Source organism: Sphaerodactylus townsendi, linkage group LG07, assembly GCF_021028975.2.
Source record: "Sphaerodactylus townsendi isolate TG3544 linkage group LG07, MPM_Stown_v2.3, whole genome shotgun sequence".
NCBI lineage: Eukaryota > Metazoa > Chordata > Lepidosauria > Squamata > Sphaerodactylidae > Sphaerodactylus > Sphaerodactylus townsendi.
The window spans coordinates 47,760,000-47,816,337 of NC_059431.1; the positions used below are offsets into that span (position 1 = coordinate 47,760,000).

Here is a 56,338-nt window from a genome sequence, read left to right on the forward strand (position 1 = left end):
TGAATATATGTGCTTCTGTTGTTGGGTATGAGAAACTTTGGGAGTTACCTGAGATGCTCTGAAGCAGAACAGGCTTCCATAAGAATCTGGACAATATTCACCTGTGCTGCAATAGTCCCTCTAAGCATTCTGTAGTGCTGTGCAGAAATTCAAAAAAGCTGCACGGAACTTGCTGCTGCTGCTCCTGCCAGATGACCCCTTATCTGCACAGCACCAGCACAGTCGCTGAGCAGCCACATACCCATTGCACCCTAGAGGGAATGTTGTTCACCTGCATAAAGGCTTGGGCAAGATCCTGTTCATGATCAGAGTAAGATATCAGATGGATATGAGAAGTTCCATGCTTGGCCCAGAGCCTTTGTTAACAATGTACTAGAAAGGCCTACTGGATGAGATTTGGGGGGGAGGGGGGTATGGTTATATTTCCAGGGTCTAATTGGATATGTATGTTTAGCTTTCTTTGTCAGAATGTGTTTCGGATTATCAGTTGTTGCACCTTGAACTGATTTAACTGTCTAATGGAGACTCATTGAGGCAGTAGTTTTACGAGAGTTCTGACATCTCAGCCAGCTACACAGTCTTTGAACTGCTTGGAAGAAAGTCATCATGTGTTGGATTGTGCTTCGCAAAATAATTTTGCTGTTCTGATTATATTTTTGCTCTTCCTTACCAGCCAAGAATACCGGCTACCTGAATCATACCTGGGAGCCGGTTACTGTACAACCACAAGTCATGCAACCACTGGCACTGCCCTGTTCCTAACTTTACAATTGGTCAGAGCAGTCATTAGTGACTGCACAGACTGCGGTATTAATTTTTAATGTAGAGCACATTCTTCATTAATGTACAGATAGTCATTGATCATTCACAGTCTTTTCTTCTGTCAATCTTTTGTGCGTGCAGCCATTTGTTGTGACTATGAGACTTGGTACATGTGCACTTGCATGATATATTTTTGATACCCTTTACGACATGTATAAAGTGTTCAGTATATATCCCTGTGGCTGGCTTCTGTTCTCTCTATATTACATGCATTCTGGGAACTAGAACTCACATTTAGCTGATGAATGCTACTGTTTGGCAATCACATTTTACTAATACTTGAGTCTAACACCATGGTGCTCAAAATGTGGCATAATCAGGAGCAGGCAGTCACTAGGGGAGATTTAAGTTCTTTCACATCCTTAGGCCATCCAGTTTCTATGTGCCCCTATTGGCTCAACAATATTGTCTCACCCTGACCTTGATGGCCAAGGCTAGCCTAATCTTTTCAGATCCTGGAAGATATGGAGGGTCAACCCTGGTTAAAATTTGGATAGGAAACCACTGTGGAAGTCCAGTGTCATGATGCAGAGGCAGGCAATGGCAAACCACCTCTAAATATTTCCTGCCTTAAAAACCCTACAGGGTTGCCATAAGTTAGGTGTGACTTGATAGCACATTCCAAACCCCACCCCCCATTTGCTCAGGAATGGAGTCCATTCACCCTTTCTAGTCTCTGCAACAGTGTCACTTTTGTGGGCTGTGTATGTCCACTGTGATGGTGCTTGGTCCAATTGCGGTTCCTTATTTTTAAAGAACTTCTGCCATATTGAGAAAATATGCTTTGTGTCCTACTTCTTCCTTTCCCTAGTGATGCCATACCAGAATAAAAACAACCGTCTGTTTTAATCTGGGACTTTGGCTTTAGGCTTTGGATTGGCTTCATCACTGCTTCTGCTTGAAATAACAGAAAGACTAGATTAAGGGTGAAGACACCAACTATATATGCAGGTAGAGTTCAGAAGTGGTTCATGAAGAAGAATTACACTGTGGATGAGTGGGGAGAGCAGGGAACTATGTGTTACTATGTGAGGGTCTGGGTATGCATGAAACTGTGAGGTATGGGAAGAAGGACCTTAGTGCAAAGCTCCATTACACTGAAATAAATACTAAAAAGTAATTAATATTTCAACATGTGTTGTTGATATTTGTAGTGCAATTTTTTTTTCTTTCTTTCTTAGGCCAATTATTATGGATCCTGTTAACCCATCGTTTAATGTCTGTGCAAACAGCAATGCCTGGGATGAAGTGGCTCATGTGGCAAGGCAGAGTCTCCTTAAGCCACTCTTCAGTGGTGTCGGAGCAAAGGAGCCGTGGCTTTTTACAAATAATTGGTGAATCTGCACATGATCCTGTTCCTACGAGAGACTGTCTTCTAACTTCTGGGGTACTGCATTGAAAAAGCCTTCATGTCAAAGTGAACAAGATACAAAATATGTGTTACATTCCAGTCACATGTCATGCAGCATAGCTATGATGGCTCCTTATCCATTGCAAAATACTCGTGAGAGAAGGAGCAGAGGGGAATGGATTGCTTAATTCTTCCTTTGCCAGTCTATTTTTTCTTCAAATTCTCTCCACTAGAGCTGCTTTTACTTCCTGGTGTTCCAGACCCATGTTTACAGTATTGATTGGGGAAATGGAGGAAAGCTACTAACAAGGGAAAAAATATTCTCATCATCTTCACTTCCTTCTGTCCGCGCATTCCAAGAGATAAGAAGCTATGGGGGATTAAGTGCAAACAGCTGCAATCTAATGTATAGTTTGCCTCTGACAGCAGAGCTCTCTGACTGCAATAGTCAACAAATAATTGATATCACTTTTCAATGAATTGATCAAATATCAGTCTTAATCAACTAGTGAAATTAAATTTCAAGAAAAACCCTCAACAGGGAATATCTGAAGTTGTATTGTGCCTTAAGGTTTTAAGAACTGGAGCAAGAGTTGTAACAAGTTTTCAGCCATGCTCTGTTTCTTTGTTTCTCTACTGACATACTACAAAATGTTTAACTTTACAGCGATGTAAGCATATTTTTAAAAAAGAATGGAATATAGTGAGGATTAAACTACTAAAACAGGATTTTTATAGTCACATATAGCAAATGGAATGGTCATAATACACACATTTTTCTGAGGTTTCTGAATTTATTTTACAAAACAATTATCTAAATTTTAAGAGCTGCTTCTCTTTATTCAGTAACAAAGTGTGCATTTAACTACAAACCAGATTGTATTTTTAGGTTAAGGAAGAGAAGCCATTGATTATAGTAAAGAAATGACATCTGTACATAAAAATTGAATTAAAGGCCTTGTGCTTGGATCACTTTACATGGTGATGAGTAAAGCTTTTCACAACTTGACCTTGGTGAATAACTTCTTGCATATTTTGTTGCATATTTTGTTGGTAATTTCAGTGACTGTAACAATTCCCACTGCTAGCCTCATTAACTAGCTGGCTTATGCTGTTACCATGCCATGGCTCTGGAAAGGGAAAGTGGTAAGATTTCAACCCAGAATGAAACTTTACCAGCATTATTTGGTAAAAAGTGAAAACTTGAGAAATTCTTCACAAACATTTTGAAGGTGGTTTCTGAACATCCAGATTTCAAAACTTCTTCATCTTATGTAAACATAAATGAAACCCTTATTACTATAGATTTTAAGTTATTATTTTTACTTTACTTGTTATTTGAAATTTCTGAATATATATTTTATACAATGGTATTGTAACCAGCAACTAGATGAAATTACAAAAATACTAGTTAGCATTCTCATGGATTTACCAAGGGTGGTTTTCAAACTGTGGCTGAGTTGACACAAGGAATATTGCACTGTAGCACTATAACAACTATTTGTTAACTGGATTGTCTTGACCAATAGCTTGACTTCAAGTGATGAGTGGATGCATCCTGTGTGAAGTCCTTCACACCCATCAAGAGTTCTGCAGTGAAGAGATCAGGGATATCTATCTCTGCAAGCCAGGCAACAATGAGGCCATAGTGGCATGAGCAGATGACTTCCTCTGAGATAATTCCTGAAAATGTACTGTTGAAGGCTTTCATGACTGGAATCAAGACTGTTGTGAGTTTTCTAGGCTGTGCGGCCATGGTCTAGTAGTTTTTGCTCCTAACATTTCTCCCACATGACTGGCATCTTCAGAGGTATCGGTATGTCCCATGGAGACAAACACATCTCTCTGTAACATACCTCTGAAGATGCCAGCCATAGATGCAGGCAAAACATCAGGAGCAAAAACAACCAGACCACAGACAGCCACACAGCCCAGAAAACCCACAACAGTCAATTCCAGAAAATCCTTGGTAATAAAGCAGTAGCTGTGGTGTGGAGTTCCCTGTCAGGTGGACCAAAGCCAAAAAGTTCTAAGCTAGAAGATATGAAATCCACTATTCATGAATATTTTGGGAGACACCCTCTTAAGCTCCTGCTACTTGTGATGAGCTCAAAATTCACCAAGTAACTTAACTTGACACGGAGAATCTGACTTTATTTGGAGGGGGTGGGGGTTGATTGATAATCCCTTTTATTAAAGGCACAGCAAGTTGCTAAGCATTTCTGTCTCTGCATATTGTGCCACAGGAGGGAGAGAGCGGGATGGTAAAGGGTGGTCATTTTCTATGTGGGATCTTGCTTGAAGAACCCCATGTCTGCTACTTATAGCCTATCTGCTTTAGCCAACCCTCTGGCATTGGGATAGGCTAGGAGGTGGTGCCAGGAGGGCTGACCAGAGAAGAGAGGACACTTCTTTCCTTTGATCTGTGCTGTACATCTAAAGAGAGAGCTGCAGGTGGCCCAGACATTAGATGCCTTCTCCACAATTTATTAAAGGGAAGGCAACTTGCTAGGAACATTTTTTGTATTATGTTTACATTCCATTCTTCCTCCAGAGAACTCAGTGCAGCCTACATGTGGTTATCAAGCTGTCTGGGCTGCATTTGCTTCACTGCAACAGTAGATTTTGCATCTTGCAACTTCAGTCCATTCTGAATAATGGTGCCTTAGAAATAAAGCAACCTACCGGTATTTGTCCTTACCCAGTATGGCCCTTCTAAGCAACTCATAGCAATTTCAGTTAATGCAATCAATTGCTCTGTACATATGGGTGCTTGTTGGAATTCAGACGAGTTGACTCATCTATTATATAAAAAATTTAGAGCACTCAGCACAAATGTCTGTGTACTGATTTTTTTTTAAAGTTCCCAGATTTATGTTCTAGTGACAAGAAGCATGTCCGTCTTGGTTATCAATTACTGGCTCTCTGCCTTCAAATTTTCATTGATTTCATTTGACAATTTGAGAGAAAATTGCTGCCTCTTTCATCTCTCACTTGAATAATGAAGAAATGTTTAAAGTGGTGTGTTATGCTTACTGCATAGGTATCTCATACCTTATTCACAGACCGACTCGCATATAAGTCAGTATAGTGTAAACAATTGTCAGCCTTGCTTTGATTATATAAAGACAATGCCTTCACTAGTTTATAACTGTTGGTTTTCTTTAAAAAATTTGTAAACCTGAGCTATAGCTTTTAAAAATATCCCCAAATTTCTGTTATTCACACAGAATTTCACATTGTATAATGGCAGCTTCAGGCATTTCCCACTCAGAGTAAGAGGAAACATGCATAATGCACATCTGTGAACTTATGCATGAGATGCCAAGGATGTGTGTGCATCTGGAATTCATGCAGCTTGCTGAGGTGAAATTTGAGAGTTCTTAACTTGTACATTTCAACTAAACATAAAAATCAAATTACCTCCAGCACAAGCAGTTGCCAGTGGAAGACAGCACAGGGCCAGCAGAAGCTGATGGAGAAAAGTGCTACCACTTGCAGAATGGATTTGCAGGATTCAGCTTTCATGTGCTGAAGGTGAATGGTTACTCGGCGTTGATGTGAATTACCACATTACTGCTCAGGCTTACACATTTATTTCATAGCTATAGGTCACCCTAGTGAAAGCCTCTTAGGGCTAGACTCATATGATCATCACTTGAGGAAATGACAGTGTGATCACTGTAGAGCTGACTCAGTGCTAAACCCAGTATTTCTTTTTTTTCCTTGTAAAACCGCAGCTCTTGTCCAGCTTTCCTTGTTTCTTCCAGCTCTCTAAGTGCCACTTGCAGTTCTTGGGAAATAATGCCTGGAGTTTCTTGCTCCTTCATCAGCCAGTCCAGGGCCATGTGGCTTCTCATTCTTTCATCTAAATTGTACTGGGAATAGTAGGAAATCACCTCCTGTCACACCACACACACACCCACACACACCCACACACCCCCCCACCCACCCACCCACACACACACACACACACACAAACACACACACACACACACACAAGGTTAGTGTAAAATATATTACTGTTTTGTTCAAAAATTTCAAAACAACATGTTAAGTCTTTTGTTCTGGGATTTTTGTGACTTGATACCAACATATTCGGCTTCTTTATCATGCCTGTCCTCCTACTGCCATCTCATTTTGATATTTGTGTCATATCAATAGTAATAGATTTGTGGCAGACAGCTAAGCTCATTGCTTGAGTGCTTTCGATTGAAATCCATAGAATTTGGCTTATAGAAAATAAGGAGCCTATCATGCAGAGTGGAAACATTTATCGTTCTTACTTTAACAGACATCCAACACACTGGGGTGCTGTGTGGTTTCCTGGCTGTATGGCCATGTTCTATGATGTTTCACCTGCATCTGTAGCTGGCATCCTCAGATCATCTGAAGATGCCAGCCACAGATGCAGGCGAAACGTCAGGAAAAAATGCTGCTAGAACACGGCCATACAGCCTGGAAACCACACAGCCCCCCAGTGATTCTGGCTGTGAAAGACTTCGACAATACAACTAGCACACTGTTGTGTTTTACAGGAGTACTTACTTGCCGGGAGCACTTTGTTTCACGTAGGGCTTTGAGGCTTCCATTCCAGTGCAGTAGTTGAAAGACAATCATCAGTTCCTGTAGAATAAAAGAAACTAGTTACCAGCTAAGTTGCTTAAAAGCCAAATCTTTAATGATAAGAAACATAATGGCATTAGTGTGCAAGCAATGGGTGGGATTCAGAGATAGTCTTGTGCATGTAGAAGCCTGCTTCTGCTCACCAAAAGGCTATTTTTCTAGGGTTTTTTGCACTCTCCACTAGTGTACTACATGAAAAAGGGAAGCTAGAACCAAAGATGTTGTGCAACAGCTTGCAGAAGCATGAAAACTGAAATGGCACTGAATGAATTCTTGAATAAGAGTGTCTGAAACAGCACAAGCAAGTTCATTCTCCTTACACTCTGTTTTTTAGAACAGCCTAATGTGATAGGGAGGTGGGTGGCCATGAAATGGTCCATAATATGCATTTATTCATTTACCTACTTCTTTTATCCTGCACCTCTCTCCAATAAGGACTCAAAGAGGCATTTGAGAGGAAGAAGGGTGGTGGGAAAGTAGAGGATGGGATGCATAAGCCCAAACTATGGTTGGTCATTTTGTGTGGACCATCCAGTTGAGAACCAGTGTGATGTAGTGGTTAAGAGAGGCAGACTCTAATTTGGAGAATTGTGTTTGATTCCGCAATCCTCCATATGCAGTCTGCTGGGTGAGCATGGGCTAGTCATAATTCTCTCAGAACTCTCTCAGCCCCACCTACTCAAAGGTCCCGTGTGTGTGTGTGGGGGGGGGGGGCAATTGTAAACTGCTTTGCGACACCTTACGGTAGAGAAGAGCAGGATATAAAAGCTAACTCCTCTTCTTCAATTACTTCTCATTACTGAAATCAAATCTTGCAGAAATGATTTGTGCTGCTCCTCAATGTGATATGCAATTATTTTGCAAAAGGATAGCATTCAGTAGTGTGAATCCAACAATGCACAGGCAGAAACATGAGCAGACTTAGTGCAGTTCTGCTTTGCAAGATCTTGTTCTACTCATACATTAAAATGTCCAGAAAATGATTGCACAAGATCTTACACTAGCTAAAATATAATAAATTTTATTTCAAGTAACTACCATAGATTTGTGTATGTGTGTTTTTGATTGTGCAAGAGCTCTGGAAATTAAAAAATGTGGATTGTATGGATACAACTTTTAAAATGTGTAGGCTATTACAATTAGATTATCATTGACTATCTGACTTCGAACTTGAAAATTACAAGACTTGTTAATATAAAAATTATAAAGACTATCGAAATAAAAGCTTGGTTTTACAATTCACTAGGGGAAAGCTGCACTGAGTGATGATATGCTTGCTTTCAGAGGCACCTCGGGGTTGAGAGAACTCAAACTAATAAAGGCATAGTTTGGAAGAGTGAAGATTTTATTGTCCTCAAATGTGAGATAGCAATTCCTTTTATAGCAGTTACTGTGATGCTTGTGTAAGTTTGGTTGCAGTGGATTTAAACAAGTTTGGTTGCAGTGGATTTAGAATTGGTCTAGTGCTCCATCATGAAAACCTTCAGAGTTGCATACATTGTCACATATTCCAAAAAGGCATAATTGGGCTTCTTAGCTGAATGGTTTTCTACTCTCATAATAGACAAACTTTGTCAGTCTGCCTTTCATCAATTGTAAGAAAAACACTCAACAGAAACAAAGCTGGTATAGCTGTACTTGTAAAGAAAATTTGTTGGACACGTTTGAAAATATGACTTGGATAGCTTTTTTTGGAATGTAAGGGAATATCAATTTGGACTGCGTAGATTTTCCAGGACACATTAAAACAAGTTTAAGGATGAATAACAAGCAATTTCTTTCCAACTGGAACCTAACCTGGAAAACACTGTACAAGAGGAAAATGTAAAACCACACTATTTTAATTTTTAAGCATCTACAAACTTTATTGAGTTGCTTGCACTTGACAGTTTTTTTTCAGTGCTAGAAGCATAGAATAATTAAAGATGCTGTCTTAACCCATGCATATAATATAAATGTTTACACAGGAAGAAACAACGAGATGCATCAGTGATATAATCCTGCTTTATATTAAATACATAAAAATCTTATGCAGATTAACCTGGAAGTGAATCCCATTGGACAGAGAAAGTCAGAGACAATGGGCAAAGAACTGCAATGTAAGTTTTAAAAATTCTACATGTGCCAGTTGGAAAGTGTAAAATGAATGCACTTTAGGCTGGTACCTGAAATTCCAGCATTGTTTTCCCCATGTTGGACTCGAGCATATAATGATAAGCTCCAATGCTTGTACTTGGGTCATCCGCATCATGTAAAGAACCCTTTGACAAAAAAAAATGTTTCTGAGTTATATGACCATGTTTTTAAGTGGAAAATGTAAACAATTTTCACATTTTTAAGTGTAAATGATTTTCACATAATGCATATTTTATGCTGCAGGGCCAGTAACAATCTTGATTTGTTTGATATCCACCCTTTTCATAACTCTTTGGAAATTTTCCTTTAAGGATGTTCATTTCAATAACTGTGCAATGAATCAATCATGAAAGTGGTTTTGGCTATTATTAACTGGCTGTGGTAGGTCTGGCTTCAGACTGTACTGGAAAATAGCAGCATGAGACTAATTTTATCAGACTGTATTTGCTTGCAGGCACTCACAGCTATTTTGGAGGTAGAAAGTCTACAATGGGATTTGGTTTTTATGTGATGAATTAGTCCTGATTTAGGACTTCACATCTGTCCAGTACACAGATCAGGGGTCAAAAAGCAGCTTGCGCCCAATAGCAGCTCACTCATCTTTAGGAAGGCCTGACTCATACTTGTAAAATTTGTACCTTAAGTTACTGGATCAATAAACAGCATGAAATACTTGATACATATAATAAGAACATAAGAAAGAGCCTGCTGGATCAGACCAGAGTCCATCTAGTCCAGCACTCTGCTACTCGCAGTGGCCCACCAGGTGCCTTTGGGAGCTCACATGCAGGAGGTGAAAGCAATGGCCTTCTGCTGCTGCTGCTCCCGAGCACCTGGTCTGCTAACGCATTTGCAATCTCAGATCAAAGAGGATCAAGATTGGTAGCCATAGATCAACTTCTCCTCCAAAAATCTGTCCAAGCCCTTTTTAAAGCTATCCAGGTTAGTGGCCATCACCACCTCCTGTGGCAGCATATTCCAAACACCAATCACCACGCTATGCGATGAAAGAAGTGTTTTCCTTTTTATTAGTCCTTATTCTTTCCCCCAGCATTTTCTAATGCTTATGCCCCCCTGGTTCTAGTATTGTGAGAAAGAGAGAAAAATGTCTCTCTGTCAACATTTTCTAGCCCATGCATAATTTAATAGACTTCAATCCCCGCTCAGATGTCTTCTCTCCAAACTAGAGTCCCAAACGCTGCAGCCCCTCCTCATAAGGAAGGTGCTCCAATCCCTCAATCATCCTTGTTGCCCTTCTCTGCACTTTTTTCTATCTCTTCGATATCCTTTTTGAGATGTGGCGACCAGAACTGAACTCCAAGTGCGGTCGCACCACTGCTTTATATAAGGGCATAACAATCTTTGCAGTTTTATTACCAATTTCTTTCCTAATTATCCCCAGCATAGAGTTTGCCTTTTTTCACAGCTTCCATGCATTGAGTTGACATTCCCATGGAACTATCAACTAAGATGCCCAAATCCCTTTCCTGGTCTGTGACTTATAGCACTGACCCAGTGGTGGGATTCAAAAATTTTAACAACAGGTTCCGATGGTGGGTGGGGGCCAACGGGACCAGGAGGGGAGTGACACGGTGGGGGGCGTGGCCTGGGGCGTTCTTGGGCGGGGCATTCCAGAGCAGGGAATTGGAGCAGTGCTGCGGCCAGGGGCGCAGGGGTCTGCGCTCCCCAGGTCTGCAGTTCCCCCCCTCACTCCGCCTCTGGATTTTTCTGCTACCTCCCCTCCAGTAACTGTTGTTGGGTACTTTCACCAAGTTTTCAAGCCCAGGTGCCCTCCCCTCATGAGGCAGAACTTAGCCTCTACAAAACTGAAGAGTAGAAGGTCATATTTTCTTTTAACAGAGATGTATCTAGGGAAAATGGAGCCCGGGGACAAAATCTGAGTTTTGCGTCCCCACCCCCATGGGTGGCTGCCCTCTCCCACCATGACAAAACAATGATTTTTTTTGCCCCAGGTCATATCAAAGTCACAATCACATTATAGAACATGCCCCAACTCACAAATCTGAACACAGCAATGGGGCCATGCCACTACAGAAAAATATAAAATTTGTTGACAACATTTTTCACAAAGTATGCTTTCAAAATGTTTTATTACTGCCATGAAAACGCTTTTATGGAATTATATCCAACACCCTATTGCCTCCCCAACATTGGAAACACATTGCACAGAGCCAAGGAGGAGGGAGGAGGGGAGGACAGGGACAAATCTCTCAAGTCATGTTTTCACAGAGGTTGCACACATTGCATTTTAATAACTGACAAAGCTCTTAGTCTTAATCTTTCCCAGTCCCAGGCTCTAACTGCTTTTCCTAGTTCCTACCTTTAACGCTCTGCCCATCAACTGACACTCTTCAAGGCATAACCTCATCACACACATTAGCGTGAAAACATGATTCTTTGTGGGTCCGTTGCAAAGACTATCAAGACAATCTTAGCAGCATACAATCAAGGAACAATCCAGAAACATGAATGCGAAGATAGCCAAAGACACTAAATTTTTTTCAAAGGGAGCTTATAGAGGGTGATATGCAGTGCAAGCTTTTTTTGGTTAGGATCACTGGGATACCCAAAGTAGCTTACGACATTTATCCCTTCTGACAAGTGCACCTGGCCCAGTTTCCATGTATCAGAGTGGGAGATTCCAGACTTGGGTCTCCCAGATCCTAACTCCGCACTTCATCATGCACTGGCTTTCCTGGTAGTAATGCCTACGCAATTCCAGTCTACTTTACATTTAATGCATTTTATTTTATACAGTTTACATGCCACCCTTAAGCCTCCCAGGCTCCAGAGAAGTTTCCAGTATATAATAAACAATAAAATCATCACATTAAATACTATTTAAAACACAGATGAACTAAAAACATCCATCTTAAATTCATTAAAAGTCTAAACTTAATACATTTTGACTTATCACTGTAACAAGAATAATATCCTTGCAGGGTAGAGAGCTTCACTTAATACATTTTGACTTTATCACTGTAACAGAATAATATCCCTTGCAGGTGCGGTACCGCGCCCGTGACGTGAACTGGTAGCGGACCTCTTCGCCAGCCCTGCTCCTTTACGGAAACTTCACTTTTCATGGCTGACGGCGGCTGAGCGAACGCGGGCCTGCCAGCATGCCTGCAGGCTTTTGAAAACTGGCGCTTCACTTGCCCGGCGGCCGACCGAGTATCTGAGCAGCGGGGACCCTCTTAGCCCGCCCTGCCACTTGCAGGTGAGCCAGGCCCGGCCGGGCCTGACCGCCGAGACTCTTGCTCCAGCCCTGCAGGGCAGGGCCCGAGGCGCTCACTGCCAGCCCGGCCGGGCAGGCCGCTGAGGCCCTCTTAAGCCGCCCTGCTCCTTGCAGGGGCCGGGCGCCTTCTCGCCGGCGGCCGGCCGAATCGAGGCCGCCCGGGACCCACCTCTTCGCCATCGCCCTGCTCCTTGCAGGTGATCGGGCCTCGCCCGGCCCGGCCGGAGCGGCCCCGCCCAGGCCATGCGCCGCCCTGCTCCTTGCAGAGGCTGAAGCCAGTATCGGCCGCCCAGGCCCTCAACCAACCAGCCATGCTCCTTGCAGAGCCAGAATGGCTCTTTGAGGGGGAAAGGTTCCCGACCCTGTTATTCTAGGTGCTGCTTGGACTCAGAGGCCCGCCCCGCCCGCATCCTCCCTCCACCTCCTCCTCCTGCAGTGGTAGGTCCTCTGGCGCTGCTCTGCTTACCCTTCCAGCAGTTTCCAGCCTGCCCTCTGCCTGCTTTTCACTCTAACCCTGCGCTGTTACCTGGACTCCTCTCCCTGGCAATGGCTGGCTTCTCCCCTCTCGCTTTGCTCAGCGGCTTAGCTGTGGGGCGGGGGGGGAGGAGGGAGGGAGGCCTGAAGAGAGAGACAGCCAGGCAGCAGGCTGCAGAAAGAGACTTAAGTTAGGGATGGATCTGCAAATTCCTATCTCGTTCCTGAAACTAGAAGAAGAGTATTAAAGTGTGGGGGTGGGCGCCGCTTGGTAGGGGAGTGGGAGTAAAGGGGGTGCCATGGAGGGCAGGGGGGTCCCATGGAGGGCAGGGGGGCCCTGGGGGTGATTTTGCATCCCCTACTTGATGAGTTGTGTTGCACCCAGGGACAGAGATTGCCCCCTTGTCCCTTATGGAGTTAATCATTAACAACAGGTTCTGCGAACTGAGAAAATTTTAACAACCGGTTCTACCGAACCGTCTCGAACCAGCTGAATCCCACCTCTGCACTGACCCCTGGAGCGTGTATGTGAAGTTCGGATTTTTTTGCCCCTATGTGCATCACTTTACATTTTGCTACATTGAACTGCATTTGCCATTTCTTAGTCCACTCACCTAATTTATCAAGGTCCACTTGGAGCTCTTTGCAATACTTTGTGGTTCTCACCATCCTACATAATTTGGTATCATCCGCAAACTTGGCCACCACGCTACCCACCCCTACTTCCAGGTCATTTATGAATAGGTTAAAGAGCACTGGTCCCAAAATGGATCCTTGAGGGACACCACTCCTTTCATCTCTCCATTGCGAGAATTTCCCATTTACACCCACCCTTTGCTTCCTGTTTCTCAACCAGTTTTTAATCCATAGGAGGACTTCCCCTCTTATTCCTTCATTGCTGAGTTTTCTCAATAGTCTCTGGTGAGAAACTTTGTCAAAAGCCTTTTGGAAATCCAAGTAGACAATGTCCACTGGTTCCCCCTTATCCACATGCCTGTTTACACCCTCAAAGAACTCTAGTAAGTTTGTAAGACAGGACTTGCCTCTGCAAAAGCCATGCTGACTCTTCCTCAGCAGGTCTTGCTTTTCTACATGTTTTATAATTTTATCTTTAATGATAGATTCTACTAATTTACCAGGAACAGATGTCAGATGTCAAACTGACTGGCCTGTAATTTCCCGGGTCCCCCCTAGATCCTTTCTTAAAGATTGGTGTGACATTGGCCATCTTCCAGTCTTCAGGGATGGAGGCAGATTTCAGGGATAAGTTGCATATTAAAGTGGAAACATCAGCAATTTAATTCTTGATCTCTTTAAGAACTCTTGGGTGAATGCAATCCGGGCCAGGGGATTTGGTAGCATTTAGTTTATCAATGGCTGCCAGAACTTCTTCCTTGTCTACCACTATCTTCGCTAGTTCCTCAGATTCGCCTCCTAAGAAGCTTGGTTCAGCTGCAGGAATTTTCCTCACCTCCTCTTGGGTGAAGACAGATGCAAAGAATTCATTCAGCTTCTCTGCAATCTCCCTGTCATCTTTTAGCACACCTTTGTTCCTTTGTCATCTAACGAGCCTCACCCAGAGGCCTAGAAAGTTGTAATGTATCAGCATAGTATTCGTGCGGATCCCAGGAGGGCTGCCTTCTGAATTTGACAGATGTTAATTTTGTCGATTTGAAGATGTTTCAAGTGCTGCCCTAGTGTTTTTGGGATGGCATCCAGCGTGCCAGTTACCACTACGACAACCTCAGCAATAGATGCTGAAGCTTGATTTTCAAATCATGGTATTTAGTGACTGTCTCATGTTCTTTTTCAATGATCCTGCTGCAGAGGTGTAGCTGGGTGCCCGAAACTAAGCCGGTCGCATTCCTGGATTTGTCTGCCCCATGGTCCCCTCCGGCTGCCCCTTTCACGGCATTCCTTAGTTCCTTACCATTTGTTCCAGAACTTTCAGGAGTATATAAAGGCCTCTGTTCTCGAGTAAAACAACCTGATGGTGAGACTATGCTCGCCAGAAGGAGACCTTGTGAGCCCCAAGGTCTCCTGGGAACTGTAGTTCCTCAGGCCGTTTTTACTGCAAACAGGCCTTTTGCAGCCTGAAAAAGTTCTGAAAAAGGAAAGGAACTAAGGTAAGTGTGGGAAGGGGGTGGGGGGTGCCACAGGGGGGTGCCATGGGGGGTGGGGGAAGCGGGAGGGGCCTCTTTGCGACTGTCCTGCTGTCACCAGATACTGCTATGTCGATGATGGTCATTTTCTTGTCCTCTTTCACTGGAATGTCAGGTGTATTGTGTTTCAACACTTTGTCCGTTTGGATTTGAAAGTCCCACAGGATCTTGACCTTCTCATTTTCCATTACTTTCTCTGGACAATGTCCCCCCCTCCCATTTTTAGCTGTTCTTATATTGTAATTCTTGCATAAATTCCAGTTATGCCTCTGTTTGTACTCAATCTAGGCAATCTTTTTGCAGCAGCTGAGGACATGCTCTACAGTTTCATCAGCTTCTTTGCACAATCTAAACTTTGCACCATCCAAGGATTTTTTTATTCTGGCCTTGATCAAATTTGTTCTAATGGCTTGCTCTTGAATGGCTAAAATCAGGATTCAGTTTCCTTTTTCAGAGTTCCAGTTGTTAACCACAGCCAGGTCTTTGCTGCCAGTTCTTTAGCTGGTTGTTGGCCTCCATTACAATTCTAGCCATATCCAGAAGCCTAGGAAGTTGCAGTGTATCAATGTAGTATTCATGTGGATATTACTGTTGTTGTTGTAGATTTCACAGCTGCCAGATCCTTAGGTTGTTGTTGTTATTGTTGTCATTGTTGTTGTTGTTGTCATTGTTGTTGTTGTTGTTGTTGTTGTTATTATTATTATTATTATTATTCCTTCAAGCTTTTATATTCATGGCTTTTTAAAATTTGGGAGACAATCTATGCACAAAAAATCCCTTTTTAAAAAAGATTAAAAGTCCCTTCATATAACCCTTGATGATCGAGGGAAGTTATCCACTACTCTGTACACAAGAACTGTCAGCAAATTTATAGGTTTTGAAATGCAGTAACATTAACGCACTGCTATTGAAATATTTATGCTGGCTTTTAAATATCCCTGAGGACATCTGCCCAGAACTCTACGGTTTTAGGCTTTTACCGTGCAAATTTTCCATAAAATATGATGAATTACATGAAATGAACCTTCTTCTCCAAATCACATCTAAATAAATCATGGCCCATTTTCCAAAACTTATGTCAATTAGCATTGTCCCTCAAAAGGTCACGAGACTCGTAAACCTTGAAAAGAGAGGACGCTTTTCATCCACAGACCAAGATATACACCAGACCTCCTTGATAGCTCTGCAAACAAACCTAAATTATAAGCACTCCCACGTGCCCCACCAGCATTGCATAACTGAGACTTTTCAACTGAAGAGGGACAATTTCAAATTACACGTTTCACCAGAGGGCTGCTGCTCTTAACTCTCATCCCAAGACATTTCAAATCTCCTTTCCCCTTCTTATCAAGAGCTCCTTCTGCAGGGGTGGGAGGATTTCATTAAGCTGTCAAAAGTCTGATGCTCAGCTTTCTACTGTCTCTAGCTCTGTTAGCATTTACTGAGCTATTCATTTTTTTTCTACTACAATAGCTGCAAAAGATTGAATCTGAAAAACTCATTTGCAGTTACAAGATGCTTTCGCTGTGATTATTTTGGACATATTTTAACTGTAATATTGGTGATGGCAGGGAACCACTTGAACAAATCACTATGGCAATACCTTGTTCATGATTCAATGGGAAAGTTCTTGTTTTGAGTCAAGGGGATTATGTAACCTCCTTGCAGAGGCTGAGTGCCCTTAAAGACATCTGTTCTGTGTATGGAGAATAGTTATATACTGGGATTTGTTCATCCTTAGACATATCTGCAAAAATTATGATAAAATAGTACTTACCCCCAATGTATTTACTTAGATGCATGCAAATATAAAAAATCAGAAACTTTTTCAAATCAGTGAGGGAGTTTGCTTTTTAACTTAATACATCATGTTGTCTTAGCCACACAAAATTCTCCAATGAGTAAGAGAAAGAGAAAAAGGTTTGCCTAAGACCTAAGGCCATGTCATGAGTTTGTGGTAGATATGAAATTTAACTTCCAGATGATTCCCTTAGACAATACTTTAGGGGGAAAAACTGTTGCCAATGGTGTTCCCTGCTTAGTTTTCTTGCCCTTGACCAGTCATTCTAGTCATTGCTTACTTCCAGATTTTAATGGGGTGGGGAAAAATTACATTGGTGAATGTAATGGTTTGACTTGTAGCTTATTTCTAAGACCCCTTCCGCACACGCAAAATAACGTGTTTTCAATCCACTTTCACAACTGTTTGCAAATGGATTTTGCTATTCCGCACAGCTTTAAAGAGCGCTGAAAGCAGTTTGAAAGTGCATTATTCTGCATGTGCGGAATGAGCCTAAGTTGTTGTCCTAAGGGACCACTGAATTCTCCCTAATACATTGACCAGCAGTTCTATGATTCTCATCAACACTGCTGAATATATATTTATATTGTAACCACTGTTTGTAAAGGCATGGCCAAACAATGTCTCGTAAACCATGTGGCTCTTATGCTGTTAAACAGCTCATACAATGGCACTCTTCCCACATTATACAGTCTTTCCACCCCATCTGCTAACAGGGAGATTAAGATGCCTATCAGGAAGGGATGGGGACATCAAGTTTCCCTGATGTTTTGGAAGAGGTCGCTTACCAATTTGCTCCAATACCCAGGGTCCATTATTCCCTTGAGTAAAATGGCCAAGGAAAACCTTAATGGCTATCCAGTGAAGGAACTAAGATTCCTTTATTCAGATTTTAATTAATCATTCTCTTTCATTTTGGTGTTCCTGTAGTCCTTTTATTCTGTACTGTTTTATTCTGTTTTATTATACTGTTTTATTTACTTTTATTCTCTACTGTTTTATTCTCTACTGTTTTGCTAACCCAGCCACACACAAGGGATGCCATACTAGCCTTTTGATACATGAGGCCATCATTTTCTTTCAATTAAGACAACATATGTATTTTCTAGCTTTGTTAGCATGGTTGAAAATTCAGGTTTTTTGAGGGTACATACTTGGGCATACTGAAGTGGGAAAATACATACATTACAATATTCATGATTACATAGATCAAAAATATTCCAGGGAGAAGCTGTTCCATCACTTAAGGTTCAAATCACAGCTACTGAACAAGCCTTGACTTACTCCTTGGATAGATATATTGTCAGAGGTTCCGGGATCAGGGTGAAGATCAGTTACTTTAACCCCATATTCATGTCTTGGATGAAAATGGTGCAATCAATAGGGTATTCTTATTTTCATAATATGGCATGTGAAAAATTAGTACCAAAATTGCATGTGTCCATTTCAGCTACACATCTGAACTTCTGAAAGGTATCATCAGTGCTCCAGAGGATCACTCATACCTGGTTTATAGTAAAAGAGCGGTTTACATTAGTAGTAGTTTAGAAGAAGGGCTGACTTCCTAAATCTAAGAGGGGAAGTTCCTGAAGAGGAAGGAAATCCAGAGTAGTCATTTCCCTAGCTTTAATTCTTAAAGCTTTTTTCCTGATCTTGCTAGCACAGTATGATCAGGAGGTGAAGAGGTAAGAATAGGGAACAGATACGTGAGTCATAATGCCTGGAATCCATCAATGGCAATAACTGTTCTGTAGAACATTACATCATTCTACACTGTTCCATCGTTTACTGTAAACATAGCTGATGACAGCACACAAGTCTGTATGTGGTACTTACACTGGTTGAGGAAACAGCTTCCTGCACACTTTCCATAATGAACTCCTTTGTGATCCTGCGACAAGGCAATTCATTGAAGAGAGAATTGATCAGAGCTACTTTTGCAGCATCTCGTCTTGCCTCTGCCCTGCTCAAGCAGTACTAAAAAAACAAACAAAAGGTTTTAGCAGGTTTTGTAAAGATGAAGTCCACTTCTTGTAGGATGAATTTGTCTCAGTTGTTGATAACTAGTCTATTATTTATTGGCATCAACAAGACAGGAAGTCTCTTTAAATAAGAGAGCTTCTTGATAAACTTTTTGTTTGCAAACTATTTGCACATGAATCTGGTTTAAATAATATTTTTTCAGAGCAGTTTCAAGTAACCAGGGTTTAGAGCTGTCAAAATTTTTCCACCATCAAATATATAACACTTTCCTGGTAAATTCAGGGTTGTGGGTGCACCTAGTGGTGAATCTAGGGAGGGACAGAGGGGGTTGACATCCTAGGTCCCACTTTCCAGTGTCACAGGGTGTGTGTGTGTGTGTGTGTGTGTGTGTGTGTGTGTGTGTGTGTGTGTGTGTGTGTGTGTGTGTGTGTGTGTGTGTGTGTGTGCCTGCCGCCTGCCTGTCCATGGCCTGCTGCCGGCCTGCTACTTGCCAAACTTGCTGGGTCCTTTGCTCGAGTCAGGGCTGAGCTGTGCACCCACAAGAGAAGGGGATCAAGCAAGCATTACAGCCTCTTCCCTAAGGACTCTGGTTTCTGGGCTGGGGGTGGTGGTGGTGGTGGTGGAGAAACTTACCATTTGTGGTTGGGTGATGCTCAGCCCTGCCCATCTTTGGGCACAATCCAACACCAGGTGCCCAAAGCCCGACTAGCAGCCTCTGTGCACTGGGCCCCCTATGCGGTGGCCTGTCCTTTGCTGCCCTTCTTGGCTGTGAATGTGCAGGTGGGTGGCTGACTACAGGGCTTCAAAAGAGGGGAAACAGGAAGGCCAGGAGTGGGATGGGAGAGGAGAAAGGAAGAAAGGAATGATTCTCAGCCTTGCTTGCCCACTCATCCTCCCGTCCACCAGCTAGAGAGGTAGGCAAATTGCTGCCTCCCTAGGGGCACAATTTTGGGGGTGAGGGTTGTTTTTTTTGGGGGGGCCGCAATTACAGTACTTGCTCCTGGGTGCCATTTTCTGAAGGTACGCCACTAGATACACCTCAAAACCTGTGTGACTGCTGTGATGCAGATCTGTTGAAAAGGGTTTGTTTTTTTCCAAAGGACTCCAGAAGTCAGCTAATGGAAAGATTAAAGTCTGCCTTTGAGTTTGCCTCATAGGGACAAGGTATTTGAGGAGGCAATATTGGATTAATTCCAAGAATTGTGAAAGAGAGTTTTTGGACCCATAGCTGACAGGGATTAGAACAGAGATTGCATTTGGTTGTGCTAATTCTGCATTTAAAAATGGAAAAAGGATTGCAGTTTAATTCTTCTATACTTCTTAGTGGCATTTAATGTAATTGACTATCAGATCCTCCCTGGAGGTGGAGGAAGGGGTGTCTGGCAGTGGTTCCGATGGATTAGCCCTTATATATGCCAGTACTTGATTGCTACTTTACTCCCTCGGTTTTGTCTTACATCTTGACCTTGATGCTCTCTAACACCTACATATAGACATCGGAAGATATTCTTTCCCCCCATAAATACTTTCATTAAAGTTTTGAAAAACAGATAAACAAACAACAGCGAACAACACAACAGACAAAACTCTGCTTCTTTTTTCTGTGCCAAATATAAACAAAGGTCTTAATAAAAAATATGGATATACAGGATCAAATAGAGCTGATGAGTAAAACAGGGTTTAAGGTTGACAAAAGTGAAATATCTGGGTATCACTTTGACAAATGTCCCCCCACCCCCCAAGTGGGGCTGTTATTGTTGTAGTGCCATTCATAATAAGTCTCTGTTCTTCTGTGGTAAATTTTCAGCTATCTTTATCAAGGGAATCTCTTGGTTTTTATATACATTCATATAATAATTATAGATTGTTTTAATCATCCAATTTTCTGTTAAAACATTGTTTCCTTCTTGTAGTTTCAATATCATTTACTTTTCTCTCTTTATTCTCTATATCCTAACCATTTAGATGGTTTGTTTGCAAACTCAAAATTCTTTTGGTTTACATATTTTAGTTTTGTTTTCATTTAGATTCTTATTTGCTGTGAGATATTCTTATCTCTGACATTTCTTTAATTCATCCTCTTTTTAAATTTCCTCTAATAAATATTTACTTGCATCCCAAACCATTTTCAAGCCTGTTCCCTTATTTAAATGGAGTTCAAAAATCATTCTTTTTACAGTCCTGAACAATTGTTTCATTTTGAATGCAGGGCTTCATTTAATCTCCATCTGAAAGTGTTAGATTTTCTTCTACAACCCAGTTTTACAAGATTATGATCTCAAAAAGTATTTGAGAAAATTTCTAAGCTAGCTTAGTAGCTATGTCTTTAGAAATTCAAATCTTGTCAATTCTTGAAAAAAGACTGTGTCCTTATGAAAAATATGTATACTGTCTTGAATTTCCACTTTTCTGCCTCCATACATCAACCAAACCCAAGTTGTCCATCAAATCAAAAAGTAATTTACCTTGCATGCTTTTAATCTTATTTTCAGAGAATCTGTTCATTAGAGGTAATGCCACACTACATCCGATATCCTGACAAGCACCTACATTCATATGGAACATCTAAGAGCTTACCAATAAGATGTTTATAAAATGTCCCTTTGTCCTCAATTGTTCATTTCTGTTTCTATCATTTTATTTAAAGCTTCTCCTTTACCCTCCAGAACTCTATATTTATCATTAGTTTGTTTAATTTCTTTACACATTTGCATTATAAAACTTTCCATTTTATTTACTTTGTCTGCTATCTGTTTTTCCATTTTTGAAAACTTTTGTTCTAATTCACCAAACTTCTCATCCATTTTCTTTTCAAAGGCTTCCCACTTAACAGTCACCTGATCAAAGCACTTTTTAAACATGTCAGGTGTAACCATTTTTCTTTGGTTATGTCCAAGTATTTTTTTCTGGTTGATGCCATATTAATTTAACTTCCAAACGTTAGTAGTCTTTATAACCACAGAGATCGTCAGTTCCTGCAGATGAAACAAACCGCTTTATTGTTTCATGATTACATTTCAGTGGCCAACACAGCCTCAGTGCTGAATATTTGTTGTTATTCACAATGTTCCTTTGCCCAGACAAAACATTTATTTAGTTATTTACTTATATTTTAGATTTATTAGCCGCCCTCCCCCAGAGGGCTCAGGGGGGCGTACAACAGTGGGGCGTACAACAGGGCACCATACAACAGATATCTCATCCGCATATATCCAGCTTAGACCAGCAGCAAACTTCTTTCATACAAACTTTCATCAAAAATAAATAGAACTCCCCAAGTATAACTGGCCCCCTTTTTTTCTTTATTTTGCAAACAAGCAAGAAAAACCTGAAAATTTAGTGACTCTATCCCCTCCCTCCGAGCCTCAAAAAAACAAACACCCCCCTGTAGTCAACCCCGCAGGGTCGTCGCTAAGGAATAGGCGAGACGCGGAGGAGGTTTCATCTGGCGGAGAGCGTCAGCAACAGGAAGCGCGGGTTTTCGTGATCCTGACAACTCTGCCCTGTGCTGGTCTCTCGCACCTTTTATTAGGGTTTCATTGTGGGCGTGTAAAGGAGGTGGGTAGGGAGATGAGCGGGAGACCGGGAGACCTGGAGATCATCATGTGATGCATGATCTCACCTGGCTACGTGCGGAGAGGAGCGTAAGCGTCTGAGCCTAATCCTCACCTGGGGGCAAGACCATTGTCCCTGCGCCCGGTGACTGAGCCAGACAGTTCATGACCCGTGACTCATAGGGGGATGAGGAGTGGGGGTGCGGTGCGACCAGCAAGGCCGTAGGTCCATTGGCGTCCCAACGTTCTACCACGGTGCTGCTGGGTCAGCAGTGCATCACTACATCTCCTCCTTTTTTACATTTTAGAAAAAGGGGGACCGAAATGCTAAGGGGCGATTTAAAGGGACGCTTGTCTCCTCCGCCATCTGGTCAAGCTGACCAAGCTGCTTGTGTAACATTAGAACTTGGCTGCGGGGTAAGGGAAATTCGAGGGGCTTCTTGCACACGTTACAGGCAATATTAGACACACATTGAACGCACCCACATCCGACAACGACGCAAAAACGTCGACCAAGGCAAGACTGTACAATACCACGCACGCATCATCCCGGCAGCCAGCTCCAGAGGGCTGACCACCAATGGGGCAAAACATCATACTTCAGATTAGATACAACTTCTTGCAGCTCACGACTTTCATATGAATCAATTGGGAATTATCAGAAAGATTAAAACAACACATATTATGTACATTCTCACAACCTTGGTGATGTAATAACAATAAGTAATCAATAAGCGCACGATTGTCTAGGGTCGCTTGAAGCAGCGAAGTTCCTGCTGCTCGGAGGCCAGAGCCGCCCAGCGCAATGGAGGTAGCATTGATGGGATTCGCAAGGGCACGGGCCAGCGGGCAAAGAGTCTTGGTGTTACAGGAAACAAGTCCGGGGGCTCCCACATGGGGCGTTGCGAGGGGGACAGGCTCCGCCTTGGAGAGGGCGACCGCGTCGCTTCGACAGGAGGGATCGAAAGGCAGAGCGGAGCGGCGGCGGCGGCGTCCGGGCTCCTGGGGTGGAGCCTGGGGTAGCAGAGAGTCCCGGCAGACAGACGAAGCGGAAATGCAGCAATAACAAATAACATAACTTCAAAAACTAGGGCATGCAATAGAATTTAAACAACAAAACATGGCTAAGCCATACATAGGCTGGATGATGGGCGGAAGGAAGGCAACCCGTGGTTGCATAATTGTCCAATGCATGGCTCTTGCTGTTTGACTACCAAAGCTACAGAGCGATGACGTTAGAGTCCATGGATTTCTCAAGAGCGTAGGGAGAGCTACTGATAGTCTTTAGCATTGCAGGTTCAGTGATTCTCACGAGCAAGGTTGTGAGAGAGAAGGCGTGTTCCAACAATTATTCGCCGCTGAAAACAGCGGAGAGTTCCAAGGGTTAATCTATCAGGGAATGTTCCTGGCTGCAATTCCAAGTTTCAGCCAGGGCTGCAGAGAGGGAGAGAGAATGGCGGCTGTAGATGAGGAGCAGCGACACACAGCGTCAACCTTGAGCCATAGCTGGCCCGAATGGCAGCCTGGGTTGCGATCTCCGTGGAAGAATGGGTGTACTGGTTCCAGAGAGGTCCCTCCCATCTTGGCCCAGGCTGGAGGGTGATCGGGCTCTCTCAACAGGGCGGCGGGGTCGGATCCTCCAGGGAGGCCCCGGGCTTCCATCTCCCGGGATGGGGCTGGCCTGGCATGGCGAGCTGGACTCCTGTATAGAAGAGAAAAGACAAGCGACGCTTTTCCCCAGGGCTTTGGCGGCTGGCTGAGTTAATTCGCTCTTATAGATGACAATGGAAAGCCCGAGCCCTGAGTGGGGCGGGCAATTTTGATAGAGAATATAGAAGACTACTTTGGATATGGTCTGCTGGATGAGACCTTGATTGGGTCAATAGGGGAACTACTCCCCTTTTTTTCGCTTTGTTTTGGCCAAGCTTTCAAGAAGCCAGTTGGCCCATTCCGACAAATCCATCACTCTGCAACATCTCAAGGCGTTAAGAGATACAAGGCAGGAACCGCCCGAAGGCTTAGGAGAAGGGAGAGGTCATATCCAGGTCGGATGTTTGTTTGTAAAACAATCCCAATCACCGTCTAAGGTGTGGGTTTTTTGCAAAGCAACTTGAACAATTCACAATTATAGTCATATCGTAATATAGCCTATAGGAAAGATATAGAGAAGATGCAAAGAAAACAGTTCCTGGGCTTGAGGTTTGATCACAGGAGCAAATTGAGAGGGGTTTGCAAAAAACCCTTTATCAGATCCTAGATCTAGAGGTGGGGTGCGTCAGCCCATTAGAAAGAGGGAGGGTGTGCAGAAAGGAAGGCAGGGGAAGGGTTTGGAAGTCAGCTCTACCTTCCTCCCGTAAGGGGACTTTGGCCGGTTTGATCGCTTCCTACCTTCACAGCGGAGGCTGTGTAAGATAGGTGTGGCTGAGAGACCCCCTTGGCACTGTGACTAGCCAGGAGCCCCTCAGCAGAGAATGTGGGAGCATGAAAATGATTTTGGCTTCATATGTAAACTTTAGCGCCACGCCAATGTGGCAGTGTAGGCTCAGATGGACGAAGGAAAAGGTTCTCAAGGAGAGGTTTGAAGAAAAGTTTTGAAGGTTTAAACTAAGATGGAGGCGGCTTGAAGCAGGTCCCATCGGTATCCTGGGGAGCACGCAAGCGATGTCTCCAGTTTAAGGTCGATGCTGTAATGGGCGAAGCATTTCAAGGCATTGGCACCCATAATCAGAAGGAGAAACACTTTAATTGAAGCACAAGGGCATAGCCTAGAAGCAATGGAAAAATCCCCTATGAGGGGAAAACCTTAGGGTCTCTTGAAAGGGGCAAGACATACAGAACATACATAGGCATACAGGAGCACATATAAAGTAACGAGGAGGATTGCAACTCTGATTTGAGATCTTGCTCTCTCTGAGGTGCTGACGATTTTGCTGCCACTGGGAGCTTTGAGCTTAGGGCTTTGCACAGGCTCAGAGGCTATGAGATCTGGTTTGAACCTTACAGCTGGAGAGGGCCAAGGGGGCTTCTTCTTCACAAAGGACTTTTGGCTTAAGGCCATTGTGCGAGCATCTTCCCCTTTCCATGCCTCATTGTCCTGTAGATTGGCTATGGGGCATTCTGAGGAGGGCTCAAAACGGCAGTCCTCTTCCGTCAGCATTCCTTTCTGCTGCAATTCAGTGACTGTGGACTCTGCAGAGATTTTGAAATGCGTGCCATTCTGGGGCACTACGGAGGTACATGGTGACTTTGGAAGTAGAAGGGGCTAGCAGAGCAGGAAGTATAGACGTGAGAGGGGGAGCGAGCAACGAGATTTAGATTAGCTGAATTTAGATTAGACTCAAGTGAGAGCATAGAGGCAGGGTGTTCCGGTGAACTTGGCAGTTTCTGCAGGATGTTTGTCCATACTTGGATGTGGCTGGCTCCCTGGTGCATGGGGTCGATGACCCCCGGGATGATGAACAACCCCTGTTCAGCGGCGGAAGCTTTTGGCAAGACCAGCCTAATATGAGGTCTCCGTGGGGATGGGATCACTATACTGAGCTGGAGCAGCGAAGATCTCATGGGGGAGCTCCGGGGGAAGGGCTTGAGGTGCGGATCTTGGTTCCGGGCTGGGGAGATGTCCGGGCCGGAGCCTCCCCAGCGGGCATTGGGAGCGCCCGTCCTAGACTTTCCTGGGGGTCTTAGCCGCCTCTGGGGAGAGACCCTCCTCCGTCAGGGTTGTAGGCCCCCCCGCCGGGCAGCCTACAATTCCTCCGGAAATGTCCTGGCTTGCCGCAACCGAAACACTCGTCTCGGGGCTGCCTCATGGCAGCGGAGAGGGCGGCGACTAGAAGGCTGGCTTGATGGGTGAAAGACCCGATATCCTGGCAAGCTTTGAGCATGTCGCCAGCCTCGGGGTTTCTTCCTAGGCCTGTGATCGCTTTGCGGCACTCAGCGGAGGCGTTCTCCTTGGCAGCGCTTAAGGAGCTCGCCCTGGGCCTCCTCGTTGTCAACCTGCCTCTTGAGGGCCTCCTGGAGCCTGTTCACAAATTCAGCATAGGGCTCTTGAGGCTTCTGCCGGGTGCTAGAAAAAACTTTGGGTTGGCTGTCCGGGCATTGGGGACTTTCAAAAACGCCTTTGTAGGCGCATTCAGAGGCGACCGTAAGGGTGGCCAAACCGGCAGGACGCATCTGATTGTTGGGGTTACTGAAGGCATCAAAGCCGTAAAGCTGAGCGGCTGTGTAGGCGCCGCCGGAGGCGGCTGCTCTGTTGAAGCACTGCTGGCGGAACTCACTTTCCCAGACCACAAATTGCGCAGGGCTCAGGAGCATGCGAAAGGTGGTCTTCCAGTCATCTGGAACCATTAGGTGGTTCCTTGCGATGGCCTCCAGCATGCCTCTCACGTAGGGGCTAGTGACTCCTACGTCCCGCATTGCTTTGTGGAGCTCAGTAAGGATGTTATAGCTAGGGCGGTACTCGACAACCCGCCGGATGACGCACCCTCCCCCTCAGTATCTGTGACGTGGACGGGGCACCATGCAAGAACCTCGGCGTCGTCTTCCGCCAGGGTGTCTTTCTTCTGCAGATGGTGGCTACTACGGTCTCCGTGAGATTTGAAACCCGCGCCATTACGTGGCGCTGACGGAGGTGCAGTGGCTTCGGAAATGAAGGCGGAGCAGGAGGGGGCGGCTGAGCCGCGGGAGAGTTTGAAATGGGTGAAGGAGCGAGGGGGGCAGAAGGAGGACAGGCCCAATTTAGTGGATAGAGAAAATTCCGGGGTTGAAATTGAAGGTGAAAGATCGAAAGGAGGGCGGCCTACAGCAAGGGAGCCATAGGTCTGCAGGCTGATGGCTTACAAAACATTGTCTCCACGTCAGTAGCAGTGGCATCGGCGCGCGAGGCTCTGTTCGAAGAGTGCGCCCTAGGTTTTCCCAGTCCTTAAGGTTCAATGTCCCCCCCTCTAAGTGCCATGGACACTGCGCTTCAGTCTCCTCAACCAATGTGCGCAGCTCCCTTCTCTTTACGGGGACCCTGCCGCATTTCGTTAACGCCAGTTCGTCAACGTGCTTGTCATAAGTCTCCTGCTTTGCAAGCTCCCATACTCACCGGTGTTCCGCCGGACGAGAGAGTGTCCTAGGACGCGTGTCTCTGGATCGCCGATCCAGAGGACAGGCGACACCGGAACGGGTGGTCCCTGGATGCTGCCGATCCAGCCGGACTTCGTATCGCTGCCCTTCCCCAAGCGACGGTGAGCAGGGTGGAGGTTCGAGGATTCCAGGTTTTCGGCACCAGCTTGTAGTCTACCCCGCAGGGTCGCCGCTATGGAATAGGCGACGACGCGGAGGAGGTTTTCATCTGGCGGAGAGCCGCCAGCAACAGGAAGCGCTGCCTGATCCTGACAACTCTGCCCTGTGCTGGTCTCAGACCTTTATTAGGGTTTCATTGTGTGGCAAAGGAGGTGGGAGATGAGCGGAGACCGACCTGGAGATCATCATGTGATGCATGATCTCACCTGGCCACGTCGGAGAGGAGCCGCAAGCTGCCTGAGCCTAATCTCACCTGGGGCAAGACTATCCCTACCGGTGACTGAGCCAGACAGTTCATGACCCGTGACTCATAGGGGGATGAGGAGTGGGGGTGCGGTGCGACCAGCAAGGCCGTAGGTCCATTGGCGTCCCAACGTTCTACCACGGTGCTGCTGGGTCAGCAGTGCATCACTACACCCCCCCCCCCCCAGACTTTAATGGAGCCAACAATTTTCAGGTTTCCGGAAAAAAGCAAAAAAAAAAAAAAACCTTCCCCAACTCAGCCATTTATTGGTATATTTGGCTTTTTCGAATTTTACAAAAAATGGTCAGTTCAATTAATCTAAATCTAAAAAACATCCAGAAAAATGGTATACATCCCTAATTGGGACTAATGGTTCAGTCCCAATCAATGCCCTACTGGTTCAGTCCCAATCAATGTGATCAATGCTTGAATGCTGTGTTAGACCAGATAGGGATTAACAAATTGAAGTTTAATCCAGACAAAACAAAAGCTTGGATGACGGACTAGTTAAAAACACTGCTAATTTTACTTGCCTTGGCTGAGGTTACACAATTCTTGAAGGATAAGAACAGAACATAAGAACGAGCCTGCTGGATCAGACCAGAGTCCATCTAGTCCAGCACTCTGCTACTCACAGTGGCCCACCAGGTGCCTTTGGGAGCTCACATGCAGGATGTGAAAGCAATGGCCTTCTGCTGCTGCTGCTCCCAAGCACCTGTTCTGCTAAGACATTTGCAATCTCAAATCAAGATTGGTAGCCATAGATCGACTTCTCCATAAATCTGTCCAAGCCCTTTTTAAAGCTATCCAGGTTAGTGGCCATCACCACCTCCTGTGCCAGTATATTCCAAACACCAATCACACGTTGCGTGAAGAAGTATTTCCTTTTATTAGTCCTAATTCTTCCCCCCAGCATTTTCAATGTATGCCCCCTGGTTTTAGTACTGTGAGAAAGAGAGAAAAATTTCTCTCTGTCAACATTTTCTACCCCATGTATAATTTTGTAGACTTCAATCAAATCCCCCCTCAGATGTCTCCTCTCCAAACTAAAGAGTCCTCATAAGGAGGAGCCTCTCCTCTCCAATCCCTCAATCATCCTTGTTGCCCTTCTCTGCACTTTTTCTATCTCTTCACTATCCTTTTTGAGATGTGGCGACCAGAACTGAACATAGTACTCCAAGTATGTCGGTTTTCTGTATACTGTGTGGCCCAATTCGCAGACCCAACCACCAATTGGGCCACACAGTATACAGAAAACTGACACACACAGACCGGTATCTACATAAAAACTCCAATCATCATCCACAACAGAAAAGGGGCATAATCAAAACTCTGACAGATCGTGCAAAATGAATCTGTGAACCTCATCTCTTCCCTGATGAAATCAACCATCTAGACTGGGCTCTGCAGGCTAATGGCTACTCCACAACAGAAATCAGAAGAGCTTTAAGACCAAGAGAAACCCAGAGGACTGAGGAGAAACAGCCTACCACAGGAAAAATATTTCTACCATACATCAAGGGAATCACAGATCAAATAGGGAAACTGATGAAAAAGCATTACCTACAAACCATTGTCAAACCCACCAGGAAAATACAGCAGATGCTACGCTCAGCAAAGGACAAGAGAGACCCCCTCACTTCTGCAGGAGTATATCGCATACCCTGTAGCTGTGGAAAGGTCTACATAGAAACCACAAAACGCAGCATTCAGACCCGTATTAAGGAACACGAAAAACACTGTCGGCTTAACCATCCTGAAAAATCTGCAGTTGCAGAACATGTGTTAAACAAAACTGGACATAACATTTTCTTTGAGAACACTGAAATTTTGGACAATTCAGAAGTCTACTATGTCAGACTGCACAGGGAGGCCATTGAAATTCACAAACACCAGGACAACTTCAATGAGAAAGAAGAGACTTTGAAGATTAGCAGGGCCTGGCTCCCAGTACTTAAAAAAAAAAGGACTGATAACCCCACCGGCAATACAATGCACTCAACCACACCTTTGCATAGCAAGTTCCACCCAAACAGTTAATGATTGGTTCCCCACCCTGGGACATGGACAATATACCACACTAAACTTTCCCTTCTCACTTAGACACAGTGAGAAACAGACTTTTCTCTGTGATACACCTCTGAAGATGCCAGCCACAGATGCAGGCAAAACGTTAGGAACAAGATCCACCAGACCACAGCCACACAGCCCGGAAAATCCTCCAGAACCAGTTGAATCTGGCTGTGAAAGCCTTTGACAATACACAGATGCAAAGAATTCATTCAGCTTCTCTGCAATCTCCCTGTCATCCTTTAGCACACCTTTTGTTCCTTCATCATCTAACAGGCCTACCACTTCCCTAGATAGATTCTTACTTTTGATGTACTTGAAGAATTGTTTGTTGCTGGTCTTGATGTTCGCAGCCATGCATTCCTCATAATCCTTTGTTGCCTCCCTTACAGCTAACTTGCTTCTCTTTTGCCACCATTTGTGTTCGTTCTCGAATAAGGTGATTTTGGTCCCTCTAGACTTTGCTGAGTTTCTGGATTTTCAGGTTAGGGTAGCGGCTGCTGAATCAGTTGTCTAAACTAGGGGAAGGCACCCTTGGCATTTTGCTTCTTTCACAAAGACCGGACCTTAGTCATCCATACTCTGGTAAAATACCATATTGATCACAGACACATATTGCATTTACCTGGAAATCTCCCATAAGGGAAAGCAGAGATATGCTGCAGAAAACATTGCATATCTCCGAGCTGGTGGATTTGCCCTCCCCAGGACACATATCCCAATGGAGGGGCAAATCCACCAGTGCCCGGCTGCTTTAGAGCCCTGAGATGCCCAGCTGAAGTGTCTAGCTCTCCATAGATGCTCCCGCGCTGCTCTGAGTTGTGCCAGGATGGTGGGGGTATTCCCAGGGGTGGAGCTTCACTGCCCATTTAGCCCCCTTATGCTTGGGTGCCACGTAGCTGGCAAAAGTAGCAGCATAGAAGAACTAAAATAGTAAACATCTCAGGTTCCAAAAACCACACACATTCCAAACACATGTGGATTTCCTGTCCAAGGATCAGGCTGTAATAGCATCTTTGCTCACGGAAACAATATTGCATAAATGAAATTTCATTTTCCATTGCTACCAATGTTTTATCAAATACATTTTGAAAAATCCTCCCATTGCATCCATTGTATTGTATGTGAATGGGAACAGTCCATGAGTAATTCTATAAACCTCTTAAAACTTCCCTGAGTTCCCTACATCAACATACTTAGCCATGCTCTTATTATTCAATCTTCTCTTGCGGGTTATATGAATGTTTACTTTCTCAAATTCCACGACCAAATTCAGACTTGTATGGTTTTAATAATAAACGTTTTAATAGAAACCAATCCAAATAATTTGGATTTAAACCACCTTTGTGAAGACAAAACCCAGTAAAAATAAGAGATAAAAGAAACTATTTTAAGTAAGGCTAGCAAAGCAGCAGATCAAAGAGGCTGAGTAAATTTAAATGCAAAAGGCAAATCTTTGTAGACCAGGAGATGTCCAAATCTACAGTGGGCGGTGTGGGGGTGGGGTGGTGGAATAATTCTTACTACTTTCTGGATGTAATTGGAAACAAAAGGCTTAACCAAATTTTGATTTTTTATTTAGGTCCCTGACATATGATTTTCACTTCAATTTTCTTAAGTGTTTCAGTTCAGATAGGTTCGGTCTGTTTTATGACAACAGCACAGATTTGAAAGTCATACAAACTGAGGACTATAGGGTTATAAGAACGTTTAATTTTTGTAAGGGAAATATGTCTGACTACCTGCTTGACAGTATGATACGGCTGGTCTCTACCTGGGCCAGGGCCCCAACCTAGTGGAACACTCTCCCTCTCACCATCCGGGCCCAGTGGGACTTAGAACAGTTCCGCAGGGCCTGCAAGATGGAGTTGTTCCGCTGGGCTTTTGGGGAGGTCAGCTGTTGAGGGTGCCATCTCATTACATTCCAGGCATTCCATATTCTATTCTTGGAACATAGATTTACTGTGTCTGACCACCCTGGTGAGTTTTACTGCTGATGTTGTCATCTGATTTCAGAGTTAAGTTTGGAGTTGTTGTTACCTGATGCTTTAACTGGAATTTTATTGTGATTGAGTTTTATTGATTTGCACATCGCCCAGAGCCCTTTGGGGATGGGGAGGTATATTAAATTTGAATAATTAATAAATAAATCAAAGTTCTTGATGTATTTGTAAATTAAAATAACAACAATGTGAACAAAAGTGGTCACCCTTCTTTATATTCCACGTTATTAGATTCTCATGAAGAAGTCATGCTCCCTATTCATAAAACAGGGAGCCAACGGTAGGAAAAGATTTGGATTATGTAATGCATTGGAAGCATTACCATTTTTGTCATGCTATTTTAAACTGAAAAAGTATATTTGAAAGCATACCCAGAGCTCCCCTGGCTCCCCTGTTAATTTCAATGGGGCACAAAGAAATGGATGTACACACTGGATCTGATCTTTGGCAAGAGGACAAATGTGGATCTGATCTCCAATGATAGAGTGCCATGGTCAGGCCACTTTGCCCTGAAGACCTCAGTAGAACTCAGTGCTCTTCTCCTGAATTGAATATGGAATTCTGTTCAGGTATAAATGAGGCTTTGAGACCACAACTGGGGCTATTGCTGTTGCCAGTTATGCTCTGGCTTGTTCTGACAGATCTTCCATTAACTACCAATGGGACTGTGTTGCAAGCAACGGGATGGTGAGGCTGTTGTACTTGAACATGTAATGTTCATGTACAGTAATTTTGGATAAAAGTATTAACTGCTCTGGAAAACTGATTTCTATGATGATTATCTAACTACTTTCATCCAGTCTCAGTTCATTATGATTTATTTTTATTTTATTTATAGGATTTTTATCCCACCAATGAGTCCCAATAAAAATTAAAAAATATTCTATATTAATATATAATTACCATTTAAAATCCTACCCAATATATAAATATAGTGTCCCCACATAATCAATAGCAATAATGGTGAGAACAATCAGAAAAGAAGAAAAAGGAAGGAACTTACGAACTGAGACAAGTTACTAGCTGACCATAACCAGAGGCGAAGAGAGGAGGAACTGTGCCCTCTGCGCTCCTACCCGCCCCAGAATGCCCCCGCCGTGGCACCACCTGAAGTGCCAGGCCCCCCCACCCCATTGGCGCTATGCCACTGACCATAGCTCTCTTTTGGGGAGATGGTCCTGCAGTTATGACAGTCCCAGACCATAGGGCTTTAAAGATTAACACCAGAGCCTTGAACCTCATCTGGTGCTCAACTGGGAACCAGTGCCACTGGCAGAACACTGGTCATATGTAGTTCCTGTAAGGACCCATGCCACTGCATTCTGGACCAACTGAATTTTCTGGAGCAGTCTCAAGGGTAGCCCTACATACAGTGAGTTACCGTAGTCCAATCTGGAACTGACGGTTACATGGATCCCAGTGGCTACATCAGGGTGGAATAGGTAGGGTATCAGCTGTATGGCCTGGCAATCGTAGAAAAACACCATCCTGGCTGTATTTGTGACCTGTTCTTCCAAAGAGAGGGAGACATCCAGAATCACAACCAGGCTTATTCGGACTTATTTACCAAAGGCCAGTCGACTCTATATGAGTACTGCACATCTACTAGGGAGACTAAATGGTTCTGCATACATAGATATATCTGCAGCTCACTAGCAACAATTTGTTTAATTGCAACAACACTTTAAGATGCAGCAAATTACAACTATCATTTTAGAAAACTGGTTATAGATAATCCTGCATCACATGCTACATCTTCTATAGAAATGCAGTCGAAGAGGGTAGTCAAGATGTATCACAAATAAAGAAGATTTTCATATCTGAACTGAATTATCACTGTTGTCTTTAGATCCCCTGAAAGGAGGTTCCAAACCAAGCATGGGATATGCTAGGCAGATAATGTAGGTTTAAAAAGCTCAGTTCTTTTCACTTGGATGAAACTGTAGGGTATGTGGTTTCAGTACAGTTTGTTTTTTTATTTTATTAAATTTGCTATCCCGCTCTTCCCAGCCAGAGCAGCTTACACACATGGTTAAAAGACAGACAGTACAATATACAATTCAAGAATGACAAAACACTAAAATATCAAATGTTAAAATCATATCCAATTATATTTACCATCCCAGTAGGCTCCAACAAGAACTATAGTCTAACTAAAACAACAGCAAATATCTCCTCCCCAATTATAATTGATATTTACCCATAGCTGGGGAGGTGTAAGGGGAACAAATGTCAGGAGACCAGCAAGTTGGAAGGAAAACCGTAGCTGCCTCAACCAAAGCCCTGGTGGAACATCTCTATCTTACAGGCCCTTTTGAACCGAGGTAGATCCCACAGAGCCCTGGTCTCCAGAGACAGAGAGTTCCACTAGGCCAGAGTGAGGGCTGAAAAAGTCCTGGGTCTAATTGAGGCTAGCCAGACATTCTTGGGGCCAGGGACCACCAGAAAGTTACTACCAGCCAAGTGAAGCTCCCTCTGAGGCAGTGGCGTAGCCAGTGGTGGGATCCCAAAATTTTAGTAACAGGTTCCCATAGTGGTGGGATTCAAACTGTGGCATAGCGCCAATGGGGCGTGGTGTGGGGTCCGACGGGGGCGTGGCCGGCATTCCGGGGTCAGGGCATTCCTGGGAGGGGCTGTGGCAAGGACACAGCCACTGCGCCGGTCCTTGGGCGGGAAACGAATGCACGCATGCGCAGGCTGCCACGCATGCCGGTGCACCTCCTGCTAGACTGCTTCAAGTTCTGCGCGCTACTGCTGAGAGGAGGGGTGTAACTAAGGCAAAAATCACCAATTAGTAACCCTCTTGGAACACACAAATAATTAGTAACCTACTCTCGGGAACCTGTGAGAACCTGCTGGATCCCACCTCTGGGCGTAGCTGTCACAGAGACATCTGTGGACAAATGCTGTGGGTGCCCCCATGGGAGTCACATGGGTGTGTGTGTGTGCAAAATCACCCACACACTGCTACCCGAAAGGCAGGCATTGGCCTGCACTTTGGGCAGTAGACGACCCAGCTTCAGCTGCTCCACCGGGCAGAGAGGGTGGCTGTGAACCCACACCCCCTCTGCCTGAAGGAACAAGCACAATCACTGGCTCCATCAGGGAGAGGAGATGGATCATGGCAGCAGCCACATCCCCTCTGCCCTAAGGAGTAGATACTGCTGCTGGCTCTGTTGGGAAGAGGGGATGGTGGCAGCTACTCCCACCCTGCTCTATAGAGCAAGTGCTGCCACCGGCTCCATCAGGCAGAAGGGATGGATCAAGGTGGTGGCCACACCCCCTCTGCCCAACAAAGCAGGCACTGCCGCTGACTCCATTGGGCAGAGGGGATGGATCATGATGGAGGTGACACCCCCTCTGCCTGGCTGTGGCTCTGTCAGGCAGAGGGGATGACTTTTCCATGTTTTCTGCCCCCCATAGGCCCCCATGCTGCAGCCACTCCATGGACCCACATATAGGCTACACATAAGGTAAGTGGTGGTGTGGGGGGCTGCGCGGGAGCCCATGGAGGGGCGGAAATTGTGGAGTCCGCTCCGAGTGCAGCTTTCCCCAGCTATGCCTCTGCTCTGTATGAGGTGATGTGGTTCCATAGGCATAATGGTCCCAGACTGATCAGGGTCTTAAAGGTTAACACCAAAGGATGAGCCGAAATTCAACCAGTAAGTAGCGCAGCTGGTGCAGCCCAGGTCAAATATGTGCTCTTACCGAAGTCCTCGTAAGAACCTTCACAGTTGTGTTCTGGACCAGTTGCAATTTCCAAAGCAGTCTCAAGGGTAGGCCCATGTAAAGCAATTTACAATAGTCCAGTCTGGAGGTGACCATTGCATAGTTCACTGTGGCAAGGTCTGAGTGGGACAGATATGAGTCCAACAGCCTTGCCTGGTGGTCGTGAAAGAAAGCAACCTTAACTGTATGTGTGATCTAGGCCTTCATAGAAAGGGAGGACTCCAGAACCATACCAGGCTTTTGATGGAAGAGACAAATCTTATTGGTGGCAAATCTGTAATGAAGCTAACTGAACATCTTATTCCATCTAGTTTTGACAGTTGGAAACTTCCTTCCACCTCCACCACCCCAGTCATAACCATAGGACCTCCATCTCTGATGGATTCAACTTCAGTCTGCTCTTTTCCAACCATCACCTTATGGCCTCCAGATACCAGGCCAAAGTATCAGGGGCATCTGCCAACTGGTCCTCCATCAACAGAAAAAGCTAGGTGTCATCAGCATACTGGTGACAACCCAGCCCAAAACTCTGAATCAGTTGTGCTAGGGGTCACATGTACATGTTGAATAACAATGGGGAGAGGATCATCCCCTGCGGTACCCCACAAAGAAGAGGGCATCACTGGGACAACCTCTCCCCATTTGCTATGTGCTGTGCCCAGTTCTAGAGAAATTAGGACAGCTACTGTAAGGCCATACCTTGAATCTTAGTAGTAGGTCAAAAATTCCTAATTGAGAATGTCAAATGCTGCTGTAAGATCTAAAAGCTGACCTACCTTAATCCAGCTAGAGTGAAGATTGTCTGTGAGGGCGGAAACCTGCAGCTACTCCACCACCACTTTCTTAACTGCCTTGGCCAAGAAATGATAAATTCAAGGCTGGGCAGTAGTTGGCTTTATGGAAAGATCTAGAGATAGTTTCTATAAGAGTGGACAGACACCCCCCCCCCCTGCCTCTTTTAAGCTCCCTAAGGAAACTCCCACGTTAAGGGAGAGATTGATAATTTTCAAGAGGGGGCTCCAGACCTCATCACCACCAACTTTAACCAGCAATGATGGGCACTGATCAAGAGCACAGAAGATCAGCTTCACAGCTGTAAGTATCTTGTCCACCTCAGCCAGGAAAGCAGACTGCAATGGTACAACATGGAACTTGAAGATGACCAAGGGGCCTCCAGTTCACTTACTCTATCAATAGTTGCTGGGAGGTCAAGTTGGAGTGACAAGACCTGCAAAGAAGCTTGCAAATGCCTCATAGCCAACAGTCGAATCGCTAGTGCTTTTGGATCCTGTAGAGAAGGATGTAACGTACCTAGTGACCTTAAATAATTGTGCTGGGCAAAAACTAGTAGATGCAATGGAGGTCACATGGAAAATCTTCTTTGCGACCTTCACTGCCATCTCACAGAATTTCATAAAAGTCCTATAAGATGTTCGGTTAGCTTCATTACAGATTTGTCACCAAACTTGCTCTAGCTGTCTTAGCTCCTGCTTCATCAATTGAAGCTTCTCAGTATACCAGGGAACCAGATTGGTATGAGAATGAATAAGACATCAGGGAGTAATCTCATCAATGGCTTCAGAGAGCTGGGTATGTCACTCCTCTACCAGCTCATCAAACAAGCCACCTAGGGGCTTCAGATACTGCAAAGCATTCCAGAAAACAGTGGGATTCATAAGTCTCTACAGGTGGGCATAAATCTGCCCATCACCTACACTGAGAAGAGCACTGAGTTCTACTGAGGTCTTCAGGGCAAACTGGCCTGACCATGGCACTCTATCATTGGAGATCAGATCCACATTTGTCCTCTTGCCAAAGATCAGATCCAGTGTGTGGTCTGCGTGATGGGACCATATTAACTAGGGAGAGTCCCTAGTGCTGCTATGGAAGATACCAGGTCCACTGCTTGAGATGAGGTCAAGTCTATATGGACATTGAAAACCCCCCAGGATAATCAGCCTGAGGTATCTCAAGGCCCAGTCCAATATGACTTTTAGCAATTTCAGCAGGGTATCTGCTGGTGGACTAGCAGCTGGTACGCCAGCAAGATAGCCAAACTCTAAACAGCATCCCACATCAGGCCTACACAATCAATACTGGAGATCATTGGAATGGGAGTTGCCCTGAAGGAGAAAGTCTCCTGCATGAGCATCTCCCCCCCCCCCCGCCCCGCCCCCCGGTCCACAAGACAGACTTTATTTTAATATTTGCAGCAGTTTAACTGTGGAGTCTAGAGATTAACGGAAGGGTAAACTAAATCTCTGGATGGAAACTGGAGGCAGAGGCTTGGGGTACAGCTGCATACTTTCTAATAGCTAAGGATGTGGTTTCAGGAAGTTACCTAAGGCTACAATGATGGAGATGAAAACCATATGCTCATATAATTTAGGTGATGATTCTCCATGCCTAGTGAATTAAAGATCTCCTTAAATCATGATAGACTTGGATAATGAAATTAGGCTCTTGCTGATACAGAAATAAATGTAATTATACATTATAAGCCCTATTCTGATTCCTACATTAGGAGCTTTATTCTACAAAATTACCCAAGTTTAGTAGAAACTAGCAAATGATGGAGGCAAGTTTGCATACCTGGTCTCATTATAGGAATAGCTATTTAATAATTAAAAACATTTATATCCTGTCCTGCCAACAATGGTCTCCAAGACTGCTAAGATTGTGTCTGTTATGAGACTCTCTAGTAGCAGTTTTTCATAATTCCCATGTGCCAAGATCTGGGAGCTTTGTACATTTGTTATCATGTGCCCAGCATGTGTTTGTTTCATTCTCCAAAGGTAGTTACACTTTTTTTAAATACATGATCCTTCAATAATTTTAATCCATGCTGCATTTTTGCAGTTGGATATGTAAACCTATTATATGCTACTAACTTGGCTGGTGTGATAAAAAAAAATAAAAGTCAGAGGTTTAGGTGAAAATTATAATTCCCATTGTAAGAGGCAGCCATGTGCAAAACATAACTATAATCAGTTTATGAAAACTGATTAACTGGATGACTTGCAATACGTACAATTACATTACCATTTTAAAAAGCAAATAAATCTGGGGCAAAGTAGATGGCTGTGACTAACACAGTTGCAAAATGTAGTCTCAACTATGTTTACAGATGTTAAGCAGTGACCTGCTTTGCCATTATGGATGTTAATGAAGTGTACCTGATGTTGCCTGCTCAATTCCCCATAGGAATATCAATGATGTGCTGTGAATGTGAATGTGGAATAAACAACATTTTAATACTAAATGTTCACTTTGAAAATACCCAGATGAGGTTGATACTGTACTTCTACTTTACAGGCTTTTGTAAAAACAATTAGGTGGAAATTCTTCTGACACATTAGCTTGGGTTCCAATAAGAATTAAATGTTGAAATTCTTTGGAACCTAATTTAAGAAGAGAAACGTCTGTTTTCCAGAAGAAGGGGATTTGATTGTCTGTACTGGTTCTTTCTTTAATCCAGAATCAGATGGATTTGTTTGTTTGTTTATCATTTATTTGTTTGTTTATCAGCTTTATAACCCACTCTCCCTGCCAAAGAAGGGTCAGAACATCTTCCAATATTTCAATGAAAAACATACACAATTATACATATACAATATAATGATGTCTTTAAAAACTCAGCCAGGGTGGGGCTGTTAAAATAAACATCACTCCCAGTTTCCCTAGTTTACAACACAAAACAGAGGGGAAGGGAGACCAGCTAAGATGGAGCTAGCCCCATTGCTGCCCTCAACAATAAACCCAATGGAACAGCTCTGTCTTGCAGGCCCTGCAGACCTGAGATAGATCCTGCAGGGTCCTGGTAACACTGGATACCAACTAGTCAAGGACAGTAGGACACTTTTTAGATCAGGGATCACCAGTAAGTTGACAGAACGTAATGTTCTTTGTGGGGACTTATCGGGAGAAGCAGTCCTGCAGGTAAGATGGTCCCAGATCATTTAGGGCATTAAATGTCAGAACCAGAATTTTGAACCTGACCTGGTACTCCACCTGGAGTAAATGCAGCTGGTAGAACACTGGTCTAATGTGGGCTCTCCACAGCATTCTTGTGAGCACCTGTGCAGCTGCATTTTGAACCAGCTGGAGTTTCCAGATCAGGCCCAAAGGTATACCTGTATAGAGCAAGTTACAGTAAGCCAATCTGGAGGAGACCATTGCATGGATCACTGTGGCTAGGTCAGGTTATTCAAGGATTGTGTCTTTCTGCTTTTTTCTTATTTTTACTGTTTTGTTACATTGATGTAAAGTTGTTGAAGCCTCCTAAGATTTAGCCAAGATGTTGTTTTCATTGGCTTTGTGAATAGTTATCAAACACAGCTTTCTTGATCTTGAATATGCATGATGTACAGAAATTCCTTCTCACTGATTAATTCACAGAGGCTGCCATTTTCTTCTAAGAATCTGGAATATCCTGCATTTGGTGAGCACCTGGGTATTACCCCTAAGGAAGGATTGATTTTTCCCAGCCTGGACAAGATGGGTGTCTGAGTTCATCTTGGGGATGCACCACCCTTTTAGAGACTGAGTTCCCATCCAGGAACTTATTTGATCTATGTTGCAGGGGCTTAAAAATTCCTCAAGGGATAACAGTTTGTACTCTTCGTTTATAAGATCACTTACAACACTGATTCCAGCACTGACCCAAATAATTGAAAAAAATCTTATCACAGTGTTGAGAGACAAAATTCTGGACACTTTATATTTCTCTTGGAGTTTTGGGACCACCAGTATGAGGTTTTCAGTACACATTTTCCTTTATCCTCAAAGTTACAATCTAATTGCATGATTGACAATAGTTGTTCCTTCTTCACATGTTACAGTGAACACATGTACAACCTATCTGCATGTACATATACTGGCTTGTAAGAAAGAGCCAATATAAAGTATGTACATATATATATATATATACACACAACAGACCTTGGTTGTAGGTCCTGGAATAAATATGGAGAAATGTATAAAACTTCCTTGCTCTGTTAATTCCCCCACCTCTCCCACACACACACTCCCCCTCCCCCCAAGATACTTGCCGGTATTATTGGTTCTGGCTGATAAATTTTACAGAACCACAACTGAAATGCAAAGGATGAAATGGCATATTCAGATCATGGGTATAATATGTTTCTTGACACCTAGCACAGGTGCATACAAACTTATTAAACATAGCAGCCTTAAATACTGATAATAGTATTGGTTACATCTTGGTAAATGTACTTTTCCTACTTAATACCCCAAAACTAAAAAGATTTTTTAAAGTTATATATCCATTGGTTTGTTGTTAATTAAAGATGTATTGAACCCATTTTGTTATATTTAAATAAAAACATGGTAACTTACCATTGGTAAGAAAAGCAAAAACATCTGCTAGAATTATGAGTGGGTTGACATCAGAGTTCACTAAAAGGGGAGCCAAAAATTTATCAGATAGGCCTCAAGTTGCCCTCCTTTACAGTAAGTAGAAAGCAGGGTTTGCATGGTTGGCGATAGTTGCTAGGATTAAATGTCCCTCTATAAAGTGGCATCAGGAAAACACATGAAATACATAGCTGCATCAACTATATTTCACATGCGTTTAGCATTAATGTAGAGATCAAGGGCTCCCCTGTAAGAGAAACTCCAGCTCATTTGCATCTGAGAAACCCATTAAACTGATTCCAATTTAAAATTACTCCTTGCCTTATTTTATGGCTAAGTCAGGCAAAAAAACAACAAAATTAATTGAATGATGGGTTAGTTTAGCTGTAGATGCAAGAAGCCAACATTCTACTCATCTTACAACCAGATAAGAATCTATGCAAATGTAGCTACTGCCTTATTGCTCCATCTAACAAAGACACTAAAAATACAGTGTCAGCAAATAAAGTGAAATATATTTTGTCCTCTTTTCTACAAAAGAAAAGATAGGGTTCTTTGCTGATATGCAGGGAACGATCCAATGAGGCTGCCATCAGATTTCATAGCATATGAAGCTGAACATTGGATTGGTCCCTATTAACCACAAGTACATGGTGGTGGATATGTCTTTGCATTCCCCTAGAAATTTCAAAAAGTTAGCTCTGGAAACTGAAGAAACCTCACGGGCAAAATGGCATAAAGCATGGATATCTCCTAGCAACAAGGGGCACAGCAAAAAAAATTGCTCCTCTTCCCTCTTGGTTCATCATATTCCCGTTGCCAGCAGAAGGGTGATTTTTTTTCACTCCATTTCCTCTCCTGACTGCTGTTCCTCTGCTTTGTGGCATTTTATCAGTGAAGTGACTTGAACCCCCAGCACTGGCTTTTCAGGGGATCTTAGAGGACTTCTGCAAGTATGTGGGAGAAAATTTGCTACAATAAGTACTTTGTACTTTTGGTTCATAGGATCCATCCCAACAACATGTTTTCAAAATTCAAAAAGTTACCAGTTGTAAAATACAGTATGTTCCAATACTGCTCATGCTAAGGACTTTCACATGAGAACTTCTCAGTGAATTGCCTCCGTATTCATTAGCTTTTATCGGAATTGTGTCAATGGAAAACATATCTGTCTGTCAGCTAAAGCATTGGCAGCTAAAGCCTTGGACTCCGTCAAACCTTTTCAACATTGTTTCTCCATTCCTCACAGACTGCTTTTTTCAGTTATTTAGACTTGTCTATTAGTTTTTCAGTTAGTTAGACTTGTCTATTTCTTAACATTCTTTCCTGAAGGGATAAATCTACAGAAGCCATCATAGCTTGTCCAATATCCTCTCATACACCTACCAGAATCAGAGGTAGAAAGAAGTTGTAAAACTACTGATAACATAATGGATGTTTCATGTATGCTAGCAGCATTAGAAGTACATAATTACATACACTAAGGAGACATCTGATTATGTGATGGAGCTAATGCGAATATGCATTGAAGCATTTATAGGCCAAATGCTGGCAGAGCAGGGTGAAATATTATATAGTGATGATAACATTTAGGTAGAGTTGCCAATCTCCAGGTGTATTATTCATCTTGTAGAAAGGGGGGTGGGGCGGAATGAATACACCAGAGCTATGGCAACAATATGAATCTGTATCCAATGGCTTAACCATGAAAAACGTGGGTATTTATATCCATAATGTATAATACACAATTTCATAAACAATGATTTATGTGACATACTTTTCACAACTTTATACACAAAAGGTGGGGCTTGTTGAGAACTACAAGCTATGATTATTCTAAGAGATAATTACGAAGAGGGTCCATAGGAGAATTTTTGATTATAAACCTATAAAATAAGGACATATTTCGTTTAAAATAGAGGGGCCTAAGAAAGCATTACGAGGTTAACCAATACCAGAGATAAACTAGCCCCACCTTATGTGTTTATTTTGAAGCAACAATTTATATATGAAGGATTACTTTGTATATATTTGTACTCACTTTAAATATAAATTGTAAATGTACTTTGGACACAATTGTACTTATTTCAACATAAATTGTAAATGTATAAAGTTGTGAAAAGTATATCATATAAATCATTGTTTATGAAATTGTGTATTATACATTGTGGATAAAAAATTCTCATATTTTTCATGGTTTAAGCCATTGGATATAGATTCATATTGTTGCCAAATCTCCAGGTGTAGCCTGATATCCAGAATATAGCATTCAGTGTACCTGGAGATAATGATGACTTTGGAGGGTGCATTCTATGACATGAGACCCAAATGAGGTCCCTCCCCTCTCCAACCTCCAGCTTCTACAGGCTGAACCCCATAATCTCCATGAATTTCCCAATGTGGAATTGTCAACCTCAGGGGTGAAATTCAGGTACCCTTCCCTGTACACTTTGTTTTATTTCGATTTAAAAAGGACAGTCTCACTTCTCTTTAGCTACTATTCTTTCAATGCATCTGGACTTCTAAGAATAACGCCTCATGAAAATAGATTATCAATCTAAATTCATTAACATCCATACATAGTACTTTTCAGATAATGAATCATTCTGAAAATACAAATTCATCCCCGTACCTATACCTAGGTCTAGTTCTGGATAAACTGGACAACACTGAAAAAATGATATGAGCAGTCATCATCACAGGCTGAGGCAGTAATTCCTGTGCTGTGGGAAGGAGACTAATGGAACAAAAATCTGATGGCGAGGGTTGGGGGAACTGGTCACCCAAGCAGCCCCATGGAGCTGGTCAAGAAATACAACTTATTTTCATCTAAAGTTTGGATTGGATATGAAGTGAGGTGGGTATCTAGAGGGAATCTGTCTGAGGGCCCGGGGTGCTTGTTGGTAGCCCAGCCTTTTTTTTTCTTTGTCTCTATGAACCTACTGTCAATCGACTTCATTGGATAATTCTAGGTTGTTAAAATAGCAGAGTAGTATAGATAGTTACTGTTAGCATATACCCTGTCCATCAAATGCTTCAGTGTCTGCATATATGTATATGTATATTTTTACCTGAAAGTTACCAAAGCAGCTTCCTCCAGGAAGGGTGACATAACTCACAAATGGAGGCCCAGGTGAATTCTGTGATTCATATACCACAGTGCCTTCACTTGAAAACACACCTTTCTGTTTCTGTTTACTCTCCCAAAATTCCTGCAGCATCGCCACAACATTCACTGCCAAAAAATACAGATGGCAATATGTTAATTGCATCCGATGAGACATGCACAGTCAAAAAGAGCCAAAATTAAGGGCATGACATACAGATAAGTATTTATACATCTAATTTGAATTTTATGAAGACTGATATCAATTGGTTTAGCACACAAACTGTTAAAGCATTCAGATTTTAGTTGGCCAAAAGCTGAGAGGTACATTAAAGTAGTTTACCACACATCTTACCTGATGTACAGTAAAATTGTACATTGGGAGAGAGCTCATTCTGTGGTAGTTTAGACTTGTTCTATTTTGTGGAGAAAACGTGTCTCAAATTTCATGTTTACTTTAAAGCAAAAATAAAATAATATTTCAAAACTTCTAAGTATGAAATGCATACTTTTTGTCTTTGGATTGTTGCTCTCGCTTTTACAACACAACCAAATTTTTGTGATATGTTCACATCATCTCGAAGAGACGTTTAAATGTAAACTGCACCAAATGAGATAGCTTGCCTCTGGTAAATGACTGATGTGATGACAGCGACTGACCTGGGATAATGGATCTACATGTGGATTTTAAAAATCTGATGAGTAATTAGGCTTCCAACTTTTGTTGAAACTCAAGAAATCTAACCTCTGTTTCTTCTGTATTTTGGAAGGGACTTCTTAGGAGTGTTTATATTTACTATCATCTATTCACTGATTGACGATCATGAAAGTTAGTTTTTATAATCCCCCTGTTCTAAAAGGTTAAGAAAGCCAGCATGTTGTGGTGGGTAAAGTGTCAGATTAGGATCTGGGAAATCCAGGTTCAAATCCCTACTCTGCCATGAAATCTTGCTGGGTGACCTTGGGCCAGTTACACACTTTCTACCTCAACCCTGGCAAGTATTTGAATAGGAGAATTTCAAGGAATACCAGAGGCAGGCAATGGGAGACACCTCTAAATGTCTCTTGCCTTGAAAACCCGATGGAGTCACTGTATGTCAGCTGTGATTTGATGGCATTTTTTTTGAAATGTTGCTTTCTATGAGATTCAAAGGGAAAAAGAGAACAGAATGTCTATGTTGCACTTGTCTCTCAGTTACTGATATGGATGGCCTAAATAGAAAGCATGAAGACTCTGTCAAGTGCTATGAAAAATAAAGCTCTGTTTGACCTAACCTTCAGGAGGGCATGGACCCCTCCCCTTCCTCAATTAAGCCAAACTAAAATAGAAACCAGATGGCTATCTCAATGTGTGATGGTGGAATTAAGTTTTGTCACAAACTGAGCAAAGGTGAAAACCCAAGTCACAAAAAAGAATTGTTTTTTTCTAAATTAAAGTTATATTTCTCTCTAGAGACCAGCAGAATTTATGAACTGTTTGTTTAATGTGATCTGCTACTTGAAGTTGATCTATGAAAGTCATCAAAGCAGTTTAGTAGATGGAATTATGATTAGTGACCTATTGCTTTTGAATTTACCAAAGGAATCATCTTATTTTCTGCAGATTTGGAAATTATTGTATCAAAACATTAAGTTACTGTAATATAACTTAAAGAATTACACATATGCTGAAAAAACTAAAACCAAGCTAGATTGTGAGATCTGGGCTGTTTGAACATTAGTTGACCTATGGTGATATCTTTTGGTTTTGCTTCAATTATTACTTCTTCTTTTAAAAAATATATGGACATACTCTTATGGACAGGCCTGGTAAGAATTTAGTGTTTTTTAAAGCCATTAAAGAAAAATTGAGATTAAGAAACCATACAAAATTCAAATATTTAACATCAAAACTTTCAGCGTATCACTTGAAGATCCTGTCAAAATGTTTCTGAAAAGATATTTTACTAGAGATGATAGCCTTAAGAAAACTTGTGAAAAAGTTAGAAAACATAGGCAGAGAACACAACTGTTCAGAACTTGGTGGTGGAAAGTGCCTTCAAATTACAGCCGACTTATGGCAACCCCTGTAAGATCTTCAAGGCAAGAAACAGTCTGAGGTGGTTTGCCGTTATCTGCCTTGGTGTAAACTGAAAGAGTTCTAAGAGAACTGTTACAGGTCCCAGGTAACCCAACAGGCTTCATGTATAGAAATGAAGAATCAAACCTGGTTCTACTGATTAGAGTCCACTGCTCTGAACTACTACATCACAATGGCTCTTGTTCAGAGCTTACATACACATTATTCTGATTATGATTCTGGAAGTTATCGCAATACAAGTCCAATTAAAACATTATCTAGGGTTGCCAATATCCAGGTGGAGCCTGAAGTTCTTTTTTAATTACAATTGATCTCCAGAATACAGAGATGTTCCCATGAAGAAAATGATAGTTGTGATGTTCAGGCTCTGTGGCATCACTTTCCTGCTGAGTACCCATCCCTACCCAAATTCCACCCCCAAATCTCCAGCAATTTCCCAATGTGGAGATGGCAATGCTGTGTTTGCCATGGGTCTCTCATTTGGTTGAACCTATCAGCCCCTTTGGAATTTGGAAAACAGGTAGTTGGTACCAAAATAAAATTGCTTCCATGGAACTGGAGCCATTCACAAAATGGCTTCCATGGGCAGCGTGGAACTAATTGCAAAATGGCTGTCATGAAAACTTGATTTAATCACACACAACAAAAGGAATGTTCCAAAAAAGCATAGAATGAGCCAAGGCAATCCTTGGCTGATGATGGAGGGAGCTACTTTGAAATGGGTTCCCCCTGAAGACACAACAGTGATACTGCCTGGGCTGTTTCAATTCCAGTGCAATGTAGAAGAACCAAGGACATAGGTAAGGGGTTTTTTTCCCCAGGTTTAACCCCCGCATTACATGTCCAAAGCTCTGCACCCCATTTGTGGTTTTGCTATTTTAAAGTGTTTTTTTCAGTTTCTGGCCTGCAGAGGGTGCAGTTTTTAGGATAGCAGCACCAAAATGTCATAGTTTTGGAGAGATTCTCCTGACACTACCATCCAAGTTTGGTGAGGTTTGGTTCAGGGTGTCCAGAGTTATGGGCTCCCAAAAGGGGTGCCCTATCCCCCATTGTTTTCAATGGGCGCTAATAGGAGATGGGGGCTACACCTTTGAGGGTACATAACTTTGGACCCCCTCAACCAAACTTCACCAAACCTAGGTGGTATCATCAGAAGAGTCTCCTAAAGATACCCTGAAAGTTTGGTGCTGCTAGCTTAACAATTACACCCCTGACAGCAGACACCCCCACATTTCCCCAGATTCTCCTTTTAAATCCACCCCGTTCGGCAAGGATTTAAAGGGAGAATCTGAGGCCCCCAGTTTAAACATTGAAAGTGATGCTATTTCAAGGTGGGGGAAGAATCCACCCTCAAACAGCATCAGTTTCAATGTTGTTTTAACTGGGGACCTCAGATTCTCCCTTTAAGGTGGATTTAAAAGGAGAATCTGGGCTCCCTAATTTTTCTGAGGGGGCGACTATAGCTAAGGTGTAATCTCTGTGGCATGATATCCACAGTTCAATCATATGTCACTTTGCTTAACACACAGTTTATTACAACAGATGGAACTTTTAAATTTCTCTGAAAATTAGAGACATGTGGATAATAAAAATGAATTGTCAGATTATACTCATTACGATTGTCCAAAGACTGGAAAGCCAGCTTTCTAAATTTATTTTCCCTTTCCTCCATTAATTTTTATCTTTCATGTAAATATTGTGTAAGGTTATAGCAGGATTTTGTGCATTATCTTTCATTAAAAAAATCTTGGCTATTTCAAAACTAGGTCAATACTTTGCTTGCATAATGAAACTTCTTGATTGGTAGAATATTTCCACAGTACTTTGGGAAAAAAAATAGAGTTTAAAATTGCTGCACTGATTGCTTTCCTGGCTAGACAAAAGGCCACAAACAATTAAGTATAATCTATTCTTTTCTTATAATTTTCTGGGCAAAAATGTCTAGCTCTAATAAGATTTGTATTTTCTAATATTTCTAATTCTCAGCATGGCCAAAATCTGGAAATACTTGATTTAACTGGAGCCATGAACAGACAAGACCAATCTTTCTACAAACTTGAAAAACACCCCAGATCTGCAATCCAAAAACAAAAATTATATTAGGCTTTAAGAAATCAGTGGCTGTTGATAGGCAACCATGCAACACTGTAAGCCTCTCCCGGACCAGTTGAAAATCCCTGGGAGAGGTCTGGGTGAGGTAGAGGCTGCAGGTCAAAGAAGGCCTGTTCTGCCACAGTCCATTTTTCTAGATTAAATGAAAACTGGATTGTTTAACACTTCTTATGGTTTCTCAAAGTAAAGGAGGAAGACTAAAGTATCTTGTCTTTGTATATTCCTCATTTAAAGTAACTTTTTAAAATGAGCAATAGACATGACCATTCACTGTGCCTAAACCAGTGAGGCTGGATATTTGAGTAGGGAATTGCTTGTCTAATGGGGGAAGGGACTGTGAGAGCAGCATGGAATGGAGCCATACGCCCAAGAATATTTCACTGGCATAAAGAGGTGTTTAAAAAGAACACACAGGGTAAGTATTTCCTGCTTAGTTTTAAACTTTAAAAGAGTTCTTAGAAGACGGGTTGATTTAACTAACTTGTCAGAATGTTATTAAATAACCATTTGATTGTAGAGAAAAAAACCCCATAGTCCTTTGGAGATTAATACACTTCATATTAGCCCCCTTTTCCCTAAAAAAGAGAAGATTCTTTTGTGCTAAGCTACGAAAATTGTCTTCCATTTCCTTGCTCAATCTGTGGCACATAATCAGTAAAACAGTATCATTTAAGCAAATACCATAACTTATAAGTGCACCTTCTAGCAGCTGCCTTCCATTAGAGGCTATAATTTAACACACACCTCACACTGAAGTTGTAAATGTTGGGCTCAGTTTGGTATACCTAAATTGTTTAAATGTGCAGAAAAAGAACACCATGGAGTGATGCTGTGACATTATACAGTAAATGGAAAAGCAATTATGTTGCTTGTTATAAACCAAATTGCTATAAAATGCAGCCTTTCCTACTACTTCTGCTTAATAATACATCATAAATGGGGATAATTTGGAACATGCTATAGAGATGCATGCAAGTTTGTTGTCTGCTATGAACACAAGGTGCACAAAGATTTTGTACATGTCTCTAGCACATTTGTTCTTCACATCTGAGCAGCAGCTGCAAACCTGAGGATCTGCATTTTCACAGACTCAAAGCTGTCTCTCTGACCAGGGTTTTCTAGGGCCAAAATATCCAGAACAATTTCTTAGTTTGTCAGTTTGCACATGTGAGTCATTGTCAGAAATGTGCAATGCTGTATATTTACGCCAAGGGACCATAAGCCCTGTCATAAAGATGATACTAATACATCATGTGAGAGTAAAGAAGACTATCACTACTATGTACACAAAAGGACTATCAGTATCAACATCTAAAATTTCATACCTGTGTGTTCATTGGAAGAATGGAACTTCCATTGCCCAAATCATCACCCATGTTATGCTCCTCTTCCAGTAACTTAAAGGGAAGTACTATGGTGCCATCACAATATTTTAATTGTATTAAAATCTGATGACCTACACACCCATTTCTTTCCCCTCCACAAATCATCTGAGGCAGGAACTGTGATCCTATGGTTTTTATAGGCCATTCTACTCTGAATGTTTGTAATAATAAATAAGCATTTCCATGCAGGCTTTTAAAAAGCATGAAAAACATTTTATATACATTATCTCAGCCAATCCTACAAGTACCTAGTGAGGTATCTCATATTATTATTATTCCCAAGTTACAAATTGGGAATGGAGAATGAAATATGGTAGGTTGTCTACTGGGCTAATTCATGACTGAGGTGAAATCTGAATAGATAAGTCTGTTTGTTGCTAGTATTTGCAGGACAGGAGTCCTGCCTGCAAGAGGGCTAAAGACACGAACAAGAGCTGCAGTTATTCTTCTCAAGACTAATGCAGAAGTATCATTTAGAAAAGAAAAGAGCAGACCAATGTATAAACCCATTGAGCTTAAAATTTCAAACTAGACACGACAGATGATTTTGGAGATGATTTTGACTGATTAGCTGGTATAACTGAATCATCCTGTCAGTGCTCTTTCAGGTGAAGAGTCTCAGTTCAGGACTCAGAGCCTTATCAGAAGAAACTCTGTTTAACTCTGAAGGTAAAATAGGAGCAGGGAAAGTCTTCTTCCCACTTTTGAAGTCCTTCGAAGTACTCTTCCTCAATTTTGCAACCATCTTGATATTGACACTTGGCTCTGCCACCCTTCTGTATAATTTGTCTCTTAAAGAAATGGATGCCTGCTTAGCAGCACAGCATGGTCTTCCTGAAGTTAGAGCATGATCCAGTCACAACAGTTGAATATTATCCAAGAAGACAGTTGGGTGGAATGGAGCAATGATTTCTAATAGAAATTTTTCCGGCTACTGTATTCCAGCTTCTACTTTCAGACTAGGGTTGCCAGATTCCCCCGGACACTGGCAGGGGATGGGGGGATAGGATTGCCAGATCCAGATTGGGAACTTCTGGAGATTTGGGGATGGATCCTGGGAAGATGGCAACCTCAGTGTGGCACTCTGTACCACAGAGTGTGGCACTCTGACCTCTGTAGTCTGGAGATGAGCTCTAATTCCACAGGATCCCCAGGTCCCACGTAAGGTTGGCAACCTTGCTCCAGACCTGGTAATTTGTGGTCTTCTAGAGCATTCTACTGTCCTTTGCAGTTACCATTACCTGATTAACTCAAACCATATTTGTTGATAAGAGCTATTTGGTTCAGAGGACTGTGTTATTTCAAACGGAAATGTTGGCCTTCTACTCCACAGGCCTTTTGTAAAAGAGAAGAAATCCAAAATTGTGATGAACCCCCTAGGGCCAATACTGAGATTTTCAATATTTTCAGATTGAGTCTTACATGCATATTTCTTTTTAAAATTATTTTTAAAATAATATCTTTATTGAATGAAGCAATTAAAAACAGTACATCTAAAAGCAAATTTTGGAGACTTCTATGTCATTTCGTTTCGTTATTACAATAAACAAAGACGTCAAAAGGAAAAGCAATAGTAGTGTAATCATGTGTAGATTAGTCTACACTTACTTGCTTCTAACAAGAAAGCTTTCAATTTGTTATCGTATTACATCCTTAGTTATATAATATCAGAGAGAGTTCCATCACCCATTGAGGAATAATTCAGAAAGTCTGTTTCCATCATATATCTTATCAGAGGGGTCCAGGCTAATTCGTAAGAATTCATTGTATCTTTTTTCAGGTAGGTGGTCATCGGTTGTTCTAAATTCTTGTGCTTTTAATATCCATTCATTAATGTTACATGCATATTACAACTGCTGATTTGATCTAACGATTAATAAAAATGGTAAATATAGGAATTATTGTGAGTAACTGGCTGTGCTTGTTCTGCAGAAATCCACAAGGGTTGTGTTCATCAGACTGCCATTTAATTAGGCCACTTAGATTAGTTTTGTGGTTTTTCTAGATTGCTGGATGGGCCTTTGAACAAGGACACAGGTTGGATTATCTTCTAGCAAACTTCTCCTTCAACTTGCTGAAAGACACACCACTGAAAAGTTGGAATTTCATCGGAGTGTGGGTTTTAGAAAGCTGTAAACTTCTAACCTGCTTTTAATTCAGTTACCCCTGGCTGACCTTGAAACAATATGAGTCAGCCATAGTACATACATGAGAATAAGACATGTTGAAGGAGCACTTGTTTATAAAACCCCTTTCTTCCTGTTCCTCTGACAAATAGATTTGGTCTCATACAGGTGTGAGACTCCAAAAGGCTCCTTTGAGTGGTTTTGGAGATGTACTTAATTTATACCTGTGTTTCTCCACAATGAGAACCCAAAGCAGATTACATCATTCTCTTCTCCTCCATTTTATTCTCAAAACAAGCCTGTGACTTGACCTTAACTTATCAACAGGCAGGCCAATTCGCGCGCAGCAGCTACTGGAACTGGCATGGGTACATGCCAGTGCATTTGCCTACCCTACTGGCATAAGTGGTACTTATGCCAGCAGTGTGGGCAAACGTGGAGGCGGGCAAATGCACTGGCAGCAACTGACCCATAAGATCCTTGTGCCTGCAGAGTTGTGCTGGCCTAAAGGAGTACTTCGGCATGACTGGGGGTGTGCTAGAGGCATTCCTGAGAATAGAACCTACCTTGGTTGGCTTTCACTGTGCTTTTGCCCCATGAAGTCTGTTTTCATCAGGCTTTTCAGGCGGCCAGAGATCCTTTAGGAAATCCTCTAGAGGCAGCACAACAGCAGCGCCATCCCCTGCCATTGCAGCTTCTGGATTGGGCTGTTTGACTGAGAATAACTTGCCCAAGGTCACCCAGTGAGTTTCCACAGCAGAGTGGTGATTCAAACCTAGATCTCCCAGATCCTTGTCTGAAACTCCAACCACTACACCACATTGATGTTCATGGGGTGGCTGCTATTGAACAATAACAAGCAGCCAGGCCTGAGTGTTTTATGCAGCTTGCATGGCAGCAAGTCACCCAGGGTTACTAGGGGTCTTGTCCCAATGGATCCTCCACCAAAAGCCAAAATCGTCCATCAAAAGCCTCATTCTCTCCCCCTGCCTTTTGCTGTCAGAAATCAAGGCTTACAATACTGCATGGTTGTGTGGCCACTGAAGGCAGTTGTTCATTAATGCTACTAGTACTGCTTCTATGATTGCAGGAGGGATTAACCTCACAATATTGTTACAAGATTTTAGATTTTTCTACATTTTCCAGTTTTCTAGACAGATGTCTTGTCTGTTCATGGATCCAGTCTCTGTATTCAAGCATCCCAGATTTTATCATGCTGAAAACTAGATATATAGATACTTTCACAAAGTGGACACTTCTGTGTTAACTACTCTTGATTTAAAATCAGGGGACTTCTCCCTGACTGACTTATGGTATCTTTTTCTTTCTGCTAAGATTGTTGAAGGCGAGTCAGATAATCAAAACCAAAACTTTTTGAGGCACAAAAAATACATTTTCTTTGTTTAAATTGTATGTTGACTCTTTTGTCTGACAGTATCTTTTAAAATGTTATGAGCAAAATGACAATATGCATAGCAATACTTATTCTCCTTAAGGTTTAGAATAGCAGCAGCCTACCTGGGGAAGCAGGCAATGCAGCCCAATGCCTGGTCCCCAACAGTGATATTTAGAAGGTAAAATACGTACTCTCATTTCCCTTTGGCTTTCAGAGTCAGAAATAAAGGAAGGTCTCTGGTTTAACAATCTGGGTTAGCACTGTCTGTTTGTAAATTGACATCTCTCATGATCACCAAGACATTGAAATGGAATTTGGTATACATATTCTGGGCATAATTCTATGTTCTAAAGTGAAAAGCAGCTAACTCCTGCATTTGGTGGTTGATCCCCTGACTCTTAAAAAAAAAAGTGCTGGGCCAATGGTGTGATGTCATTTCCAGGAAAACCCCAGAAGCAGTGACTGAGTGAGAGGGAACTGCACCCGGGGCACGACCTGCCTGCGCGCCCCCGCCCCGTCCCAATCCCGCCCCGCCAATCCCCACTGCTGGGAAGGAGGTCTGGGGGCGATTTTTTCACCCCAAAATGATGCCAATGATGCGTGCCCAGGGCACGGTGCCCCCCAGCCCCATTGCAGCTTTGCCACCGCCCAGAAATGACGTCATGCCTTTCATAGTGTTGCCGAAACTATAGGGTTTTTTGTTTGTTTTTTGTGAGAGAGGGTTAGTTTTTCATTTTGGCCTGGCAACTCCATCCTTGCATCTTGTGTCCAGAGTCAAAAGGAAATGCAAAAAGCTTTGAGAATGTAGATATAGCAATGAAAGTTGGTGTGTATTCTTGGCCCAGAACTCTATATAACAAGTTCAAAACTCAGCTTTATCACAGCATCTATCTGCAAGAGTGCTGGAAAGGTGTGGAACACAGAATAATGCAATATATATACCTCCCTTGAGCATTGAGCTATCACAATCAAACTTGGTATGTGAATGCTTATGACTTTAAAGTTCAGATGAAGATTAAACACAGTCTTGTCTCCACCCACATTTCTCAGGGGAGCACGGAGAAGGGAAGGTGCGAAATTAATTGTCATGTGATATCTGAAGCAAGACCTCTCACACAATTGATGATTAGATTTTCAATACCTTCTATATTAAGGGAAGAGGATAACACATAACAGGAACACATCTAAGATATACGGCATATTCAAGAATGTTATACTCTTCATCAGAAGAGTGGCTTTTATTGGCTGACCCCATGCTGGGGTAAGATTCCTGTGAAAAGGGTATTGTAACCCCATTGTGTTTGACATGTCTGTTTCAGCTTTATTATAGCCATTCTTCCTGCCCACAGATCTGTGGGTGGTCACAATAACTTTGTCTGAGAGGCTAGTACATGCACTTTCAATCAAAATCTTGTCAAATGATCTTCAGGAATCTGCCACAATGGAGAGGAAAAATGCCTCCCTATTCTACCTTTTCTATGTCAAATTCTTTTTACTTATGAGATGCATCTGTTTTCACAAGATTTCTGAAGAAAAACTGCAGCTCAATATAGGTCTGCCATTACAGTGTGGGTGGCCTAGGAAGCTCTACTTGTGTTTATCTGTCTGACTCTTGATTCCTGTCAAACTGCATATGGAATAAGGGTTCGGTATACAACCTCCCTCCCTCACCAGCTGCGCATTCAAAGTGGTTCATTCTATACTCATTTTAAAAGAATGCATTAAGGTGAAGTTACTAACCAGTTAACATAGCTACTGGGAAATGAATGAAGCAAATATTTTTTAAAAAAGCTTCTCCATATTTCCACTGGGCAGTGAACTTTCTGTATAAAATGTTACCCATCAACAACAACAAAAGCACAGTATTACAAGTGGCATATTTCCCCCCCTGCCAGCCCAATCCTCTTTTTCTGGAGAAGATGAGGTTATAAAGTTATTCCATCTATAATAGGAAATGTAAAATTCTTGAGTTTCTTCTATATATAAATACTATTCAGGAATTTAGCTTCTCTGAGCAAAGAATGCTTATGGTTATGGTCTATGCTCTGATGCCCTTCTTCAAACACGGTAGCAGCTTACTCTTGCATTAAACTTCAACAAAGATATATTGGTGGTGCTCATAAATATTAATTTGCATTATCCAGAGATGAAACCAGCTTAGCATGATAATAACAACAAACACCAATAGACAACTTCATGGAGCTAAATTTAGGAAACTTTCAGTATTTGATTGGCTGATACAGACTCAGTACTTATAAACAAGGCTGTGGTTAGACACATAAAACAAAGAGATATTGTCTGTGAGCAAATTGTATAACCCAGAAAACTCATGTGCTGTGGTGGTAACATAATGCATGCTTGATTAAAGAGCAACATGCATAAAATCCCAGCATAAAGCTAACCTTTAAAAATGGCAAATAGTCTAAAAGCAAATTCTCAATCCAACAAACTTTTCCTATAGATAGAATTTATGTAATGAATGCATTACACTGTAATAGCCAATGCATTACATTATTTACCAGATGAAAAATATTGTAATGTCCTTACAAAAAATTAATAAGCATTAAAAAGTTATAGAAATCAGCACCATGAGAATTAGCATCATATGCTGATGGAAAGATGTGTTGAAATTTGTAAAGCAGTATCCAGCTTGCCCTCTGCAGTGCCTCACTGCAAGTTTAAGTCTGACATGAACGCAAGTTACATTCTAGAAGTCCAGAAACTTTGTTTGGTACTTACAGTCTTTAAATGCAAGTGCAGGGTCTCTGTGAGGCAGGACTTGGGAAATTATATGCTGCAGCGATTCCAAGGTTCTGTCCATCGTGGTCTGCCTCTTCCAGACTGCAGCCACAAAGTGTCCTCATGCCTAAATTCTTCCAGTCTTGTACTGAATTTATGCAGTTCATTGATGAACTGGATTAGTCAGGAATCTCTTTCAGCATCTGCCAATCAGACATTGCCCAGATTCAAAAGACCCTTCAGGGGGTCCTCCTCCCTGGCTTGCTTATCTTTGTTGTATGCTGAGCTAATTAGCTGGAAAGGCAGGCTGACAGTCTCCTTCCTACTGCTTTCTTCTGTTAAACATACCCACCTACTGGCTAACTGGAGAAGCTAATCATGTGAAAGACATTCTTCTTTTCATCCCTGACATTGACTGGAGCTGCTGAACCACACAAAGTTTGGGTTTCTGTTGATTTAATCAGAATCTACCTCCACTCTGTTGAATTCTCAGAAAGGTGAAAGACAATCCCAATGTT

At 42.5% G+C, this 56,338-nt stretch overlaps 1 protein-coding gene across 1 annotated transcript; it reads right to left on the minus strand.

Annotated features, from left to right (window-relative positions):
- Positions 1 to 2,883: 2,883 nt before the first annotated feature.
- On the minus strand, positions 2,884 to 56,132 carry LIX1 (limb and CNS expressed 1). The gene is made up of 6 exons (XM_048504096.1): positions 55,821 to 56,132; positions 43,948 to 44,111; positions 18,468 to 18,608; positions 8,965 to 9,060; positions 6,722 to 6,799; positions 2,884 to 6,075 (listed from the first exon to the last, which is right to left on the minus strand). Exons 1-6 carry the CDS (start codon positions 55,900 to 55,902, stop codon positions 5,791 to 5,793), a joined length of 846 nt encoding a protein of 281 aa, XP_048360053.1. The 5' UTR covers positions 55,903 to 56,132; the 3' UTR covers positions 2,884 to 5,790.
- Between the last annotated feature and the right edge of the window lie 206 nt (positions 56,133 to 56,338).

Bases quoted from the DNA above. Each gene is read 5' to 3' on its own strand.
- LIX1 (XM_048504096.1), bottom strand. From the start codon at position 55,902: ATGGACAGAACCTTGGAATCGCTGCAGCATATAATTTCCCAAGTCCTG. The intron at 9,061-18,467 runs GTAAGTACCACA...TTTTTGTCAAAG, and splicing joins AAGCTGTTTCCTCAACCAGT to GGTTCTTTACATGATGCGGA. The intron at 6,076-6,721 runs GTAAGTACTCCT...GTGGTGTGACAG, and splicing joins AAACAAAGTGCTCCCGGCAA to GAGGTGATTTCCTACTATTC.